This window comes from Tyto alba, unplaced genomic scaffold, assembly GCF_018691265.1.
Source record: "Tyto alba isolate M040663 unplaced genomic scaffold, T.alba_DEE_v4.0 Super-Scaffold_45, whole genome shotgun sequence".
Taxonomy (NCBI): domain Eukaryota; kingdom Metazoa; phylum Chordata; class Aves; order Strigiformes; family Tytonidae; genus Tyto; species Tyto alba.
In genome coordinates, this window is record NW_024881321.1 from 23,300,375 (window position 1) to 23,372,463 (window position 72,089).

A 72,089-nucleotide genomic window follows, 5' to 3' on the forward strand; every position below is an offset into this window, starting at 1 on the left:
GCTGCCTGTGTGCCAGTTTGTTGTTAGTTTGTTTTTGTTTTTGTTTTTGTTTTTTTTTTTTTTTCAGATGCCCTCCAGTGTTTCACCTGACCACAACATGATTAAATGAAAGATCATGAGTCCGCCAGAAAGTCAGTGTCATATTGGTCAAATCTATATGAACATCCTCTATACCTTAAGAAACCTTGAATGACAGTAGACACTTACATGTGAGCTGCTGAATCTTGCCCTTGCTTTCAGTCATACCTCTCTACTACATTATTGTGGTATAAATCACTAAAATGCTTGTGCAGCCTGCATTGATCTTATATATGTACATGGCCCTAATTCCACATCGCATTTCATGAAGATTTTTCAATATCTATGCCTAGCACACTGGAAACTTAGGACTGTATGTTTTTTTCTGATATTTTCTTATAATAAAAATACAGCATTTCAATATAAAATATATATTTTAATATTTTTTAAATCTTAGCAGTTGTATATTGCATTAATCATTTACTAGTCCTTATTAAATTATTCACTGTTATCTTATTAAAATACAGCTAGTTTTACCCTCAAGAGCATACTAGCCAATTATAAACAGCCATAGAAAAATAAAATATAAACAGCTTTTCCCCTTTTGGGTATGGTTTCTCTTTGGCAAAATACTTGCTTAATGTGTGTTTCCAAGAAGAATGTGTCTTTCTAACAAACCTCTTTTTTCCTTGTTTGTTAATCAATAGAATAAGCTCAGTAAATAGTCATGGGTAAGGAAAAGATCTCAAAAAAATAATGAATTGGTCTTGTTTACTTTAAAGAAGCAACTAATTAAATGAGATGTGAAAAATGCACACTAAATAATTATATTGAGAAAACCAGTCAAAAATGTTCAGTTTCTTTCCATAATAGTACCAAGAGGAAAGAATCATACAGAGTAATGGAAAGGAAAACTGACAAAAGGAAGTTTGTTTGTTTGTTTGTTTGTTTTTTATTTATAATTTATCACCCTCATTATAGCTCATTATAGTCAATATCTTGTCAAGATTGAAAGTGTTTTATAGGGACTGCAGAAATACTTGTAATGGAGTAAAATTTACTGCAATTAAATTAAAAAAAAATACTGCAGTTAAATTTCAAAAGCCCTTTTTCAAATAAGATATTGTATGTGCTAAACTTAGAAAGACTGTGACATAGACTATAGGCACCCATAGCATAGTGATAGAGAAAAAGAACTCTCCCTGACACTTCTCCCATTTGAACAGATGGATTTGAAAATTTTTGTCCTACCTTGAAGATGCCATCCTGAAATCTAAGTAGTGTGGTAGCTGTCATGAATTGTTACCAACTTTGTAGCAAATAATTCCAACCTTACAGTAAGGAGAATCAAGGAAGAACTGAGTCTTAAGAGTCTGAATTCATTTTTACTTGCTCTGGACTCTGTCCAAAGAAAAAATAATCTATTTCTTACTATTATTATCCTTAGTAATGCTTAGTAGAATGCATTTTAGTCCATAGTGTGATGTGTGATTCATTGTCATAAATTTTCGGAGAACAGTGACAGCTGCTCTGTATATAACAAACTGTCTTATACTGTAGTGAAAAAAAAAAAAAAAAAAAAAAAAAAAGCTAACTTATGCTTTTTAAAATATTAGAAGGAAAAAAAAACCCAAACATCATTTTCAAAAGAGGATGGAATTATCTATAGCATAACTCACTTTTATGGCCATGAACTGGTTATTCATGTCTGTTTGTAGCATAACTTCCATGATAAAGCTTCTTGGGACTTCTGATTTAATAAAAAAAAAAAATATATATATATATATATTCATGACAATAACATCCCTTTTTAAATTTTGTGTTAACATTACAGACTCCAGAAATCCTGAGGAGGATATCCACTTTTTAGGTAAGAAACCATTGTTAGATGTTTTCATTTTATTGCAGATTGATTTGTCATCCCATTAGCAACAAGTGCTTTGTCCTCAAATGAGCAAAGATTAACCATAATTACATATTTTTGAAGTATTGTTATTTTTGTTTTTTAGCATAATTCTAATAAATTTAGAGATAAATTTAATACTTCCATGAAAATCTCTGTTTATTAGAAATGGTTGTTGGTGAAAAAGCCAAGTATTATTAACCATTTTATATTAAGGCTTAGAAAAGTGTCACGTCAGGAGCTGCTCTGAGAATCTGTACTAAAAGAACCATTTTGTTCTTTTTCAACTCAGAATCTCCCTTTGACTGCCTTTGACTATAATTAGTAAATGTATAATAAAAACAAAGATTAAGTAAAGGTGCGATAAACTTACTGATATGTGCCATCTTTAAAAAAGTTTTTCAAAGCAATCTGAAATGTCATAAAACTAAATAGACAGAGAACAATTACTGAAGCAGAGGCAAAAAATGACCGCTCCATAAAGCATCAGGAGTTTTATTCTTAGAGTGATATTTTTTTGAGATACTGCCCTGTTCATGGCAGTAGCTCATATTTCCCATCCAAATGAAATCCTGGCACAAATAGGAGCTGTAGTACATACCAATAGTGTCCCAGTCTGAACAACCAGATGACTTGGTCTGTAAAACACATCAGACTGTATGTTCACCCTACAGTGTAGACACAGTCTAAACTATCCATTTATCATCAGCAATAATAAATCCCTCTAACTGACCAGGAAGCAGCAGTCAGTTTTAAACTTAACCTAATTTTTCCTTTTATAGTCTTACTACTTTTTATTTGCTTGGTCTTGTATCATGATTAATGTTCCTTTCTTAAGTCAGTCTCAGGATTCTCTGCTTCTCAATTAAATTTCAGATTACCAAGATCAGTTTGATTTTCCTCTAATGAAATATAGGGGTTTATGCATAAAATTGATTAGTGACATTTAGTTTTTAAACAGACAACATTTTATTACAATTTATCTTGTGCTCACAAATTGCCATTAAAGCTTTTGAGACTTCATGAATAAAACCCTAAAATAAGTAGTTCCAAAAATTCTAGGACATCAACAAATTTCAACAGCCACATATGCACATGCACACACACAAATATTTTCATATAAGATCTTAGTGTAGTAAGATTTAGGTTCTTTAAATATTCTCAGATGGATACCTATATGATGCTTTTGTCAGTCAGACCATGTCCAAATCATTGATAAAGATATTAAAGAGAACTGAGATCTTAAAAATGACTGCTTGGGTACTCCATTATAGGGTGGCTATATTTGTGCCATACATGCTTACAATTCTAATTGTGGGAATACACAACACCTCTATAATGTTGAGTCTTACACATTTTTTTAGAAACTATAAGCTAAACCAAAAAAAAAAAAAATATCAGGATCCTCTACCTGTTATGTCATGTTTACTTATGAAATGATTTAATGGTGGACTTAGTAGTATTAGGCTAATGGTTGAACTCAATGATCTTAAGGTTCTTTTTCAACCTATATGAATCTACGATCTTCTGATTCTATGATTCCATGTTTCTAGATTCTGCAAGCATGCTCCGTGTGTGCTCCAGGCATGCTCCAATTAAATATTTAAACTTGTAGAACAGCATGTTCTGTTAAAAAGAGCCAGTATCTTATTGGAGTATGCGACAGTCCAACGGAACCATAGTTGATGTCTCAAATATCTGGTAAAGAACTGTGGTAAAAGAAATGGTCTCTATGGAAACACCAGGGCTATGATGGGAAGATGTGCTAAGAAGAGAGCGTCTCACAAACGTGGAACTGCACTTTTCTGAAACTAGACTCCCGCATCTTGAGTGGCTCTGTAAAGAACCAATAGAGAAGCTGTTTTCACGATGCATGCACCGAGAAGAAAGGTCAAACACTGGTCATACCTGCAGGGAGGGGAGAGCAGCTCCCTAACAACCCCAAGCCCACCGATCCATTTCCAGAAGACTCTCAAGGTACAAAATATGCATGCACCAAAGCCAAGAGAACTCCAGAAGCATAGACTGCTTAATTAGGCTAATGAATCTGAGTACCTGCCCAGAGGAGGGGCAAAGGATTATAAAAGGACGTGAAGTGAAGCCCTGAGCTGTGGTGCCCCTCCAGAACTGAATCTGGGCTGTCTGGACCGTGCTGGAACCAGGACTGGTGAAATCTTCCCTTTTTGTCTCTCTCCCTTATTCTTTCATCCTCTTTTCCTCTTCCTCTCTTTTTCTCTTACAATCTTTATCCTTATATTCCTGCATATATGTCAAGGCTTCTCAGGGCTCAATTTAGTGCTTGTCCGGGCATGTTTAAGACTTGTTGGGACATGTTTACTTCATGGTTTATTGGTGTAAATTGTGGAAATTTACTGCTCGTTGCAGAGCTTGCAAGACTTACTGGTACAATTTCGTACAAATATGAGTTGTGAAAAATAAAATCTAGGATTTGAGATGATGAATCCCTGGTGTTGTTTCATCTTAATCCCGACCTAGGAATCAGAGAATCTCAGTCATTGTCCTAAGAAATTGGGATATGACAGAGTACACTGTCTGCACCTTCGGTGTATCAAAAGATTTTAATTGCCCTGACCAGCCCAGTGTGAGGCCTCCACCCAATCCGCTGAAAGTCATGACCTGAAATTCAGTTATTAATAACCTGAGGTGTCCACATTTTAGCTGGTTGACCTGGGTTTTCTTAATAATCAGTAGAAATCTGGAGTAGGATTCGGTTCCTTAACAACAATGTTTTGTGCCATTTGAGATTCCCAGGAGGACCCCTGAATTTCTTCCTACTTCAGAAAGCCAGAGGACATCTGTAACTCCTGTGATAGAAACTGGATCTGTGCAGATAGTAGAATCATAGAATACTTTAGGTTGGAAAGGGCCTTTAAGATCACTGAGTCCAACCATAAACCTAACTCTACTGAGTCCACCTCTAAGCCATGTCCCTAACTGCCACATCTACATATGTGTTAAGTACTTGCAAGGATGGTGACTCCACCACTTTCCTGGGCAGCCTGTTCCAGTGCTTGACAACCCTTTCGGTGAAGAAATTTTTCCTAATATCCAATCTAAAGCTCCCCTGGCACAACTTGAGGTCATTTCCTCTTGTCTTATAGCTTGTTACTTGGGAGAAGAGGCTGACACCCACCTTGCTATAACCTCCTTTCAGGCAGTTGTAGAGAGCGATATGCTCCTCCCTGAGTCACCTTTTCACCAGAGTAAACAAACCCAGACCCGTCAGCTGTTCCTCATAAGACTTGTGCTCTAGACCCTTCACCAGCTTCTTACCACTCGTTGGACATGCCCCAGCACCTCCATGTCTTGCTTGTAGTGAGGGGCCCAAAAATGAACACAGTATTCAAGGTGCAGCCTCACCAGTGCCAAGTACAGGGGGATAATCACTTCCCTGGTGCTGCTGTTCACACCATTTCTGGTACGAGCCAGGATACTATTGGCCTTCTTGGCCACCTGTGCACACTGCCGGCTCATATTCAGCCGGCTGTCAAACAACACCCCCAGGTCCTTTTTCGCAGGGCAGCTTTCCAGCCACTCTTCCCCAAGCCTGTAGTGTTGCATGGGGTTGTTGTGACCCAGGTGCAGGACCTGGCACTGAGCCTTGTCGAACCTCATAACAGCTGGCCTCAAACCATCCACCCAGCCTGTCCAGATCCCTCTGTAAAGCCTTCCTAACCTCAGACAGACCCACCCACCTACCCAGCTTGGTGTCATCTGCAAACTTACTGCAAACTGATTTCAGTTGGTCACCTCATCCAGATGGAACTTTGAAATCCCTCAAGACACATCCCATTAATTAGCAATTCTTTGAAGTATTAGAATAGCTCAAATGTTTTTAAATAGAGGAATCGTTAATGGTACTGGTTCAAAAAAAAATATGTATTTTTACTATAGCACTTGTTTAGTTATTGTTCTTATGAATCTTTTTTTTTTTTTTTTTTTTTTTTTTTTTTTTTTAAACTCTAAGTCCTTCCACAAAAAATTCCTTGGATATAATTTTGCCATTTCTCAGCTTTAAATAAAATAAATCACTACTAGTCCTTTTTTAGAGCTTCTGATTGTAATCAACGATTCTATAAATTCAAGATATCCATGATTTCACACAAGATTAAAAGAAGAGAAGCTAATGTCTGTTTTTAAAAGTAGCGTGTTTCTGTCTAGAAGCGTGAAAAGAAAAGAACATCTGGAGGTATTATTCAATTACATTGTCATGTCTACTGTATTTGCTCTTGTTTCTCACTTCCTGGATTAATACAGGTATTGTCAAGGTTGCTTTAAATCTGTAGCAGCTGGACATTGACATACTAGTGCTACAAGCTATAATAAGTATTTTAACTAGATAAAATGTGAATATTTTTCACATGCGTTCAAGACGAAAGTTAACTTTGGCAGATACACCCCCTGAGAAGAAAGGAGAAGCGAAATCACAGGAAGAGGGAGTCATCTTACACAACTCCCACAAAAGTAAATTTGAGGGTTCATGTGAAGATCGGGCAGCTGGCTTCCTCTGTGTGCTTACTGTCATAGAACTTCCTTTCACACAGAGACTTCTTTTAGCTGGAGAAAACAAAGCACTGTGTCAAAGGTTACGAGCATGTAAATAAGTAGTGGTCCAGAATGAAATCTCAAAATGAGTTTAGTTCGGTCTTTAGGACTAGAGCATAACACTCTCTGAGCGGTGTGGAGTGCCTCTGAGCAATCCTCTCCCTTCTATTAAATCCACATTCGACCTGGAATTATAACCATTACAAAGAGATCAGCTACAAGGTAGGAGTGTTCACACTAGCTAACTGTTTCACACTAGCTTTTAGCATACAGATTGCATGATTAAGCTAGAAAACTAATTTTTCAGTCCGATAAAGGGAGAGGGGTAGATTCATTCAGAAGGTGATTCTTAGGAAACGAGTTAGTAGTTTGTCTTTCTAACTTGGTTAGATAAGAAGCCAAAAGTTAGGCTGAATGGATACATGTGACATAGAAGCCCGTGATGTGTTCTTTAATGAGGATTAAGGGAGCTTCTTCAGCTTTGAACTGAGAAAAAAGAGAAAAGAGCAAGGCAAGAATCTGAAAGCTATAGAAAATCCTGGGGAAAAAAAAAAAAAAAAAAAAAAAAAAAGGCAAAAAGTACTGCAAGAAGAAACCAAACAGTAAGGAATAAATTCCTGTTTTGACTGAGATTAAGGAGCCCCTTGGTTTCAGTCAAACTTAAAATTTCTTTGAGAAGCCCTTTCAGCATGTGCATTGGAGAAACAGCCTTCTCACTTAACTCACCAAAATTCTCCAAGCACAGCACTGAAAAATTATCTCCAAGTCAGAAGCAGCATTAAATATCATAAACAAATCTCTATGAACTTTTAATTTTCTAAATGAGATGCTTGAATGCTTCAGTGATCAACGTAGTTTTCTGTTATTTATTCAGCAGGTATTTTTGTTTTGTTTTTTTATTTTTTACAGTTTGGTTGGAAACTTTTGTTTAATTTGTATTCAGTGTCCCTAAGAATCAGTACTAGAAAGAAGGTTTAATGTGTGCACGGGGAGAAACAGAATATGCACTGACTAATCATTGTCTTCTACTAGCTACAACAGGTAATATCCTTACTTGGACATAGGTAGCTCTCCAAATAAGCCTTAGACACTACCATATCTGCTGGCAACAGCAGAAGGAGGCAAAAGCTGTGTAGCCACAGTTCGGTGTTTTGGGGTGGTTTTGCTCTGTTTTTTTTTTTTTTTTTTATTTTTCCATTCACATAACCTAAACATAGTTTAAAGGTTTATTATCCTTAACTGACATATAACCAATGTAGTACATAGTACCAATATTTCCACTAGACACAGAACATCAATGAAGGACAATATTTAATCACTAGGCTTGTCACGTGAAATAGTTAAGGCAGAAAATGTGAGTGATAACCGATTCACCACTATCGTCTGATCGGGTTCAATATATTAAACTGTTACAGTTCGGATACACTAATAGTGGACTCCACCTTCAGTCTAGACGTGCTCATGAACTAGCACAGCCACTCTTTGGTCGTCTTCAGTGAGAAACCAAAACGACTAGCTACTTAAATTGTACAATTTATTTAAGTGACAGATATAGAGTTTCTTATGATTGCTAGTGGTAAATACACTGTCTGCAAAGCACGTGCAAATAAGAGTATATATAAAGCACACAACAAAGTCAGAACAATACAGCCAGGCTACAAAAATGGAAAAGACACTTTCTAGAAAGATTTCTGAGTTCTTAAGTCTTACCCAAAGGTGTCCCTATGGGGAGGGAAAGAGAGGGTCAGCCCATCAACTGTTCCCAGAAGTTCATACGATGGTGTCTTCCCCCCACCTTCCCCTCTTCCCCAGGCTATTTTTATACTATTTTTTACCTTCAAGGTGGAGTTTGAGTGACTCTAGTCATAAATACCTTTATTATGATTGGAGTAAAATTCTCTCGCCTCATGTTTAAAAGTATAGATTACAAAAACTCATGGCGCAGACTCAAAGAGGAGTGGTCGCACCTTGGAGGTGGGTAGCCTTTGGGATGGAGGTGTGTTTTGGTATTATAATGACATTATGATGAGCAAAGTTCGCACAAAAGACAGCATTTCATCAAAATCCGACAGGATGTTGGCTCAGGGTGTCCAGTATGCAGCTTACCAGTTCTGTAGTACCACCTCATTCCTGTATATTCTGTACCATCACAGGGATAGACCCACCTCGTTCCCATCCCTGCTGTACCATCACAGGGAGAGACCATGAGCTCTCCAGCCCACTTCGCTCCCCAAGTTGCTTTGTAAGCAATATCGTCCCGGGAATCGCAGATGACATGGTGGATTCTTTGTATACCAGCTGCATCTACATTTTACCCTAGATGCTTTTTTGATTTTATACCTTTCCTTAATGTGTGAACAATGCTGTATTTTGGTCATTTTAGTAATTATTCCACAAGGCTACCGGTCATTTTTGGCGATCTGCCTATACTTTCTTTAGTCACCCCCTTCTTTGCAATTGCAAAAAGCTCAAGATCACAGGTAAAAGGGTCTTCTCCATTCTAGTAATTCTGTTTGCCTTGTATTCTTGTCTTGATTAACTTTGGTAGCTAGCCTCAGCACTAAAGTTCCTGTCTCAGATAATTCTGTCTTATCACATAGGCAGCTTGCCTGCTTAGCTGTGAATTCATGTGGTACTTAAAAGGTAAGTATTACAATATCTACTTGTGAGAATTTGTATCAACATCTTCTTAGAGACATCTATTGGCCCAGCCTCAAGGGGTGGAACAAAGTCATTGCCCTGTACGAGGCACACACTCTACCACCCGGTATCTAGGGCTCTCTCCTGCAAGACTAGATGTGAATTAGACTGCCTGAGATGGTAAACACATTCACATCTCCCTCTGTCTGACTGTGTTAAATGTTCTTTTAATCACCAGTACAAATCATACCTTAAAACAATGAACTGGACACTGCTTGGTTCTTTCAAAGACTAGACTTTCCGAGGTCTAGCTTTTGGAGCAGAACAAAAGGGCTTGCATCTTGCTGCTGCACTAGCTTGGATTTCAGACATTCCATGAACAGCACTTACTCTGAGCTGGCTGAACTGTGTCCCACTTACCATCATAGCATCATAGGCTTTGATGTCTGTGGACCAGGCACCATGTGTTCATGGGATTTTTTTATTCATACTGTCCTTATCTGTCTGTAGTTTTAAATTTGTTTCAGAGATTTTAGCTATTCTTCAGCTGTCAGTCTTGTAAAAACATTTTCCCCTTTTGGTTCAGCATATAACTTTTTTCAATCTGAGACAAAAAATACAAAGATAAAATTTCATCTAGCAATATGTTGCCACTTCAGAACCCTCAATTATGATTTTTTTTTGGTTCATCTATACGAAAATGCAAAAAATATTAAGAAGGTAGCTTTATCTTTTTAAATAATTTTATTTTTCTACTTTAAGCAGATTTCTTTTACTCTAGCACTTCAGGTAAAGGTGAGGATGGAAACAATAATGCTTTAAGAAAGCAGTTTAACAACTGTATGGATGATAAGCAGAATTCTGAAATTGTGTTGTAGAAGATCTGGATTCTTTGGAATCAGATTAAGCAGCTGTAACTTTAAATAAAGGATTGATACATATTTTAAAAAAAAATATTCCTTTTCCAATCACTAATTCCCTTTTTATAATAAATCTAACTACTTAAATGAAGAACTTATTTTTCTGCTTCCCCTCATGTGCTGAATATCTGTGTTTTTTTATTCTGCCAACACTTCGTTATATAAGAGATTTAGGCAGCAGTATTCATATCTAGTGGCAAAACGAGTTGCAGAATACTAACCAGGAAAGGCTAGAGAACTTGACCCGGTGTACATAATTTTTGAAATAGAATTCCAAATATTTGCAGTTTTTGTTGCCAAATCCTTTTAGCTAAGCAATTAAAAGTTTCTGGAGCTGTTATTCCACAACTAATTATTTTCTGCAGTGAAAAGAATGTAGTTTTCTTTTGCCAAACATAGTCTTCCTGCAGAATTTGATGGTATTGACATTACCAATTATGTATCATTCTAACACACTCGTAATTCACCCATATGTCCAGTAGGCTTCTGTTACATTTGCTCAAATCAATAATTAATCAGGACTGTGTCATTTTCAATAAAGTTCTCTTGCTTTTTCAATCACAAAGCAGTAAAGATATGTCAAAGTTTATTCTATTGTGTATTCTTTGAAATGACACCAAAAAATGTTCAGTTTCTTTTGACAGAAGTGTCTTCTCTCTCTGTTCTTAACACTTTGCAGCCTGTTTTCTATTACGTCCAGAGTTAAGAATTTCTCTACAGAGCATACTGTGATTTGACAGTTACAATAGTCTAATCAGTCTGTACCTTAACAAATAAAAAGTAATTGTGTAATAATGTTTTTTTGAAAAAGTTAAGTTATTGTGAAAGCATTCTAACAAATAATTCAGGTTTTTTGATCCTGAGTACTCAACAATGGTTATATTTCAACTGAAACAGGCTGTCCAGAGAGCTTGTAGATTCACCATCACTTGTGGAGATTTTCAAACCTCAACTAGGCACATCTCTGAGCAACCTGGTCAAACTTCAAAGTTAGTCCAGCTTTGAGCAGGAGGTTGGACAAGATGGCCTCGGGACATCTATTCCAAATCAAATTAATAGTATTATTCTATTCTATTATTATAAAATTTTATGATTCTAACATCTTATAAATCTGGTTACAATCACATTATTATATCAAAACTCACAAAATAACTTTCATTCTTAATATTAACTTCTCAAGGTAATATTTGAAGGAAATAAACTTTTTTTCCCCCAGACTGTATCCAAACAAATCAAATCAAAGGACTCTCTACTTATGCTGAAGTTCAAATCCCAGGCACAGAAACTTATTCATGTTTGAAAAAAAGGTTCAACTCTAATCTAAACATAAAATTCTGAACATCCCTACCACTCTAATGTAAAGAGTTAAAGAGTGAACATAACAGTTTTGCTTAAAATCTAAATGCAGATTTTGTACCTGAGACTTATTTCTTTGTAAACAAATACATGTTAAAATATTTTAGCTTTAAATAGAACCTTAAATATGTAAGAGTGGAGGTAAAAAAGGATTAAGTCTTATGAATTTAAAAAAAGTGAAAATATTTTTACCTCCATTCTCTATTATTATCAACATAGTAATGACTTCATTTAAAGTTGTGATTGGTTAAAACTGGCTCACTGAATTTGTTGAGGTAAAGTAGCAATTTCACACTTCAAACTTTTTCTACTAAACATAAAAATTCTGTCAGCATCACTTTCTGTAGGATAGTCTGAATTCCATGATTCCTTGGAATCCATCAAGTTTGCTTCATCATCTGAGGAAGACTCAAGTGTTTGTGTGCAGCTGTCTACACTTGAGAAAGATCAGAACTTCAAGTTTTAACATTTCATTTTGTTATGGTATATGACAACTGGGAATTTGACTGTAGGAATAACATTTTATATTGATAGCTGTGAAATTTTTCATCAGATGACAGACACACCTAAATCAATAAACAAAATCAGAATGAAATTTTGAGATTCAAGTTAATACATGGCTATTGACTGGATGTGTTTATATTAAATTTTGTCAGTTTAATAAGTCAAAGCACTCTTCAGAACAGTGGTAATTCTACAAAGTTTTATATTGTAAAAGAGGTTGCATAATTCTAAAACTGGCTTAGAGACATTCAGTCTTATGATTAAAAGTGACTACCTTGTAGGAGCAACCACAGACTAGAATTTTTCAGGAACTCTATCCCAGCTTTTCATATCTCTGTGGTAGGTTAAAACTTCTAATATTTAACAAGTGTCCCTATATATTTTTCCCAGTCAGTTTCTATGCTAGGTTTCTATTAGTAATATCTCTGACGCTATAAATTTAGAATTTAAACTTATGTGGATAAGGTGTCCATCTGCAAATCTTCAAATACATATATTTAATTTTATAAACTACAATAAAATAGGCATTTTCTATTGAGGAAGAGATTCATCTATCTTAATGTTAGATACCTAACTGTGAGCTAATCACACTGACTACCTGTTATATCACTTCACCACAGACTTCTATTTAGAAAGGTCTTAGCAAACTTTAGCTACCTCTGTTATCTATCTTAAGATTTTTCTCTCTGGAGGTACTTATCTTTTACCATAGATTATGAAAGGAGCTTATGCCTCTATATGTTTGTACTGGACAGGGATATTTTAGTTATTGCAGAGCAGTGCTTACACGCCATCAAGGACTTTTCTACTCCTCAGACTGACCTGGCAGTGGGTAGGCTGGGAGTGCACAAGAATCTGGGATGAGACATAGCTGGGATAACTGTCCCCAGATGACTAAAGGGATGTCCCATATCATATGACAGTGTGCTCAGAGATAAAAGGTGGGTGGTGGAGATTTTATTTTTCTACCTCTTTGTTGTTTTTTGGTTTTTTTTTGTGTGTTTTTTTTTGTTGTTGTTTTTGTTTGTTTGTTTGTTTGTTTGTTTGTTTGTTTGTTTTAATTATTAAACAGTCTTTATCTCAAAACACAAGTTTTCTCACCTTCCAATTCTCCCCCATCCAACTGTGGGGTGGGAGTGAACGAATGGCTATGTGGTCCTTAGTTGCTGACTGGAGTTAAACCAGAATAATACTGAATATGCAAAGTAAAGACATTAATTAATCCGTAGATCCATAAAATTTAACTTTAAGGATGGGAGCCTGAGTTAGAACAAGGGAAGCTGAAGTAAGATAGAAGAATTTATGTTGAAATGGTCAGCTCAAAGACTTTTGAGCAAAGAGAAATTTGTGTCTGGACAATGGAAGCAGATTATTCTAGCTGTAACTAGCATTTGAGTGTCTCCACCTTTTGATACAAGAAACATATTATTTGCATTCATATAACACCATAAATAAATTATTTTCTTTCAATTTCTTGAACAGTTTAAAGTTATATAACGCGAGTCTGGTTTTTTTAGTCTTTGAACTTTTTTGAAAGCTCTTTTACACTGGCATTATCTTTCCCTGTCAAAAGTGTCAGATTGCATTAAAAATGAAACAACATGTTTCCTTAGAATTATAGTGTTTGTTGTTATGAAAAGGGAACAACTTGACCTTACTATGGGTCAGCAAAAGCTTTATCTGAGTGTTTTCAGATATGAAAACGTAGAGAATATTTGTTATGACCTTTTCAGACTTCACATTCATATTATTGATTGAGACCACAAATCAAGAAATCCAGAAATACAATAAAAGTAAGAAAATAATCATGTTTGTAGCTGAAGTTTTAAAAGAAAACAAATCGCTTAACCAGATGAGGTCACCAGCTATGTATCGGTATTTGATTAAATGCTAATTTGGCTTGTGGTAGAGAGCCACCTGAGCAATTTTTTTTTTCTTTTTCAGATTACTTCACTATTGAAGTTCCTCTACATTGTTAGTGGAAAGAAGAGACAAGATTAAGATCTTAAAAGAGGAAAGTTTATTCTCCTTTTCCAGTCTATATCTATAAACAACATGGAAAGGACATAGAATTATTTGGTTTAAAATATTATAAAATGTATTTTAACAGACAAATGAAGAGCATGTATCCATATTGGTGTGCCTTTTCAGGCTTGGTGGAGGTTACATTTCTTGACAGGAAAAAAAATGAAAAATTTGTATCTGAAACATATCCACTTACTCCAGTTTAGACTAATGGAGAGACAAGAAATTTCTCATATAAGCAATTAATTTCCAGTCCTCTTTTTGTCTCAGAAGTAAACAAGTAATGACTCAGGTTTGTCTTTCAAAATAGTTCAGGAACATATAAAGTATTTTGCATATGGTATATATTAAAGAGGATGTTATATGCATATATACCTGCACAAATATATTACAGACTATGCTTTATGTGTTTATATGTACATATACTCCTATATGCTATCATGCAGAGCATGGATGCAGTGAGTATAATATGAAGAAAAGGAGAAAATATGTCATGTTATTAAAAGCTGTAGGGGATCGCTGCTCTGTCTTTCAGTCCAGATATGAAAAACAGAAAAGGGACAGGATTGACTTTGTTCAGAGCTGTAGCAAAGGTAATTCAACATATTCATTCATATTAGGCATTATTTTGTAAGTTGAAAATGTTCCTGTTGAGGCCAGTAGATAACACATGGGGCAACTGCAGGGGGTGGAATGAAGCTGTGCTTATTAAGTGTATTATTACACTGAATAAATAATCACTCACTCAGATCTGCTATGTATTCTTTCTTGAAGGTCTCTGACATGCATAACCCTAGGATGATGGATAGTATACTGGCTATGTTTGACTATATTGACAGGGCAAGAAGTGCCCAGACAAATATCAAATGCAAATTTCCAGTCAGTCTCCTGAGTGTTAAAAGATTCACTTCCGAAATCCCAATTTAAAAATAAATCAATTATATGTTTGCATATTAAATTTGCCAACATCCCAGAGAGATAATTCCGGGTATGTTTTACATGCCTGTAAACTGTTGATTGCTTTATGATAAGTTTTCTCTCTGTTATTCTGTTCCAAATACTAAAACCTCAGTATTTTGTAAGCTGACTAGTCAGTACTTAAGTGTCATATTTCCCTGAAGGAGAGTTTGCACATCTGTGTGTACTACACTAAGATCAGACCTGCTGGAAAATTCATAGGAAATTGTCTAAGAACTTCAGCCCTGGAGCAATCTGTTCTCAATGAGGAGGATTGTGTGTCTCCTCTCTCAAGAAAAAAAAGCGGCCAAGCTTTGGATCATATAAAGTGTATTTTTCAGGAGATCACAAAGGGCCAGATATGCAATAAATCTCAGAAGTGCAGAGGGAACCATAAATAATTAGCTGAAATCACAAGCATCACTGGAGTCAGTGGATTGTCCCTTTTAAGAAAGTATTTGTAAAATACAAAATCTGTTTGAGAAACCTTACTTTCTTTTTTTTCTTGAATATCCACGCCAAAGATACCTTTGTTTTTAACAAATCACAGAAAAATATTAACTTGTTAAAATGTTAAATGCTGCTGCATTTTTCTTGCAGTTACTCATCCGCTTATGGTTTGATTCAAATAACATTTAAACAAGCTATGGAGATAGTAAGCAAAAGCGATAGTATTCAAAATGTTAATATGAGAATGTAAATAATGATTAAAACATTTAAGTAATGATTAAAAAGGAGATAATTTAAGTAGTTCCCAGTGTTCCATCATGTCTCCAAAAAACTTGTGTAACATCTAATTACTTCTGAAAAATACAGTACCAAATTTAATGACAGCAGAATGATTTGGGCAGCTCACCTTGTTCATATATTATCAGTTGTAATAAGCTGCGGCTGACCTGAAGATGTATATCAATTCCTACTGATCAGTCTTGAGAGTTCTCATTGTTTCCACTGTTTTGTCAAACAAATAAATAAAAAACCTAGAAAAAAATAAAATTAAAAGAAAACCATGCTAACAATATAACCATCTAGGTATTCTGTAGTAATTTTTTTTTTTCTACTATTTTCTGTGTTTCTCTCTTACAGAAGAGTATTTGGTAATCAGACTAAACTACTTGTTCATCAGAAGGTGAACTATTGACTGCCTCTTTAGATACAAGTGAAAACCAAAACTTTTCTTATTTTTCTACTTGATTCACTACAAAATTTACACTGTTTTTGATGTAGGTCTTTTTTCCACTTCTTTCATCCTTTTTCATAATCTTAATATAAAAATAAATATTTTTTTTTATTATTTTTAGAATAATCTTCATTAAAAAAAAAGTGCAATCACAGTGGTTGAGAAAGGCAATATCGTAACAAGGGTTATAAGGAATTGTTAGCTAGCCATAAAAATTTCCTTTCCTTATTTGAAGTCTTGGTTATTTTTCCTTGATTTTGCCTTCTTGTTTTCTGCCACTTCTGAGGCATCAGCTGTTTTCTTGCTTATTTGTGCTGCAAGTATATAACAGCAGCTGTTTAGACAGTGATTACATTACTGCAGAACTGCGATGAAGAATCAGTGTAGTCACTGTAGAAATGACTAAAAAACAGAAAAAGGTACTGTGAAAATACTGCATTTTTTATTATTTATTTATTTATTTATTTATTTATTTATTTATTTATTTATTTATTAGTTTAGAGAATACTAACACTGTCAGACTGGAAAAAGCAAATACTTGAAACCTACATATGGAGCAGCCATTTTATTGTCCAACACTATGACTTGATTCGAAGACTCTTCAGTTAGTTATGTTAAAAATTCTTGATAAAAATGACTGTTATGAAAAATACAATTTTCTGTTGTGAAATTAGAACTATGTCTTCTTTTTTTCACAACTGTAGGAAAAAAAATATGCTGTACCAAGTTCTTTATCATACTGAAAGTATGTCTTCTACTCAAAAGCAAACCTATAGGTAGTAGATGGAATCATCAGGTTGTGTATACAATAAAAACAAGGAATTAAAGGATGCATAAAAGTATAATAATTCTGAATTAAAATGCCTGCATAATTGTGATTTAGCCTAGTTACTTAAGGAAACAAGGCTTATAGAACCAAGAATGGATGGAAGTGTATGTCTGCCTGTACAAAATATATTCCTTCTCATCACACTTGAAAAGATAAAAGCAACTTCTGAACTGAATTTAAAACAAATTTTAAAGAGGTTAAAAGGCATAGAAACAAAATAATTACCTACAGTTCTATAAAGGGCAGCTTGCAACAAGGAGACAGACAAGTTCACTTCTAATCACTTTTTTATTCTTCTATATATTTTAAAAGTTGAGTTGTTGATGTATTCTGAAAAAGGACATCAGAAGTTTACATAGAGATGACCCAAAATTAGAATCTAGTATCACAGACAAGTTTGACATCTTTTAGTTTTGTCTTAGTTAATTTTCTTTATATAAAGGACATTCCTAGAGCCAGTCTAATTGTTTACTGAAAGTAACATGTACTAAGAATGTAGCTTTTAATGTTTTGCTAAAAAGCTGGAAAGATCAATGCTAGTTTCAAAAAACAGTCATTATTTAAAAAAAAAAAAAAAAAAAAAAAAAGAAAAGAAAAAAACCAAAACTACAAAAAACTCACACCAATTTGTTATGATATATGGAGGTGCTGTTTTTTAGGAGTATGCCAATGTGCTAGCTAGATTGTGATACAGAAGCTTCTCTGATGAAATAAATAGGGGACTGTATGAAATTGATTAATCAAAGAGGATGAGATGGCTTCTACTTTAGAGTGGAAAATAGAAGAGCTTTTAAAAATATTTTTTTACTAAGACATTTTAAACTGATAGACATAATGATAGAATATTAATTAATACCAAAAAAAAAGAGAGGGTATTCTAGATTCTGGTTTCTGTACCTGAACCTGCTTGAAGCACAGTCATTGATTCTTTAGACAGCAGTTGTTGGAACACAAGTGAGACCCCAGAAGTCTCATGACACATATATATATATATATATATTAATTGTTTTGTTTTCCCTCTTTCCTGGTCTTGTATTCTTTTCTAAGCATTGACTCAGTCTCAACAGCTAGCTTTAACTAGAGCATTCTTCTGCAAAATCAGATAGTAAGTTCAAATCACACTAAGCAAAAAAGACATGTCATAAGTAAAAAGGATACCATTCTCTTGCTCATTTTTAGACAATAACTTCTAAGTGAAAAGAAGCTGAGTTATATTTGATTGGGAAGAGATGTTGGTCTGAGTCCTGGCCTCCCAGGTCATGTGTGTCTAGATGAGGTACAGTGCATTCTCCCTCCTCTTAGGGAAGTCTGATGCCTCCCTGGGACCTGGGTTAGGACATCACTAAGACACTTCCTAGCCTGCCATAGTCCTTGGACTATTACCCATTATTGTTCTTCCATATGGGTGGTGATGAAGCCGCAATGCATAGTCTAAGGACAGTGAAAAGAGACCTCAGGGCCTTGGGATGGTTGGTAATGGAATCTGGAGCACAGGTTATTTTCTACTCTATTCTTCCAGTTGTGAGCAGAGATATTGGAAGAAATAGATGGACTCAATCTATTAAAATATGGCTCAATGGCTGGTGTCACTGCTACAGTTTGGGGTTTTTTGATAACAAGATGGTCTACATGACACCAGGCGTGCTGGTATCAGACAGGATTCACCTTTCTGAAAGGAGGAAGAGGGTCTTTTCTCACAAGCTAGCAGGACTTACTGACAGAGATTTAAACTAGACTAGAAGGAGGAGGGGGATAATATCAGATTTGCCTGGGACAGACTGTGGGAAAACATATCAAGGTTAGGGGGACTGGGTGTTAATGAGAGCCCTCAGCCTGTTGCTCTAAGATGTACTGGATATGCTGCAGAGCACCTGAAGTCTTATAGAGATGAGCCAGGGGCTCCTGAGGTAATAGGAACCAGCAGGGAAACACCAGTAAAATACCTCAAAGGAATTAAGGGGTGTTGCTCTAAGAAGATGACATGGTCAACAGCTCAGCTGAAGTGCCTTTACACCAATGCATGCAACATGGGCAACAAACAGGAGGAGTTGGAAGCCACCGTGCTGCTAGAAAGCTACAGCCTAGTTGCCGTTACTGAAACTGGGTGGGACATCCCATGACTGGAGTGTGGTTATCAGTGACAACAGGCTGTTCAAAAGGGACAAGTGAAGAAGGAGGGATGGACGTGTTGTCCTCTATATCAAGAAATGGGTAGAGTGTGAAGAGCTGTCTCTGAAGAATAGCCATGAGCAGGTTGAAAGCTTATGGATAAGAATCAGAGACTGAAACAACAAAGAGTACCTTCTCACCGGTGTCTGCTATAGGCCACCTGATCAGGGGGAGCCTATTGACAAAGCCTTCTCACTCCAGCTACAGGAAGCATCATGCTTGCAAGATCTCATCCTGATGGAGGACTTCAACCACCCCAACACTGGCTGGAAAAGTAGCACAGCAAGCTGTAAGCAATCCAGGAGACTCCTGGTGTGCATTGAGGATAACTTCTTAAGCTAGTTAAGAGACAGCCCTACCAGAGAGGATATAATTCTGGACCTGCTGGTCACCAATGCAAGTGAGTTTATCAATGATGTCAAGATTGGAGGCATCCTGAGCTGCAGTGATCGTGCACTGGTGGTGTTCACAGTCCTGAGGGATATGGGTCAGGTGAAGAGTAAAGTGAGGGCCCTGAATTTTAGGAAAGCAAAATTCTAGCTCTTCAAGGACTTAGTCAATAGGACCCCCTGGGAAATTGTCCTCAGGGACAAGGGGGACAAAGGAGAGGTGTCAGATCTTTAAGGACACTTTATATAGAGTACAAGAGTTCTCGATTCCCAGGTGTAAGAAATCAGACAAGGAAGGCAAGAGACCGGCACTGTTGAGTCAAGACCTGCTGGTCAAACTAAAGGGGAAGAAGGAAATGTACAGAAGCAGGGAGATGTATCCTGGGAAGAGTATAGGGACACTGGTCATTTGGATAGGGATGGGATCATGAAGGCCAAGGCATGTCTGGAGCTGAACGTGGCAAGGGATCCAAAGAATAATAAGAAGGTTTCCTATAGGTATGCCAGCCAGAAAAGAAAGGCCAAAGAAAGCGTACCCTCCCTGATGAACACAACTGGCAAACTGATAACAATAGACAAGGAGAAGACTGAGGTACTCAACAACTTTTTTGCCTCAGTCTTCACTGGCAACCTCACTTCTCACACCTCTTTAGTAGATGGACCGTAAGGCAGGGAGTGGGGAAGCAAAGTCCCTTCCACTTGAACCTGAACATACACAAGCCTATGAGACCTGACAAGATGCCTCTCAGAGTCTTGAGGGAATTGGCTGACGTAGTTGCCAAGCTACCCTCCATAGTATTTGAAAAGTCATGGCAGTCACATGACTGGAAAAAGGGAAACTGCACCTATTTTTAAAAAGGGCTGAAAGGAGGAGTCTTGGAACTACTGAGCTGTCAGACTTACCTCTGTGCCTAGGAAGATCATGGAACAGATACTCCTAGAAGCTATGCTAGGGCATATGAAGGACAGAGAGGTGATTTCAGACACTCAGGATGGTTTTGCTAAGGGCAAGTCCTGCCTGACCAACCAAGTGATCTTCTATGATGAAGTGAATACATCAGTGGACAAAGAGCAAGCTATGGATGTCACCTATCTGAACTTCTGTAAGGCCTTTGACACAGTCCCCGCCAACATCCTTTCTATATATATTGGAGAGATATGGATTTGATGGATGGACTGTTTGGTGGATGAGGAACTGGTTGGATGGTCACATTCAGATGTTAGTGATCAATGGCTCCATGTCCAGATGGACATCAGTGATAAGTGGTGTTCCCCAGTGGTCCATATTGGGACAAGTACTGTTTTATATCTTCATCAGTTGCGTATACAGTGATATGAAGTGCACCCTCAGCAATTTTGCAGATGACATCAAGCTGAACAGTGCAGCTGACATGCCTGAGGGATGGGATGCCATCCAGACAGACCTGGACAATCTGGAACCTCATGAAGTTCACAATGGCCAAGTGCAAGGTCCTGCACCTGGGTTGGAGCAACCCTCAATATCAATGCAGACTAGGGGATGAAAGGATTGAGACTGGGGCTATTGGTGCATGAAAAGCTGAACATGAGCTAGCAATGTGTGCTTGAATCCCAGAAGTCCAACCATATCCTGGGGCTGCATCAAAAGAAGTGTGGCCAGCAGGTTAAGGGAGATGATTCTGCTCTGTTGAGACCCCATCTGGAGTATTGCACCCAGCTCTGGAGTCCTCAGCACAGGAAAGATATGGCTCTGTAAAAGTGGGCCCAGAGGAGGGCCAGAAAAACGGTGAGAGGGTTGGAACACCTCTTCTATGAAGAAAGACTGAGAGAGGTGGAGCTGTTCAGCCTGGAGAAGAGAAGGCTCCAGGAAGATCTTATTGTGGCCTTTCAATACTTAAATACTTACATTTCAATACTTAAATACTTCATACATTAATTACTTAAAAAAATACTTACTTTCAATAAGAAAGACAGGGACAAACTTTTCAGTAGGGCTTGTTTCAATAAGACAAGGGGTAATGGTTTTAAACTAAAAGAGGGTAGATTCAGACTAGATATGGAACAGGTTGACCAGAGAGGTGGCAGATGCCCTATCCCTGGAAACATTCAAGGTCAGGTTGAACAGGGCTCTGAGCAACCTGATCTAGTTGCAGATGTCTCTGCTCATAGCAGGGGACGGGGTTGGACTAGATGGCCTTTAAAGGTCCATTCCTACCCAAACTATTCTATGACTATGATTTTTGGCATTCTCTATTAAGTGACCCAAACATTTTTGGATTAACATGATTTTCATAAATCTAATTCTTAAACAACTAACTCTCTATTTATTTCTTCAGGAAATTTAAGAAGATAAATTTGAGAACTGAATTCCATGCTGAATTCAGATATGATGGAGTTACTGTCACCTTGCAGAACTATGACAGTTATCTGTTTAATGAATAAGATAGTATGGCCCTGTACTATTAAATAACAATTCTCAATAGGACAAAATTCTAGTACCCAAACTTCATTGCTGAAAGGACAAGGGATAGTGTGATATGCTAAATCCTGACACCAGATCAGAATACTTGTGAGATTCAAGCTCTAATCACATGCAGGCAAAAGCTGGAACACCTAAGGCAAGTTCAGTCAAAAAAGAAACAAAGATATGTCAAGTGCTTTAACTGTTGACAGTTGTCCTTGAGTTGTTAGTTGTAACTCTTTACTATTCATTGTATGTGATTGATCACTTAGGTCACAATAGTTTATGAACCCACTTTTAAATTAATGGAACAATTCAAATAGAAGAAACAAAGAATAATGAATAGTAAATAAATTTCAGACTTTGTTTTAAAACTCATGTGATTTAATTCCTTCCTTAGCCTGGCATAAACAATTTAATGAAGGTCACACACTAAGCCTGTGAGAAAAACATTTTACCTTTTTATAAAATGTCATGTCACAAACTGGAAACTGTGTCGTGAAAACTGTGCATCATTTGACACAGAGGTATAAAATACAATGATTTTCCTGCAGATTGTTAAGCCTCCTAGTATAGAAAACAGGTGAAGTGAAATATCACAAACTATAGATTGACACCAAAATTCCAGATACATTTTAACTGTGATGTCTTATTTCTTGGAATACATGTTATTTGGTGTAGATTTCAAAATGAATGATACAAAAAAAAAAAAAAAATAAAGAGAAAAGTCTAATTATAATGGCATCTAGCTAGAATTTGTTTATTATTTTAATTACTAGTTTGCTAAAGGGGATACAATTGTCAGATTTCAGCTGAACAAACTAATACATACAAAACTGAGTGGCTCTGCTTTTTACTGTGGCAAGGGCATTGGTAGCTGGGGAGGGAGCTACAGCAGTGGCCCCTGTGAGAAGCTTCTTGAAGCTCCCCCAGCTACAAGTTGGACTGACCTCTGCACCAAGGCTGAATCAATCAGCTATGCCTCTGACATAATATATTTAAGAAGGGGAACCTGGGAGGAGGAGCTGGAGTTGTGAGGAGAAGTTGTGAGGAGAACACCTATGCAAACACTGAAGTCAGAGGAAGAAAGGACGAAAAGGGCAGAGGTGCTGCTGGTGCAGAAACCATTTCCCTGCAGCCCATGGTGAGATGTCAGGGGCCACACTCCACCACCACCCATGGAGATCCACAGTGGGACAGAGGCCAACCTGCATCCTGTGGGGAAGCCCATGCTGAAGCAGGTGACTGTGTACAAAGAAGGATGGGACTCTGTGGGAAGAAGCTTCTGCTGTTGTAGTTTGGCACTGGGAGGTTTGCAACATGCCAGAGGGGACCCACACTGGAACATCTCGGGAAGAATGCATCCCATGGGAAGGACTCATGTCAGAGAAAATTTCTGGAGGACTGTGTCCGGTGAGTGGGGGACCACACTGGTGCAGGGAAAAAATGCAAAGAGTCCTCCCCCTGAGGAGGGAGTGTAGGGACTGACTGAATCCCTCATCCCCTACCTGCCCTGTGCCACTTAGTAGGAGGAGGTAGGGAAACTGGGAGAAAAACTGAGTCCTGGAAGAAGGGAGAGATGGGGTAAGGTGTTTTCAAGATGTGGTAATACTTCTCACTGTCCTACTCTGTCTGTTAAAGTGTTGCTGTTGTTAGTGTCTGAATTAAATTGATCTTCTTTTTCATCCCCTAATGAGTTTTCCTTTTGCCTATGTCTATAATGGGTGAGTCACCCCTCCCTGTCCTTGTCTCAATCCTCCAGTCTTTTTCTTCCCATTCCTGAGGGGGAAGTGCAGCTGCATGGTGCTCAGTTGCCCTCTGAGCTCACACCGCCACATGTGTTCTGGCTCAAACACATTAGGCCTAGAAGATGTATCATTTCCACTCAATCTACAAGTTCTAACATTGTCACTTAAGGCTATATTTATTTATATCATCTTCTATTATTGCATAGGATATTTCTGCTTCCTATTGGGAAGGAAAAATCCTTGAAAATATTGAAATAACAGTTCAAATAATTATTAACTTTATTACAAACAAAACAAAACAAAACAAAACAAAACAAAAAAATGGCAAAAAAAGCCCAACAATTTCAGAAGTGCAAACTCTAATTGCAGAAAAAATAGTGGTATTTCATATACAATTCCCATACTATCAGATAACATCAAGATAAGAGTTTCTAAACCATGATATATGTTGACCATGAATTTGTGAATGACACTAAACTTGTTTTTGAAGTGTCTTACCTTTTGCACAAACAAATGGAGATATAATGCCCACTGGGGCTTTTGTCACATCTTTAAAGCTTTTATTCTCAATGAGGTTAAGGAGATAGAGTTAATCAGAAGAGCTAAGAACGTAAGTGCTAATTTGGGGATGAGCTGACTGGAATCTGTTAGTCTGAACATTTGCAGAAAACAATCTATTTTCTATGCAAATAAATCCTACCCTTTGATGTGGATTTAATATTTATTTTACCAGATTAGAAATACGTTTTCATTAATGGATTTTTGCATAGGAAAAATGAAATGCATTTACAACTTGCTATTGATATTATATGATACTGCATTATATTACATTATATTTCATTATGTCATAATAGTTTTGTTAGATTAATTTTCAACTTGGTAAAATAAATGGGCAATCTTAGACCATCAGGATCTGAGTTCTGATCAGGTTCTGAGACCATCAGGATGAGTAATGGCTTTAGTTGTTTTCCTGCTCAGTTTTAGAGTTTGGTTTACCTACAGTGTAGTCAGTACTAGTAGAAAAATCTGAAAAAAGATGTGTAGTATATTGTTCCTATTATACCAAATGCAGACTTATATGTTTTTTATCTTTGGTATATGGTACACAAGAACCTCCTTTAAAATTTAAAATAACAAAAAACAAAGATTAATGAACAAGTGATGATTCAAGCTAATTATACTGAGTAATAATACATTTATAATTTTAGTACCATTTGATATGATTTTTTATTTTATAAATCAAATGACAACCTAAATAATTCTGAAATGCACTAAGCATAAATAAAATAATTTATAAGCAAATTCTTAAATAGATTTTGTATGTAGCTGCTAGACCACTTCATAATGGAATGCTGGAAACAGTTGTTAATAAGGCAGATAATCTTTAGTGTGACATTGTGATCTTATATTCTAATTTACCAAGAATGTATAAAAAAGCGGCCAACTATCTTTGACCATATTTAAGAACTCTGTGTTTAAAACTTCAGTGTACTCTTTTACAAAGTTGCATATATCACTCAAAAAGCTTTTGGGGGTGTGTGTACGAAGAAGATAGAAAATTTAATTGCATTTTCTCAGTTATGTGGGGCTGTAAAGCTATATTCCTTTTTTTTTAAAAAAATATTTTTTTTAAACTCCATCCAAATAGTTCAATACTTTACAATAAAAAGTTTGTGAAATTTATTTCAGTATTTTAAGTCTTTTTTTTTCTCCCCTTAAAAGTAGTATTGAATATGTGACACAAATGGTTTCCATTTTAAAAAATTGTAGACAAACATCTTCATTTAGAAAAAGCAGAGACAAAAAGCATTTTATTCAGCTGTAATGCCCAGTCCTGCATCCTTCTCCAGTATATCCATCAGTGATGAATATTTTCTTTACTTTTCTGTTTCTGTGGGTACCATAATAAGGGGAAAATAGCCACTTCCGTTCATTTATTTGTGCCACACAACTGATTCTGTTTCTGTTTAATATGCTCTTCTAAAGGCTAGTATGTCTCTTTCATGAGGTTTTCTCTTGTCCAAAAGAACTTCATCACTGATGTTAAAATCCTTTCTTTTAACTCTGCTATGATCAGATTACAGTAAATAAAGGACAAGGGTTTTTTCTCATAAGTAAAGGAATCTTCACTTGCAATGGGAAGAGAGACATCTGTAATATTCATGATATCTATCTTATTTTCCAATGTCCTCAATCAAATAACAAATTAAAAAAAAAAAAAAAAAAAAAAAAAAAAAAGAATTCATGATCTGATTACTTGGGATCCCACAAATTATATTTGTTTAAAATAGAAATCATAACTAATAGAGAAAATACAGTCACTATGCACTTCTTTTATATAAGAATTCTCTTGTTCTTCATTTTTCTCCTCTGCTTTTTAAACGTTTGGACAAAACTCTAGAGATAAATAAGATAATAGCCACAAAATCCAAAAAAGGGCTAAGATATAAACAACTCATTAAGGGGGAAATTAATGGATATAGTTAAGCATCACTATACAGACTTTCTTCCCCTCCCATAACTCCTCTGCCTTTATGCTCCTAATCAGTTAAGTCTAATATACATTGAAAACAACTGAGATATTCTTTGCCTGTATAGCACCACCAAACTGCACAGCTGCTCAGTCAACTGGATGAATAAGAATGGTAGAATATGTAACTTTGTGTATGTAACTTTTTTGAGCCAAAGAATGGAAAAATTACATCTCCTGTTCATATTATTGTATGTGATTATTTACTTTATTATTATTATTATTATTTTGAAAGTTACACTTCTGAAATACAGACATTTGAATTAATTAAATTTATTTTTAAAAGAAAAAAAATCAAGCTGTGAAAAAATGTGCATATCTAACTTTATAGTAAAGGTGGACCTCTGTGAATTTCTTTGTGTATCTCTGTCTTTGTATTTCACTCTTCACTTACAGACCTTCAGGTTAAGAAATGTCATGAACATCACTGCCAAAAGCTTTAAATTAAATAACTCAAGAAAAATAAAATGGCATTCAATTACATACTTCTTCAGCCCTTTGAGAATCACCACAACTACTGTAAAGTCATAATATTTAATGTAGTTTATGAGAGAATGTGGCAGAAGTGGAAGACAGGAGAGCACGTCACAATTTCATTCAATGGATTATTATCTCAGGATGGCAGTTAGTCTTAACGTAGAGAAATGAGTGTTCAGGAAGGTACTAGATGATGCTTGGAATTGGGTGTCTTGCTGGTTCTTTTCAGTTGATACTTCAGAATAATAACAAATAAGCAAAAATATGCATGCATTAAATCCAAGAAGGGAAAGAAATAAATAAAATACTGACCGTATTCCTTGGGGACATAAATATTTTTATTTATTTTTATATTCTTTTCTATGATTTCTCTTTTGCTTTTTCTCTCCTTTCCTTTTTTTTTTTTTTTTTTTTTGCTGACAGTTGTGTTGTCAGAAAGTCAGGCTCTTTATTTCAGCTATCTGAAGGCGGCAAGACACTAGAGAACAAAAAACTAACTGTACTCTAATTCAGTGAAATAAATACTGAACTTGTTCCATCCTATCTGAAATAAATCCCTGAATATAAATATGTCATAAAAAAACCCTAATATTTCACATCATTGGAGTGAGAGTAGCTATATTGTTCAGGCATGTTCAATTTTTTAACTTTTGTGGATATCCTATGATTCTTTCTTTTTCTTTAATTAAACTATTCCTTCTCATGGCAGGTACTACTGTAGTCCTGAGCTACGTCAGGTAGGACTACACTTTGGAAATAACTTTTCCCTGGTATTCTTAAAGAGGAAAATTATCCCAGAGTTTTTTCTTAAGAATATTTGCTTTCCTCTTTAAATTATACCGTCTTATTTTCTTATAATTTATTTTTCAATTCTCACCAAAACTAAATACAGCTGTCTTAAAATTGGGTTTTAATCTAATCTTAATTTCTGGTATTGATTCACCAGAGACAGATTTTAAGAAATTCAGGAAACAAGAAACTATCTATAAAATATATATATGCCAACAGAAGCAGGAATTTGTGCAATAGTGACTGGGTTCTGATTTAAGAGCTTCTAGATATTCTGGGACAAGGTCCAGGATCATCAAGGAACCCATAGAAACCTTCTGATAATCTTGAGGGCTCCTTCTGTTACCAGATAAGGATGAGGTATGGGGATCTATAAGGCTGTGGGTCTGAGGAAGCTCTAACAGCTTCTAACAAACATTACCAGCTGGCCTTTATCTGGGGTACCAGAAGCCTTTATTGTACCTGACCCCTGATTATGAAGGGTCACACTCTCTTTAGTCAGTGCTTGGGAGACCTAAATATGAGCTAGAACTAGAGCACAGCTCCCAGATGTAGTCAAAGAGCTTGTCAACATTTAATTTTAAAGTACAGCTATCAGAAATTAGGTAAAGATCTGTCACCTGGTGTGGTGCGTTCCTCTATGACAGAAGGACAAAACCTCAACTTTTGCAAAGCTGCCCAAGATAGCAATCAGGATAGAATCAAACTGGAGTACAATTCATATCTTATGTTGAATGAACTTCAGGAATTATTATGCATCATCTGCTCTCACAATAAATGATTAACATAAATGTTGATATTTTTCTATCTACTAATTGAATGCAGATCTGTTACTTATCTATGCTCATCTACTTAAAATACTACACAAAATGAAGCTTTTCATTGTACTTTTGTTCATAATGTTGTTTTTTTTTTAAGTTGATGTTGTTTTAACAGCTGACTGACAGAAACAACACAAAGTCATATTTTTAACATGTTTTTGACAGTATGAGTTATATTGTAATTGAAAGAAAAAGGGTAATCCTTTGTGCATTCTCAATACTTGTGTTGCGCTGAGGCCACTGAACTCAATGGCACAAATGAAGTTTGTTAAATTAGTTGTTATACTTGTTTTCTCACAATGCCCATATGAACTGAAAACTCATTTTAACACATGGGAAGAAATTTTTGAAAGACTTTTAGGCAGTTAGTTTACTGATTATTTGACTCTCTCAGATGGGTTAAAAGCATCTTGTTTTCAGGGATCAAAGATTTTCAAGGTTTATTTAAGCAGGATACAGAATACAACTCTATTAGTACCATGATTACATATTACCAGCAAAAGCTATCCAATTGTCCCAGAAACTTACTGGAAATAAAAAGCAAGAGAGTTTGTTTAATGAAACAGTATAGAACACCTAGCAGTGTGAAGAATCTGAGGATAACTCTGTTTAAAAGTTGTTGGTTTTTTTTTTTTTTTTTTGTTGTTGTTGTTTTTTAAGGAGTAGAAAATAAGGTTTAGAGAGTCTTGAAATGGCAGAACAAAAAGTCAGTAATATACCAAACTTTTTTGGAGGAAGGAAAATAATTATTCTGTTGTTCAAAATATCAAGAAAAGTGAATGACAAGATTGACCCTTTTTTACTTGAAGATATAAATAGTTAAAACTAGATATGCTCAATGTTCACTTTATTTTCCAACTCCTGAAACCTCTTTAACCTCAACTTCAAGTTCTTGAGAGTACTTGTAATTCTAAACTCAGGAAACACATCATGTTTCAGGCACATAGATTTTATTAGTTATTTTTTGGAGACTTTCTCATCTGTAAGAACCAGTGATAACTTATTCAGAATTTTCAGTTCTAATATTGTTGTGGTTTGAGCCCAGAGGGCGACTGAGCACCATACATACAGCCATTAACTCACCCTTTCCCCCCATCAGGGATGGAAAGCAGAAATGGCTCAAAGAATCCATCTAATAAGGAATAGCTCACCCATTATAATCACAGGAAAAAGACAGACTCATTAGGGGAAGTAAAAGAAAATATCACTTTAAGTCAAATACTGACAAGGACAGCACTTAACAGAAAAGGTGGGACAGTGAGAAACACCACCACATCCTAAAGTATCTCCCCCAACCCCTCCCTTCTTCCCGGGCTCAGCTCTGCTCCTGATCTCTCTACTTTCTCCCCCAGTGGTGTAGGGGACAGGGGATGGGGTTCACAGTCAGCTCAACACTCTTTCCTTCTCAGGAGGTGGGGGGAACACTGTACATTACTCCCCTACTCCATGTGGATCCCCTCTCAGTGCAGACAGTCATCCACAAACCTTCTCAGAGTGAGTCCTTCCCACGGGCCACAGTCGTTCCCATGCTGCTCCAATGTGGGTCACCCCTGCGTGTTGCAGTCCTCCCAGCACCAAACCACAACTACGGGTCCACTTCTCACCTCAGAGCCCCAGCTTCCTTTAAGTGCAGGAGCCTGTCCTGGAGTGGACACCTCCACAGGTTTCAGGTCAACCTCTGCTCTACACAGACCTCCATGGGTGGCAGGGTGGGTGGCCCTGCTGTCTCACCACAGGATACAGGGGTCTCTGTTCCAGCGCACCTCCCCCATGTCCTTCTCCTTCCTTCAATTGACCTGGGTGTTTGTCTTTCTCACAACTCCTCCTCACAAGTCCAAACCCCCTTTCAGGTTCCCCTTCTTAAATACGTTCTCATAGAGGCGCAATCACCACCGCTGATTGGCTCTGCTCTGGCCAGAGGCAGGTCCAACTTGGAGCCTGGGGATCTTTTGAGGAGCTTCTCACAGTGGGACACTGCTCTAACTCCCTCCCCTGCTACCAAAAAAAAAAACATGCTACAGAAACCCACCACAAATCTACAGAAACCCACCACAAATCTCTACTTTGGAACATAAAACCTATATGTCACAGCCCTCAACTCGCAGGTGCTTAAATTCTGTAGTGGATTTTGCTTTTAGCAAATAGAGCAGTGAGTGCTCCATATGGAAAAAGTGAATTCCACAGCTGAAGCCTATCTATTGTTCTGCCTTTCAGATACTAAATAGAAAAGCTGTGAGTGTCTAACTGAAACACTCTTGTCAATGCAGAGAAGGGAAATGTCAATATTAAGTTAAAAGGAACAGAATTTCACTTATAGTGAAAACAAAACAGTATATATAAGGGGAATAGGTTCAATCAGTGATGCTTATTTCTACATAATTTGATTAAAAGCTGTTAGTTATGAACAAAGACAACCCAAAAAAGCTAATGTTTGTAAGTTGTTCTGAAAAGTTAAAAGACCACGACAAATAAGTCTTCTCATAAGATGACATAAACATTATTTTGATGCTGTTGTATCACACTGAATTGCTTATATCTGCCTTATAGGTGAGGATATTAAAACTTAGAGCACAATGAGGGATACATATACATTGTAAAAAATGAGATCAATATGCCCACTATGAATTTTGTTTTCCACTAAGTATCATTACTTCTACCTACTTCAGACTGAAAAAAACAATAAATAAATGTAATTTTGATACCAGGTCCACACAGTCTAATTTAAATGAAAAGAAAATATACATCTAGTATTTTGGCAGAACACCAATGAAAAATCACATTTCTGTCATCTTCACTTTATTCATTCACAAAATGAGGAACAGATAATGGAAGGGAAGAGAGATAATAGAATAGATTCTTTCACTATCTTAGTCTATTTATTGTAGTAAGTAAGTAATTAAAAATATCTAAACTCCCAAGAAAAAAATTGAGTCCACAAGTGAAGTTCCTGAAAACTTCAATAGGGTAATATTTTTTTTTCATTACTGAGATTACATTCAGCAGTGCATTATTGATTCATGAGTAGAACTTCTTAAAATTGTTTTAACAAGAATCCAGTAGTTATCAAATTACAAAAGTTTTTAAAATAGTTCTTGCAGAGATATTGTCAACTAAACGTATTCATTCAGTAATGTTAATATTTGAAGTAATAAGAGAATTAGAAGCAGTGCTGCCTGAAGATAAAGATAGATTTCACAGTCTTTTCTATTAGAAATTACAAAATATTTCTTAGAGCTTTGTTGTTTTTTTTTTTTTTTTTTTTTTTGTGTGGTTTTTTTTTTTTTTTTTTAATGTTGCTTATTCCTGTTGTTATCAAGGTTTTGAAATGCTTCTTAGATAATGTGTATCTATAGGGTGGAAGGATATTTGGGACTTTCCAATTGAACTTTATTGAATGTAGATACTAACTCTGAAACATACACTGTTGTCTGAATAAAGTTTATTCCAATTCAGCAAACAGTACAGGAATACTGTTGATTTTAGCCTAAGATATTAAGCTACTGTAACTAATACATACAACATTTGTGAGACTAAACTTATTTCTGCTTAAATGCTAAACTGTTTTGGAGGCAGAAACATTGACTGAAGCAAATTATTCTACAAATTTAAAGCTTTAGGCTTTGTATAATGCTCTAAAACAAACTTAGTTAAAGAAAATTTAGAACTGAAAATCTAGAACTGAAAATTTTCCGAATCTCATTAATGCAACTGTGACTGTGAAATGTTATACTTGAAAAATATGGTGCATATTGATACAAGGATTGAGGTCCAATGCTCATTAAAAGTGAGATGGTTACATTAAATATCTGGCTGTAAAACCAGAAAATCCACAAACTGTGATATTTATAATGTTTAATTTGGTTTGGAGCCTTTTCTGATTCTCTTAGGCCATTGGTTCATCAAATATCATCATCACAAACTACTGCTTGAACACAGACCTCAAAAAAATACTGAACTCGTCATACTGGGCATATTGGATTTAAATGGAAAGAAGCTACATAAATCATTGTAGAAATCTTAGATGAATCTGAGAAATTAATTTTATGCTGTTATTCCTTTCTTTTGGTCAAAATAATATAAAGAAATTAATAGTAAGTTAGCCTTCTACAGTTCAATGTTAACACTGCTTTCAAAATGCCTGTGAATGTTAATAGAATAAGAGCTGGTATGAGAACCTGAATAATCATGTGTGCTTCATATGATGTTTATTAGTGAATGTGCATCAGACAATTAACAAACACAGTATATTAAATAGGGATAATTAAATCATCATTAATTCATATGTTCAAGAAAGTTTATGTCAAGTTAAAAATTTTTGTATAAATTTTATGGTGTCTCAGAATATATTTATCAGTCTTTACCTTACAATGTAAAGGTATTTTAACACAGTAATATGCAAATAAGGGGTTTTACATTAACTAGCCTTCACACACATTTGACCTTGATTATATTCAAGACAGTATATCTCCAGGCTGTGACATAGGATAAAATATATTCCCTTCCATTTCTTTTTAGGGTTAATAATATTTTCAAACAATAATGATTAAATAAAATATTTGTGTTTGTCCTGGTTGGGGCTGGACTAGAGTTCCTGTTGGTTTGGCTGCTGGAGGAGTGCTGCAGCACACTGAGACCCCAGGGGCTCCCCAGGTCCTAGTGCCCTCACCTGTGTGCGGGGCGGGGGGAACACAGCTGGAGGGCTGGGCCCCGATTGGCCGATATTCCATGTCATGTGACATCATGCTCACTATATAAAGGCAGGAGTGGGCCAGGAGGGGCTCTCACTTCCTAGAGTGTTGCTGTGGTGCCTTTGTGTTTGGGATTTCCAGCTGGGAACAGGTGGTGGTTGGTTGGTGGGTGGTGAGAGCTGTATTGTACATTACCTGCTGATACTGCTGTCAGCGTATTGTTCTGTTACTGTTATTAAATTGTTTTTATCTCAACTCACGTGTTTCCCTTTGCCCCTCTGATTCCCTCCCCATTCCCAAGTGGGGGGAGGGTGGGTGAGCAACTGCGGGGCGTTTAGCTGCTGAGTAGGCTCAAACGATGACAGTGCTGTATGTAAATATTGCTAAGAATGAAAAATCTAATGACAAATTCAACTTCTGTTTTATCATTTGTTTCAATATTCAGGGGTTATAGTGCCTTGCTTCACAAATCACTGAGTATTAATTATAATTCCCACTGCCCTATGTGGGACGTGTAAATGCATCCCATCTTGTAGAATTAGGGTTGAAGAGTTCTGCTTGCCTCTAAATCATATACCTGTATTTAAAACTGGATATTTATTTAAATAAAAAGACTGTGAGGCACAAAAAGATTTGCCCCAGGTAGAAGCAGCTACAACATGGTGGAGGAAGTAATCATGTTCATTAAATGTCCCTGTGGGCTCTAGAGTAAGACTGCAACACTTAATCTAAAGAATAGCAGCATTAGACTTATCTCTTTCACAGGCTGTTTTTGTATCACACATATTTCAGAAAATAAAGTATTTTAGGCTATGATGGTATCCTTTATCATCACTCAATCTCTAGTCACTGCTTTTGTTTGGTTATGGTTTCTTTTTCTTGTTTTGAATAATTTCATATATTTTCAGTTTCCTGTTTCTTTTTTCTTAACAGTTGGAGAGTTCATGCATTTAATTTCAGAATCAATTTATGACTAATATGTCTTCAAATACTGAATCTAAATATTTTCCCCAAAGTAATTGGAGGCTGACCTTTCATATTTCAATGGTAATCTTTTCATTTGTGATGTTCAAATGCTGCTAGATGCTTTCTTTGTTGGTTGTGCCTCTGTAAATAGTTGACAACAAGATAAGATGCACATTCAGAAATTCTGAAGGTTAAATCAGATTTTTCATAGGAGGATACAGCTATTATGAAATCAGTAACTAAGGAACAATTCATCTTTGACATCAGTGACATGAGTCAGATCTGCCTCTTTTTCACTTTAACAATACCATTTGTTGTAAAGTGACATCCACCATTGTATGAGTAGATTGATTCACTGCTGAAAATATTAAAATGGATGTATTTATTAAAGTGCTGTAGATTGCTCATTCACGTCAGCATTTAGTTTTAAACAAATGAGCAACCCTACAACAATGTACAGGACCATTTATATAATTGAATTAAATATCTGTCTTAAGTGTTTTCTTGTACAAAACACATTCTCAATGCTGTGAAAGAATGCACCCAGGATATGTACCCAACAAGGTATATGGGATGCACCTAAACCAATTTAACAGTACACAGCATGGACATTACATTTACACTGCTCTCCATAAATTTCAGCAGTGACTGTCAGACTGTCAATTGAGAGAAATAGTCTCTTTTATGGTGCTATTCATCTGACCTATTTTAGGCATCTATTTTAGGTCAAGATGAATCGTCTTACACAAGTAGTTCTTCTTCTCCATTGACAGGAAGGAGCCTTTGATAATTAATCTACACAGTAGTTGTCTACATTTGGTCAGAATACCACCCAGCATATCTCTGTGGCAAAATGAAGTGTCAAAGAAGAGTCTGAGAGTAGGTCCAGATGATCTAGTTTCTATCATGAATAATAGAAGTAGCACAGTTTAAGAAGCAGTGTCTATTAGCTGGAGTATGCGATAACACTCCAATGTGGTTAAATTATCTCCAAAACCTAAAGCTTTTTCATTCGGAATTAGCATAATATTTTTCAAAACACTTCATTATGCCATGTAAAACTACTCACAGTGTATCATATCCCACATATGAACATAAATATGAAAACCAGATAAGTTCTAAAGAAATATTCTATTTATCTACACCACTGGGGCGGGGGGGGGGGGGGGCGGGGGGGGGGAGAGGGGGAGGAATAAAGAAGCACAAAAACAAAACAGGTATTTTAAAGCAAGTTCATCCTGATACAGGATTTGGTCCTGTCATTCTATCAGATTTCTGCTACTTGAAATCTACTTTGTGTAGGAATAGTTTAGGTTCTTGTTTCAAACCTTTACTTTAAGATATATGATTTGTTTGTGCTTGGATTTTAATATAAGTAAAGATGCATTATCAAGCCATGTGGCATATCAACCATACTTGTTTTAAAAAGGTTATACAATTATATTGTTACTCCATAGGTATTTTATTAATTTATGTATTTCAGATATAGTTCCATGAAATGGTTACTCCCAAAAGAGGGAAAAGAAAATAAGAAAATTAAGGCTAAAATAATAATAATCTCTCTGTCTTAATGGCTCAAAATATTTGAAAGTTACTACAAAATCTGAATTTAGGACAAACACTAGCTAGAAGACTGAACATCTCAGTCTGCATTCAAGTAAATTGCAGACAATTTCACTGGAAGCATAAGAACTATTTTATATAAAAACTGGAAGCACTAAGAGTTATGTCAGGATTCATAACCGGATTTTCTCAGCACTCAGTAAAAATATTATTTCAAAGTTGAGGAGATAATAGCTAGTTATGTTTCCAAGTTTTATTCAACATTGATGTCTTTGGGATCTACTTTGATGGAAAGTTATGAATCTGAATTGGGGAGGGTATGTATGACAAGTTCCTTTACACACAAATTCTATGTCATCCTTCCTGAGCTGTGCTGAGAAAATTCAGCTTGTATTTACTTCCATGGAATGAGTTGACATTAGATATAGCTGGATAAGAGATAATACTGTTGTAGGGGCAGTCTCTTTTTCTTTGTAATTTCCTGAAAATTGAAAGCTTCCTTTTACAAATAAAATGTAATAAATTAGCTATTTTTTATCTGCTGAAATTCATTCAGTTAATACAACACTGACACTTCTTCATGAAGTGGTATTATAGTCTTGAAGAAACTATCTTCAGGAAAACAACAATATCAACAAAGATGTCAACAGCTGTTCCAAGACAGATAAAAATATGAACCTTTAAGTCTGCTGGGTTCCATTAAATCTCATATAATGAATAAATTTTAATTTTATTTTATATCTTCTTTAAAATAACAAGTTTAAGTGAAAATTATAGATTATCATAACTATACTGATCAAGATTATTCCTGGAATTAAATAATCACTATAAGAGAGGAGGAAATAATTTTCTACCTAACAGATCTCAGTAACTTTAAATAATTATATTGAGAATGTTAAGGAAATTTTCCATTTGTGAGCATAAGTATCACATATTTGGATCTGGCTAGAGCTCCCTCTCTCCCAATATATTATTTCTCTCTTTCTCATGTTAACTAATAATTCTTGTTTTGGAGAAGAGATGAATTTAAAAAAAAAAAAAAATGTGAACACTTGGTATTAAATTAATTCCTTTTAAGACCTTTCAAGACATTGTGCCATAATGATTGTAGAAATGTTATGATGCACTATGTGAAATACTATTTTCTTATTACCTTCTTTTTATTTTTTAGCTTGGTAATTTCTTTGTTTGCATCTATGTTTTTATTAAAGAGATAAGAAATAATAGTTCTATATTTACATTCTCTTCAAACTGTTTGCTCTACAGACTTCCGGTAAATCTTATCAATTACCTTTTACATTCTAAAAGCCTATTTAATATCACTTCAGATGGAAGCATTTCCTTACCTCTGATGCTTTTTAAAAGACATAGTAACTCTTTCTGGTTTAGTTTTACTTCCTTTGCTAACCTATGCTAGCATATTTTCTGTCTTTTTTTGGCAGCGAGAACTGACCTAAGGATTTCAAAGAATTCCTTACTGTCATTCCAAGACCTCTTTCCTGAGTATTAATGACTAGTCTATAATAGCCCTGGGTAACCCATTATGTTTTTCATTCTGCCAGGAATTTGGACCTAAAAGTTTATGTTGTATTTGTTGTCATTTAACTTCACAAGTAATTTTACTGCCCAGTTGCTCAGTTTTCTTACAGCTCTTTTATAACATGATTGCTTGCTCATTTCCTAGGGCACTTTGACATTGTATAATATAATTTTGCATATTTATTGAGTTAACTCTGTTTCACTTCAGCCAGCTGTAATTTTGAACCAGAGGTAGATTATTTACATCAGTGTCTGTGTTAACCTAGGGTTGTTGTGCACCACTAGGTCTAAACCCTAGGCATTTAGGTTAAACCGAGTAGTGGAATATGGCTCCTTTTCAATGTATTCTTTATAGTGGATTTTCTGTCTCCTTTTAATGAATTCCCCAATACAATATAGTGTATCCTAACATAGATTTTCAGAGCAAGCAGGGTAAAGTGCTTTTTAGTGACACTCCTCTCTCTCTATTAAGCACAAAGAGTACTCTAAATTAGATTAAGATCATAAATGTCTAAAGGGTAATGAATCCCAGCTTTAGTAACAGCTAGTTACTGATACTCCATTTCACCTGAACATGCTCAATGGGGTTTAGAAAATGTCATGAGAAAGATGTCAGAGGTATTACAGTTTTCCCATCATTCTGCAAGGAACCACTTGAGACAGTAATATCTCTGTCTCACAAGAGGAATCTTGAAGATTTTGCCTTTGTCCCCTACTCCAAAAGTTACTATGTTTGTCTGAAGGAGAATCACAATGGGTGATCCCATTACGGTAGGTTCCTAAATCAAGAAACCACTACACTAAGGATGGCCCTTCAAATCCAAGTGTAACTCAGCATATTAAAATAGTTCATAATTGAATGTTAAAATTATTATCTTTTTTTTTAATATTTTAAAAATTGAAAAGCTAGTAAAAATTCCTTTTGTGTCAATGCACTTTCTACTCTATGAAACCTTAGTCAAGCCTCAGAGCACCAAGCTTTTTGAAGCAGTATTTAAAGCCACTTTTAACATCACTGCTTTCTCTTAAGCTTATCAGTGCAGTGAGTATTCTTACACACAACAGATTTCTGACATTTAGATATTCTTTCCCTCATCTATTCTTTGGTCAATATTCTCTCTTTGTCAAAATAATTTTCATCTCATCAATTTGTTTTTGTCACAAATGTAACAGTGATTTTTATATGTCTTTTTAAAAATTTATTCTTCACTTTATCTGTTATATATAAAATATAGAACCACATTTGGAATAAATTAAATTTTTCAAGTCTCTGATAAGTTGTGAAGCAGTTAGGCATCTGACTGATGTAAGTAGGCAAAAGGTTAGCTTTTGTACAGGATTTATAGATTATGTAGAAGAACTTTACAACTCCAACAGGACCTGTTATAATCCTTCAAGATGTTTAAGAATTTACTGAGATAAAAATAAAATATGGAGGTAGGAGTTTCTTTGCTCCCAGCATTCAGAACAATAATATTTAGTAATATTTATTTCTGAGGCATATTTGGAAAAAAAAAAAAAAAAAAAAGACAACCACTACTAAACCAAAGATATTCTCACTTGAGTAATTAGTATTTAGTTCAAAGAATAGACACAACTGATATTTCAAGAGTCCAGTTCTTGTCCTGGAAGAGTTAACAAGCATAATTCCTTGCCCTCCAAGAACCACAAAAGAAATAGAAATTACATAAAATCTTGGGATTTAGTGAAATTTTTAATTTTTAATCTTTAGTAGAAGTATTGCAATGCATCCAGGCTCACAAATCACTTCTGTCTTTCCACCGTCAACAGTGTTTGAAAGGACTAGAGTCTATCCCATCTAATATCTCTATTTACAAACACAGTGGTCATGGACATTGTTAGCTAGCCTTTTACATGAATTAAGCTTTCCTCTTCTTTTATGGGTACCAGATCCTGTTGTCTGTATATAGTATATACAAAACTTGAGTTTCCAAGCATAAATATTTTTGAAAGGAACTAAGATGTCTAAACATAGGTGCTTGACACTATTTTGAGATACGCTGAGGTATCACAGATATCTGTTTTGGGTTGGCTGTTATAACACATAATTTAATAGATTTTAGAGCAACAATTGCACTTGAGAAGAATATCCCACATTGCCTAAGATGATATTGATGTTTAGGCAGCTGAATCTTGTGCATTTTTTCAATAAATTGAAAACTGTTATCATGAATTTTTCCACATCATAATTTAAACTCTAAGATGTACAAGATGTGCAGCACAGCTCTGCCATCCTTTTTTTTATTATTACTTTTTAGTTTGTTTGTTTGTTTTAATTAAGTTACTTGTATTTATGCAATAATCACAAATCAAAGAATGGTTGAGGTTGGAAGAAAATTTTGGAGATCATCTAGTCCAAGCACTCTGCTCAGGTAGGGTCACCTAGAGCAGATTATCCAGGGCCATGTCCCGTGAAGGTTTGAAGATCTCCAAGAATGATGACCCCAAACATTTCTTGGCCACTTGTTCCAGAAGCAGTTAATCTGGCCACACCCTAAAGTAAAAATGAGTTTTCTTTATGTGGTCCTGCCACTAGATATTTCTAAGAAAAGCCTGGTCTCATCTTCTTTACATCCTCTCCTCAAGTGGTTATACACACTAAGACCAACCCCTGAACCTTCTCTTCTCCAGGCTAAACAATCCCATCTCTTTCAATCTTCCTGCATATGAAAGATGCTTCAGTTTCTTAATCATCTTTGTGACCCTTTACTGGACTCATCACAGTAGCTCCTTATCCCTTTTGTGCCAAGGAGCCCAGAAATGGACACAGCACTCCAGATGTGTTTTACCAGTGCTGAGTAGAAGGGAAGGAACACTTTAATTTCCTTGCTGGCAACACTCCTCCTAATGCAGCCCAGGAGGCTTTTAGCCTTCCTTTCTGAAAGGGCACAGAAAGTGACCCTTCAGCAAAGGTGAACTTTACTGGCTCATGGTCAGCTTGTTGTCCACCAGGACTGCCAAGTCCTTCTTTGTAGACCTGCTTCTAGACAGACAGCACCCAGCATATACTGGTGCATGGGGTTATTCCACCCAAGATGCAGGAATTTGCATTTTCCTTTGATGAACTTTATGTCATTACTGTTGGCCAATGAGCCAGTATGTATTTTTCTAGACTATGAATTCAAATGGATTCTTTGCCCAATGTTTTATTTCAATAATCTAATACCAAGGGGACAAACAAGGTTTATACTTAAAAGGAAACCTTTATTCATAAGGAAAAAAACTTGAGTAGTTTCTTGACTAGGTGGGAACAGCATCTTTTATCTCCCAAAGTCAGTCAAGAAGCCCACATCCTGATACTCTATCCAGACCTTGTGGTACATCACCACTGTTGCTGAGCTGATTTATGCTGTTCTCAGCAGAGTTTTTTGCTGCCTTCTGTGCAACCTCATGCACGATGTACTGTGAAAACTGCTACATGTGTGAGCTTCCTTTGCTAATTGCAGTCTATTAGAGACTTGTGGGGATAGTGGTTTCAGTTTTCAAAAAAAGAGAGACAGTCTGGTACTAATGTGACATATCATTCTTAGGCTTTTTCTAGCGACTGAGTGCTTACTCTCTGCTTATGAGTTTGGGGAATATCTTCTGGATCATAAATTTGGAAGGGAGGTAGATCTCTTACTTATATTTTCTCTGACCTTATTCTGGTACCCTAAAGTCCTAGATGTATTAATTAAAAGGTAAGAAAGGATATTTGCAGGCAGTGATTCCCACCTATCTTACCACTTTCATCCAGCATGTATCTGTGTTGCCACAAAAGGGGATGATCCTTCCTTCTTATTTCCACCTGTTCTCAATACCAGCAGTGACATCCATGGGACTGCAAAATGAACCAGATTATAGAACTCACCTGAATAATAATACATAAATAGTTATTTTTTTGAGGATTAGTTTTCAGCTTGATTTGTTCTCTAATTAGGGCTGTAACAAATGAAGTGGGAGCAATTAGAAACACAGGAGAAGTATAGGTGGACTGTGTGTGCCTGAGCATCCTAGAAATGACCTCAGTTTATGTCACAGAAATAATCTAACTATAGCTCAGGTAAAGTAGATTTTTCTCTCTTTCATTTTTGTGGTTTGAGTCTGGTCGGCAGCCAACCACCCTGCAGCTGCTCACCCACCCTTGCCCCCACCTGAGAATAAGGGAGGGAATTGGAGGGGTGAAGGGAGACTCACAGGTTGAGATAGAAAGAGTTTAATAATGGTAATAAAATAAAAACAATAACAGAAATAGAAAATATAAACAGGAAATGCACAGTGCAATTGCTCACCACCTACTGACAAATACCCAGCCTGTTCCCAGCTAGTGATTCCGAAATACCAAGATCCCACAATCACAATCCCAGAAGCGAGAGAGCAAGCCCCTTCCCAACCATCCCTCCTCTATATAGTGAGCATGATGTTACATGATATGGAATATTTCATTGGCCAATTAGGGTCTGGTGCTCTGGCCATGCTCCCTCACTGCTTCTTGTGTACAGGCAGGACATGGGGAGTCAGAAAGTCCTTGAAATCTAGGTAGCAGCTGAAAACATCAGTGTGCTATCAACATTCTTTTTATACCAAACCCAATGCTGAATCTAAAACACAGCACTATTCTAGTTACCAAAAAAAGAACATTAACTCTATTCCAGCCCAAACCAGGACATTCATGACAACAATATTTTTTATCTCATGCTGTTTAAACAGCAAAATAAGCATCAGACACAAGTGACAAGGTATTGGGAAGTCACTAGAGATTTTAAATTTCTCTATCATTAAAAATTCCCAGTGTGGCCTAATGGACACTGCGGAATTTGGGTTAAAAAATAAAGGAATGCTGAATTCCAATGCAGTGATTTGCTACCAACAGAGCTGATCTCAGACTCCTATCACAGTCGTCACATTTTAAAGTGGAAAGCATGCCAGTTGCCATTCCATCTGTGAATGGTTTCTAAGGATCCCTGTCATGGTTTGAGCCTGGTCGGCAGCCAACCACCACTCAGCCACTCTCTCTCCCTTCTCTTCCGGCAATAAGAAAGGACAAAGATCCAGGCTTGGGGTTCAAGATAGGACTGGGATGGGGAAAAATCCCCCTTTATGATCACGAGCTAAACGCAGACTCGTTAGGGGAAGAAAAAAAGAACATACATTTATTACAGACACTAACAACAACACTTAACAGAGTAGGACGGTGAGAAGCATTGCCACATCTTGAGAACACCTTCCCCCCACCCCCCCTTCTTCCCAGGCTCAGCTCTGCTCCCGATATCTCTACCTGCGCAGGGGCAGGGAGTGGGGGGTGCAGTCAGTGCTGCCACTTCTTCCATCTTTGGTGAGGGGAGCTTCTGTAACTTGTTCCCCCTGCTCCATTGTGTTCCCCCTCTCACAGGAGACAGTCCTCCACAAACTTTCTCTGACATGAGTTCCTCCCATGGGCCGCAGCTTTCCCCACACTGCTCCATCGTGGGTCACTAACTTTCTCCAATTGGAGTCCCTCCCACGGCTGCAGCCCTTCCCGAGCTGCTCTGGCATGGGACACCCCCGCATGCTGCAATCCTCCCAGCACTGAATTACAGCAGCGGAGCTACCTTTTCCCATGAGACCCTGGCCTTCTTTGGGCACAGAACCTTGATTATCCGAGCAGGAACAACAGGCCATAAATCAATGTCTGCTCCACCATAGATCTTCATGAGTGTCAGGGGGGTCCACCCTGCCATCTCACCACAGGATACAGGGGGGTCTCTGCTTCAGCACACCTCCCTCCTCCTTTCTTCCTCCGTTCCTCCACTGACCTTGGTGTTCGTGCAGCTGCAGCAACTCCTCCTCACAAGTCCAACTGCACATCACCACGTCCCTTCTTAAATATGTTATTGCAGAGGTGCAGCTGATTGGCTCAGTTTTCCAAACAGAAGTGGGTCTGACTTGGAGATGGAGGAGCTTCGAGAATCTTCTCACAGGTGGCTGCCCCAATAGCCCCCTCCCCTGCCACCAAAAAATCTCCACCACTCACTCAACCCAGGACAATCCCGCAAAAGTAAAGTCCAGCCAACACAAGTCAAGTTCCAGAACAAACATTTTATTTGCCCCAGAAACAATGCAAATAGCACTCCCACCCAGCAATAATAATTAAGTTTTCTGCATAGAGCTGGGGAGAGAGGAAAGGAAGAGAAGAGAGTGAAGTTGGAAAAGAGGGTAAGAGTTGAAGACAGGGTAAGAATAGAGACACCACCTGAAGTCCACCTCATCCTGATGGTCTTCCTTATGCCCTCTGATGGTCCAGTACTAGGTGGCAAAATGACACAACCTCATGTCTTCCTTTATACTCCCAATTTCTTGCTGTACCACTTGTCTGAGCCAATCAGCATCTGATTAAGAGGTGCAGTGTTGTCTGTCAGTGTTTTCTGCCAGGGCTTTCTCACTCATCCGAGCCAATCAGCATCCAAGTAGGAGAAGGAGTGCTGATTTGCCGGAGCCCTCCATGCTCTGTGTCCAAGGCAGAGCAGGCAGTACAGGCGCTGTCAGCAGGAAGTGGAGAAAACCACATGTCAATCCTCTCCGAGCAGCGAACAGCTTTTGTTCAGGAGACTTGAACTGTCTTTGGTCTCTTCGAGACAATGGTACCCAAGGGTCCATTCATCACGACAGCATTTTCTTTTGTGAAGAATGGCTCAATCCATGCCATAGCTAGCATACAGATCTGTTCCTAAGAGTTTTCTTTTCATCCCAGTCTTTCTTCCCCTAACATCATGGAGGAATGGAGCCTCAAGCAGTGGCAAGAATTGATACTAACTTTATGGAGTGGGTGATTTCATCTTCATCTTCCATTTCCTCAGCCCTCTTGAAATGTTAAGATAGAAGTATTGATTTATTCATTTTCTTCTCTCAAATAAAGTTTGTAATCATATTCACACAAACATCTAGCAGAACCCTCTTGCATTCCAGAGGCATAGGATGGGAAGACATGCTCCAGCATTGTTTGGTTGATATAAATAAAATAGGGGAAAGTAGAACGAAACATTAAACGCCAACCAGATATTTCTATACCTAATCAAATAATATACGACAAATAGAGGCTAGTTGAGAATTGAGTGAATGGCGATGTTGCAATACGAAGAGGTATGAGGAAATGCAGGACTGTTTGGAGGACTACTTGAGTTTGATTGCATATGCTGCCTTTCTAAAAAGGGGACTAGGCACAAGTCCATGAAAAAGCAACCACCAAAATTACATCCCAAACTATTAAAAAGATGAGATGGTGCCAGAATACCCAGAGTAACATGAGAAATGTCTACATTTCTGAAAATGTTTAAGAGTTTGTTTTTAATTCCCACCTAGTCAAGAAAATACTCAAGTTTTTCCTTATGAATAACGGTTTTCTTTTAAGTATAAACTTTGTCTGTTCTCTTGATATTAGATTATTGAAATAAAATCAACATTGGGCTTAGAATCCATTTGAATTCATAGTCTAGAAAAATACATACTGGCTCATTTGTTGTCTGTGAGCTGAAGTATAGGGTCCACAATATTTCACTTAGAATAAATGTAGTCCAGTGATGAAAGCTTTTGAAATTCTCACTCTTGGAAGACCAGGTACATTTCTGAAGGGCCTATCATAATGGGAGCATATTATACCTGAAACCCAATCATCTGCATGACTAAATAGAATGTATGTTGATTATTTCTCCTAACTCATTCCCTGCTAACAGCTGTTGGGTGCGTGCAGTGAAATGTTCCAGACTAACAAAACCCTTGAACTGCATTTTCCATCTGTTTATCAATGTCTTCCAAAATACAGATATTTTTTATCCTGCCAGAGTATCTGAGAATCCAGTTCTCCTTTATGCTTGTTAGGGGTTGGAGATTTAGAGGAGGATTGTCAGAGGTGAGGACTGCACTCATGGGACTATGTTATGGTCAACCGAAGTAAAACTAAGGGTGGATGTTGAATGGCAGGACAAGAAGTTCAAGGATAAGTTACAAAAAGCTAAGCTGCTGGTAACAAGAAACACCTTAGGTTGAAAAAAATCCTTGTGTGGGTTTCTGCAACACTGTTTTTTCTCTACTTCACATTAAACCTTTAAGGTGTCAGCTGTCCATGGAGACAAATTATCATTCATCAGGGAAGGAAGACTCATTGCATGAACTCCCATGAAACACTGTATTTTTTTTCTTCTGTTGATCTCTGTGATCTAAAACAAAAATTGCTTCTAATGTGTCTCTTTGTAGTCAATGTAGAGAAAAATGTAATGCATTTAAAAGAAATATGTGTGCCTGTATTGTTTTGTATTTGACTATACTTCATGTCTAGTTCTTCTTAGCACAATTTATAAGCACATTTGAATGAGGTAGTTCTCCTGAGTTTGCATTAACATTCAGTGAAAATGGCTATGACATGCATTATTTTGCATTTTCTGCATTGCAGTTGGATTGTGCAAGGACTGACCAAATGCTGATAATTCACGTGATGATTCCCCAGACTGTTTTACGAGGCTTTGAGAAATCAGTCCCCTATAGAGTTAAGTCATAAGTAAGATAATTTGGTTTTGAACATTCCCCCCATGAAGCCCAAATCACACAAGTGTTTAAGTAGTATTATTCTTGAACTGCATATTATTGATATATCAAGGGCAAAATTATTGCTGAAAGATACAATATTATGGAAAAGCTCTAGTTTTGTAATTAAAACCAAGTTATTTTTGCCATTAACAGAAGTAGTTGGAAGTTAACTGAAGAAAATTATATTAATTTGAAGAGGGGTTGTTTATTTTTTTTTAATAAATATTAAAGGGAGAAAGGAGAAAAAAAAAAAAAAGATACAAAATAGCCATTATCAGTATCTATGGGTAAGAAATATGACAGAAGTGGTAGCTAACAGCAAACAGAGCAGTAATTCTGAAATTTGACTTTGTTACAAATACTAGACAAAGGAAAAGCTCGTACTCAGACATCGACAAATACTCTTTTATATTCATTTCCATTGCATTCCCATACATTCCCTTGCACTATTTTCCCATATTCTCAGACTGAAGATCTCAGCTTAAACAACTAGGACTTCTATGAAATATGTGCATATCAATGTGAATGTACATATATTACTCTGAAAGAAAATTTTTAATTCAGGAGAGAAAATTTTTTCAAAGCTGAATCAGAAACAGCCACACCATCAGGCAGTAGGTATCTTCTTCACATGGCACTGAAGCTGCTGGAATTACATAAGTCTTACTCTTCTATATGGAAATTTATATTTAGACATGAGTTTAAAGAAGTGTTCTGGGTTCGACTTGTCTGATCATCAGGTGTCCACCAAGCCCCCCTATCACTCCCCCTCCATCCACAGGACAGAAGGGAGAAAATAGGACAAAAAGCTGATAAGCTGAGGTAAGGACAGGGAAATAACATACCAGTTACCATCCTGGACAAGATAGACTCGACTTGGGGAAATTAATTTAATGTATTGTAATTTAATTGTAACAGAGTAGGATAGTGAGAAATAAGAACAAAACTTAAAATCAGCTTCCCCTCACCCCTCCCTTCTTTCCAGGCTCAACTTCATGCCTGACTCTTCTACCTCTTGCCCTGCCCCAAGCGGCATCCCTGGCTCTCCCCATTACCAAAACCTGGGGTTTGTACCTGTACTGGCTTATGTAAACCCAGTGCAAGAAGGTATTCATCCTGACAACAAATTTAGTCAACCAGAAAAACTCATTGCAATAATAAAAAGTTATGTTCTAAATATTTTTGATAAAGACTTTAAAAATATCTGAAACATATATGTGTGCAGTAATAACATGTCTACAATAGAATGATATAAAGGCATAGCTCCAGGGGATTGCATCTGTCCTGAACATCAGGAATGATTTTTACATGTGTCAACTTAAGCATGTCAATGATTCTTCTTTTTTGATTATACTGAAACATTAGCTAGTGTAAATAGCTAGCAATGGCAATATTACTCTCAAGATGGAGGGGAAAAAAAAAAAAAGCTTGAATACTAATCCAAATATATTCCTAAGTGGAGTCTTAGAAAATGCCAGTTATATAACATTTAATGTTACAGAGTTTAAACAAGAATGTCTCCTTCCCTCTGATCTCTGTATGTAAGTATTACTAGCCTGGACACAATCCATAAATTAGCATCATCTCCTGTATGCAGTCATAGAACCATAGGGTGATTAAGCTTGGAAGGGGCTTCAGAAAGTTGCTAGATCTGCCTCCCATTGAAGACAAAGTCACTTAAGAATCCAGACTATGTTGTTCAAGGCTTTATCCTTTCAGGTCTTTGTAAGGTTATGTAGAAGGAGAGCATGCCTGCTTTCTTAAGATTCCTTGATTAAGGACCTTGTCAAATAAGATGATAAAGAAAAGGGGGAAGCAATAAATAAAAACATACAGAGATACAGACCTCAGTGACAAACAATAATGGAAACAATGACAAGAAACAAACCTCATCAGTCACAATAATTGATAGGATATTAAAAAACTCCAGGCACAGGTCTGAAGAAGGCCACCTGGACTGTGTAGCTAATAAGAAGGTAGGGCAAGAGGAACATAAGTAGTTGGGATATTGCAAGGGGATTGGTAAGTCTATGCAAACTAACAGAAATGTGCAGGGGAAGGAAACCAGGGAGGAGCAAAGGGGAAACACATAGAAAGAGGACATTTGTTTGTAAAATGGTTAGCACATTTGTTTGATCAGGCTGAGCCCTATGCTTCATTACCACAGGCTCTCTAGTCTCATTAAAACCTTTCTTAACAATTTCTGCATTGTCTCATTCTCTGTTCCACATGTATGTGAGTGCTGCAAGGACTAAATGCCAGCTACTAGGGACTGGTTGGAATCAGACTAGTGGGAGTCCCTGGCCTGTAGTATCAGCTACTGGATCCAGTGGGGTTTCAGTGTCAGCTACTGGAATAAGTGGGGCTCTTTAACCTCCAGCCACTGGGGTGAGAATGCTCTGTGTCCCCAAAAACAGCTACATGGGATACTGGGGTGAATGAGTGTTGTGGTTTAGGCCCAGCCAGCAACAAAATACCATGCAGCCACTCACTTGGAGAAAAAAAAGTAAAACCCCTGGGTTGAGATAAGGACATTTTAATAGAAAACACAAGAAGAGAAGAAAACAATAACAATGATATTGATAAAACCAATATATAAAGTGAGTGATGCACAAAACAATTGCTCACCATCTGGTAGTCCACACTCAGCCACTTTCCAAGCTGCGATCATGACCCTACCTCTGGACAATTCTTCTAGTTATATACTGAGCACGATCTTGGCATGGTGTTGAATATCCTCTTGGCTGGTTTGGGTTGCCTGTCCTGGTTGTGCCCCCTCTCAGCTTCTTCTGAAAATTAACCCTATCCTAGTCAAACCCAGGACAGTGAGGTAAGTGAGGGGTTCCACATCATTGACTGGACTAGGACGGTGGGTCACAGCCTGTGTACCTGGTGCCCACTACTGGGGCAGTGAGTGTCTGTACCTTCCCCAAACCATGTGTGTGTGGGGTGTGCCTGTGTATTCTCTGGAAACCTTCAAGATGAACCAGCTGGTGATAAGAAGACCTTGGGGATGGACCAGGCTGTCAGGTGATTGTAGAGTCAGTCCTGGTATGACTAGGGGGACTTGTAAATGCAGAGTGTTTGTGGGACAAGTGTGTGAGTGCTGTGTGTTTGCAGTGAGCACCCAGAAGGACCAGCCAGTGAGTTGGGGACCATAGGGTGGGTAAGAGGATCCAGGATCCAGGCAGGGGTGCTGAGTGGGCAGAGGGGCCATAACAGTGCTTGGGAGATCCATGAAAGTGTGTGTGCTTTTGAACCTGGTGAGTGTGATGCACTAGTGACCTTCTGCCTCTGCCAGCCCAACAGGAGGAGGAGATGTGGCTGTCAGGATTTGTGTCTGGTGTCAGTTCTGTAACGGCGCTGTTGAAGGCAGCACCTTGTCGGTGGCAGGCTGTGTGACTGGCTGTGTTGGTGTCCTTTGTGTGTACATGTGTGTCTCTTGGACATATGCTCAGTTTTGCTACTGGTTGAACCTATAAACAGGAAAGTGGCAACATTGTTTCTAGTTTTCTAAACCAACCTTTTTTTTGGGGGGGGGGTTGGGTTTGTGTCTCTTTTTTTTTTTTTTTTTTGGCCTAAGTATGGAATATTAGTTCCATGTTAATGATTAAGAATTATAATTAGAATTCTCAAAATATTAAATTCTACTTGATTTGAAAATTCATGTTCATATTTCATCCCACTCAAATCAGAAGAATTCTAAGAAACGTGTTCAGCCGAATATTCAGGCCTTTCTTTCACTTTGCATAAAACTTTATTTCTGTCTGACAAAGGAATGTGTTTTGTTCTATATTATGTTTCTTCAAACGAAAATAGAAATGCCAGACATGCATTAGTCAGCAGAAAGATATATTGACAAGTTTTTTGCTTTAGTACATTTTAGCATTTGTCCTTCCAGTTTCTTTTTCACATCTGTAATTTTATTCTTTCCTTGTGATTATTTATCCTCTTGATTGCTAGGTAACAGATATGTCAGGTCCTTTATTCAGTTTCTTGTTGACAGCTTTACTTACAGCAAAGATTTTAATCAAGATGTAAAGGCAATGTGTGCATTTATTTCACATGACTTAAAATTTTATACAATTTCAATAATATATAAATATTCAGGATCCAAGCTTTGTGTACTTTAGTCAAGTGTATGCTCTCAGCACTTCCGCACATCTAGTCTCCATGTCTTAAGACACTCAAATTCCCAAGTTGGATATAAATAAATGAGGACTAGATACCTTGAGAAAAATGGGTTTCCATGCTCATTTGAAATCATTAGAATTATGTGGTAGAGACAACAGAGTTATAATGCAGTCTGCCAGAAAGCCATTTCAATTCCTTTAATCATATGATTGTGCTTTATCTTCTACCTGTTGCCTCCTAATTCTGAATACATTTTCTACCCTCTGAAATAAAGGTAGTAAAAAACTAGATTTTTTTCACCTAAGGTGGGAACAGAGACATTTTAACATAGAGAATAAACAATATTTTACTTCACACAAGAACAAAAGTAGCAATTGTTTTCTCTTAAACAATAGGCAATTATATTCTCTTAAACAATAAACAGCATGGGAACACAGTTTCAAGTTGTTAATGGTAGGTGCATTTGGCTGTTGGCCAGGTTGGATAACCTGGTTGGAGGACTGAACAGATTACTGATTTAAAGCAGACTTGTAGGGAAAATTCCACTCAAAACAGAAGTTGCATTAAATTCCAGGCAGTGTTTCTGATAAGAAAACCTACAGGCCTAGAGCTACTTGCCAACATATTTCTTTGTAAACTATCTCAATCAGTCAATGAAACTACTTTGAAATAAAGCAGGTGGGAATCCCAGGTATTGTTTAGAAATGCAAAATAGTTAGGCTCTTTAGATGTTATTTCAATGATGAACAAACAAATGTGACTCTCTTTCATCCTCTTAGTTGCGTAAAAAATGTTTGAGTTAAAGAACTATTCAGCTGGAAATTCTCTATATCTATCTGGTTAAGTGTATAATGGAAGCCAAGTAACACTTAATATTCTTAAATATAGGCACATTTTAAAATATATTTACCTTATACTTATAGTTGTAGCTTTATATAATTACTATGTTTTTTTTTTTTTCACTAGATATTCTCTTATTCCTCTCTGATGTTTCTTTGACTTTTATGTCACTTTGAACTATGGATTCCTCCATGTTTCATAAAAGTTTTCTCTTTTAATCAGTAGGTCATTAAATATCAGTAAGAAGGTTATTATTTTTAGCTACTTAGAAAAAACATTAATATGTGTTTGGATAATGGAATTTTCAGAAATTAATGTTACTGATTATGATCCATCTCCTTTAGTTATGAAGTGGTACCACTTGAGAAACATATGGGTATGCAAGAATCCTAAATGTAGCAGACATAACAAAGGACGCATGGGAGATTCATGACCTTCTGGTGGAGCTATTGGAGACAAGTTGTGACAGTCTAGGCATCCCAAATGACATTTGATGCCTGTGTTCACATTATTATGTTCTCATCAACTTGTCCAGTATACAGCTTCAACCTGTTGACAGCTAAGTGTATGAGTCCACGTGGAGCCCACACAGTTAGACAGGCTTCTGAGCTCCTGTTATATGGGAGTGAGAGCACATTCAGCATAGGCTTTCTGTAGAGTAGCCTGTTGCTTTAGAGCAGCAGTGCAGGTCTGAAGCAGATCCACTTATGCCCTGTGTTTATTTCTGTTTGTTCAGTTCTTAAGCATCTTTGATAATTTCTTTTGAAACAAGTTGAAACAGCAACTCTGTTCCAGAACTCCAAAACACAGTGGAGTTGTTATGTTTCTAACCAGTTTGTGGACTGCACCGGTATGAAATACTTCATCATGTTCCTACCATGAATATGCCTACAGGATTCTGAAACTACTCAGAGACCCCGTAATATCTGAAGTGGTTCCTGTGCTACATAAAGAGCACACATTAAGTTTGTTGCAGTTTTTTTGTCTTCTTTCCTTTTCTTTCCATTCATCATGTCTCCTTTTTCCATTGTTTCACACAGGCCCAGCAGAAACAATATTGACATCACTAATTAGAGGCAATTTGCTTTATTTTTTTTACAAGTGCAAATCCATTTGCTTTACAATGCCCCACTTCTTTCCTGTAAGGTTTGGAATCACCTTGTTATGAAAATTCACTGGGTGAACATGAGTTCTAAACCACATGTCTCTTGAAATGATATGCAGTTTGAGTGTGGGATAACAGTAAAGACTTTGAAAGTAGGGAAAAGTTGAAAGCAGAGGCTTCAAAACTATGGATGACAGTGTGTTTGTCACTGCTTTGACATCTGGGAAAGAGGTTAATTTAAATATAATAAAGAAAAGAAGAAGCCATTAAACAAAACAAACAAACAAAAAACCAAACTCTTGGGCAATAAGATATGAGATACGACACCTTGTGCAACCTGGGAAAGTAGCACCCTCCAAGATTGTGCAATATGTTGTTCAGGAAGTGAAGGCCAAAAGCCAAGGACAGCCTGAAAATTCATAGATCTTACAGATAGAAAAGAACGGACTGCTAGTGTGGGAATTGCTCCAGACTCATTGTAAGATTGTTAGAATTGAGACAGAAAGAGCTGCCTGTTCTCTGTGCTCCAGGAGCCAGGGCTTTCTCTGTGGTCTAAACTCTCCTTCTCTGCCTGTGCCTCTTCAAGTCTCTGACTTTTCCAAAATCCTTTGACCTGACAGCCAGTTATTCATGACTGAGTATAGCAGTATGGCTGCATGTGTGTGTGTTTCCCTCACAAATTCTATACATTTCTCTGCTCTATTGCTCTAGTCCCTAAATAAGACCTTATTATATATAGACTCAGTTTGGTTAGTTACTATTTTGGGCAAAATCCTGACTTACATTTTATTACTATTCTCCTCTGTAAACCTCTTATTATTTTTTTTTTTTTTTTTTTTTTTTTTAATCCTTGTCATTTTATTACTTCTTTTCCAATTCATATTCCTGTTTCTGAAATTCCAATGGCAACTTTTTCTAACAATCAGGAAATTCAAAGGAAAGTAACCTGAAGGCCCAAGAAAATTTTACTACTTGTAAATCAGAGCTGTGAAAAAAGCCATAAATTGCCTACGTGGGAGGATAACACTCTGGCAGTATCAGGAATTTGTTCAGCTTATGTTTGTGGCTGAGTGGGAAGGGACTAGACAGCAATATTATACAGAAAGACACAGTTTGGAAGATCCAGAACCACATATGAGGACAGCATGACAGAGCTATACCTGTTACATGCAGAAAACTTTGGGTGGGAAAACAAGCCAGTAGCTCTTCTCCACAACAGCAAGGTATGAAGGTTGTCCTTTACCACATGGAGAACCTAAAGGTGTGCAAACCCTGTCATAATGCTCCTGGGCCACCGTCCCCTGGTCCAACGGAACGTCATTGCAAAGGCACATCCAAGGACAGAGCTTTATCCTACCCAAGGATATCTTTTTAGCCTACAGAAACAGTGCTCAGGAATACAGGCTGGATATTTGTTCAGCTTCTTATTTATGGTCGGGTTTTTTTGTTTGGTTTTTGTTTTTTTTTTTTTTTTGTTTTTTTAATGAGATGGAAGGGCAGTTATAGTGCCTTCTCAAGGAATTCTGTTGTTTAACTCAAAGTTTTCAAGAAATACTGTATATCACTGATCTGACTGTGACAGCCACCACATCTTTGAGAGTACATCTTTTGATATTATGTCTGCAGGGCAAATCTCCCACATACCTACATCATCAAATGGGTTATTGGTCCTAGGCCCAAAGCCCCAAGCTTCATTTCAACCCCGTTCAAATGATCCATGCATATTGCTTAACACGAGAACACACCAATACCCTTTCACTCTTTGAACAGAAGTTATAGATGGATGATTCAGTAATAACACCATGGAAGATATGGTAATGGCACTATCATGGTTCCCCGCCCCCCCACTGCCTCACAACCAGAAGGATGGTAAGAGAATGGTTCAGGTATTTTAATTTATTGGACTACAAGGGATGACCAGCTGAGGCAGTGGTTGCTGTTCTTTCCATTCCTATTGGACTGGTAAGAAAAGTGTCTCCCCTCAGTAAGCTACTGAAGGTGAATGAATGATGTTGCTGAGACTTCCTCTGGTCATGTCATTAATTTTTTGGCAGATGTTCTACAGGGAAACCAATATGAGCATAATATAGTATCCTAAACACACATACACACAGACATGCACACACCGCACCCCACCCCAAACAAAACAAAACAAACCCTAAACAAACCTGGGAGAAAAGGGATATATGTACATAGTTTATATCTGTTTCCATCTACTTGTAACTTTTCTTTCATTGCTGCAAGGTTTTACATTGCACGTTAGATTGAAATTACCCGAAGAAAATAATATAAAATCAAAGTCATATAATACTCAGTCTGATACACACTATTAGTTACTCAAATGTCTGGATTTTAGTCTACTCATGTCACTTTCAAAACTCCACAATGATCTATCTAAAGGTTACCCACACCTTGAAACATACATAAAGTAGGAAAGGATTTCAACATATATGCTTCAGTAATCATTGAATAAGCAATGAATTTTACCTACCCTTTAGTTTCTACAAATGCTCCTTTTTACAAGGGGAATTTTTAGAACAACCCCTGTGTGACCTTAGGTGTTTTGGTGGTTGTATAGGGAAGGTATCTATTCAACTCATATCTTTTATGCATACTTTCTAAGTTCAGAACATATTGGGGTTTATTAACCCATTGTGAATACAACAGTGACAGTTAAAGCAAGACCACAGAAACTTGGCAAAATATTTTTAAAAAGCAATTACATTTTCCTTATAGATAAATGAGATGTGTAGATTTACAGGAACAAAACCAAGTATCAGCAATCAAGAGACTATTCACATTCTTCCACTTTCCAGGAAAGACAGCTTCCTTCCAGGGAGTCCTCCTGCCTTGATTTGTATTCTAGCCTTTCCCTCTGGTAAACAAGAGCTTCTCTCCTTCAATGAGACGTCCTGCACTAGATATTTGCATGTATATACATCACTCTGTTTCAGAAGAGTCTCAAGAGAGGGAAAAAAAAAAAAAGAGAAACAGCCAGAGTGGGACAATAAGGAACATTTTAAAGTCACTGGCTGTAGGCTGACAGTCTACTTTGTTCTCCTGGGGCAAAGCAAGTTAAATTCTTGACAAGTGAGTGTTTATTCAAGGACATACATGCAAGTGCTGTCATCTCTGTGTGTGTGTTCAGGGACTGATTCTAGAATATTGTTAACGGTAACAGTAAGTGTAGGATCTTACAGTCTTTAAAGTTTTACTGAAGTACACATATTTATAGAATTCATAACCATCACAAATCAGAAAAACAATTAATAGCATTTCTGCTGGATTTTTAAAACAAACAAAAACAAATATTAAGACTATTTCAAATATGCTTAAAAATTACTAGTGGTCATTTTCAAGTATGTATGAAAGGTACAGAGGGCATATGGATAGCAAATACCTATTGCAAAAAGATGTCTTAAAACCAAGAAACATTTACAAGTTTTTAAAGAGATTATATTCAAAGACAATCAACTTCAACCCAGCTAAGCATGATACCTTCTAGAAAATTCAAGATTTACTGGGAGATTCTAGGCAATAAATTTTAAAAGTATGCTCTTCTGACTTTATGATTTTCATGAAGTCTGGAAAAAATTAACTTGTTTAAGATGAAGGCTCCAGCACAAAGTAACAAAGATAGAATTTCAAATTTCAATTTTTGACTAGCTTGTATGTAAATTGTTACTGACTATGTTACTTACACAACCAAGTTTTGGTTAATAGATTAAGGGGGAAACTGAACAAACCTTTAACCTTTTATTGAAAGGTTATTGTCTTCATATCAGAATCAGTTTTATTTAAGTAACTAGACAGAATTTTAATAGTATTTTACTTAAATTTCTAGAATACTGGCATTTTAGATTCTATTTATTTATTGAAGGAGGCCAGCTATAGAAGGGAATGAGTCATTTATATTTTAGAGATGGGTCATCTAATGCTCTTCAGATTTTTTATGCTCCAAGATTAGTCTGACTCTTGCTTATATCAAACCTGGAACAACTATTTGTAGGAAAAATGGTAATAAATATACAACTACAACTTAAATAAAAGGAATTTTATTTATCTAGAAATCGAGAATTTTAATAATTGAAAAATTTGATGAGCACTAACAGCATTTGGAAGCAAAGTCCTGTGTTTGTCTGAAGACAGATCGTGATCATTACACATATCTGCCAGCTGCATATGTGCCTCTATGTGGTTTGTCTGGGGTTTTAGTATGTACTTATTTGTTATATTTGTTGCTAAATGACCTTGTCATATTATTTGGAATAGCAGTGTCTTATTGACCAACTTACATAACACTGTCTGAGGAGCTTACACTAGATACCTACTTTTTAAACAGTTAGTCAGATAACAGGAACCCCCTCCTAAGTGATTCAGACAAGAATGATAGAGTGACCTCTGTATAATATTGAATACTAGCAATATAGTTTCATCATATTTGTATTTCTTTTTATGTTATTGTTATTTTAAAATTATATTTTAAAACACTGGGGTATTTTTCCAGGAGTTTATTCCTGACCTGAGTTAAAATACTAAATGTCCCAACACTGGTGACACAAATGATGTTAAAACCTCTTTACCTTCTTTATATGACAAATTACAAAGAATATTTCATTGTGGCCAGATAGAAAAATCACTTCACCCAATGGTTAGCTATATCAAAACACAAAATATAAGACGACTGTTACCTGATCTACTGATCAGGAGTGACATCAAGTGAAGAAACAAAGAACAAGAACAAGAAAAAATGCCAAATGTCTGCAAAGTGAGCTTCTAAAGAGTTGCAGTTTTTTGTAACTTGGTTGAGTCACCTTGGTTGTAAAGAAAATAAAAGATGACTTTCTGTAACAAGTTTCAGAGGCTTTCTGAAAATAAGTTCTTCAAACTATTCCATATGTTGTATTACTTAAATTCCTGCTCTCTGTGCAGTAATGAAATAATACTAAAATATTTATTAATGGTACCTCTTAGGTACTTCTAATCAGTGCTAGGAAAAAAGAAAGAAAGGTTGTGTATTTTAAAAAACTACAATTTTAAATAAATAATATAAAAATATCAACTACTCACTAGATTTGTAGGTGAGAAAACATTCATGTGTGTTTTTTATTATTTAAGATGAATATGAACACCCCAAAAAAGGCCTTTATTTTAAAATAATAATTTTTAGTTTCTGACATATTTACATTTATAAATTTTCTACTTAATATTTAAATTTAGTTATACATAGTGTATTTGAAGCACTTAAAGCAAATTTTTAAATAAAAAAGAAAGCTCTTTTTCTAAGCTTAAAATGCTATGGGTATACAGCAAATTAGAAGTCATTGGACAAGAGGATCAAGTAATTATTCAAAAACTGATGAACATAATTTTATTCATATAAAACAACACCAGAATAATTCCAAATACATAAATGAGTACTTTTAACATTTCGGTATTTAATAAGTAATTTCAAGACTTCTGACTCAAAGTTTACAACTTTGTGCTTTTCTCTTACTGATTAGATACTTTAAAAATAACAAAGATTTTAAATTAAAAGTTATAGTAATTATTTTGGCATGTTCTTCCTTTCCATGGGTTTTGCAACTGTGTAAAAGTCACCACTTGGGAAATGGAAGTCATATGTGGATAAACAATTTTTCCCTTACTCTTTTCTTCTCTTTTTCAAAACCTAACTGTTGGAGAATGGCTCAGAGACAAGGGTCCTGAGCCCACCGAGCAATTGTATGATCAGAGCCTGCTCTAGCTGCTGATGCTGGGCCTCACTAGGGTTTGCCTGCAGCTGCTCGCAGCTGCAGATACAGGAGGAATGTCAAGGACGCTTCAGCCTTGTGTACCGTGGTGTGTCTAAAACAGGTTAAGGGGAATTAGGAATAGTGGTCTGAGAAACCCAGTGTTATGATAACGGTGGTCTGAGAAACATTGTGTTACGGTACTGTCGTGTATCGAAAACAAGTCAACAGGAATCAGAAATAGTAGCATGAGAAACTTAGTGTTATGAGAAGCTTGTGCTGTAAGCTAACTGCAAGTAGGTGAACCGTGCGAATACGACCTTTAGAGCTTAAGCCAATCAGCTAGTGACTAGTAGGCATAATAATTATCATTGTCTGTATAAATATATGTACCCTGGACCAATAAACACACACGTTGATTGATGCTCTATCACCCACACTGAACCCGTCTCGGCGTGTCGTTCGTCCGCGGCTCCGCAAGATGGTGCCCGAACAGGGACCTGCATAGAAGAATAACACAGACGGAGCGGCGGGCCCAGAAAAAAAACAGCAACGACCGAGGAATTTGAGAACGGACCCGGAGAAACACCAAATACAGCAGCGTTCAGGGTCCACGAGCTGAGACGGAGAGGTGCCGGCCCCAGCAGCCCCGGGGGAGTACGCGGAGAGAAGCCGGCTGGACCGGCCCCGAGAAACGGAGGCGGAGCGGCCCCGAGAGTGGAGGTGACCAGCCCCGCAGAGCAGAGGCAGACCGGCCCTGCAGAACGGAGGTGACCGGCCCCGGAGAGCGGAGGCGGAGCGGCCCCGAGACCAGAAGTGAGTGGCCCCACGAACGGAAGCAGAAAGACACTGGAGCTGACGTGGTAAGGAGCCGACTGCGGCAGCCCTGGGGGTGGATGTGAAGGGACGCCACAGGTGGACACTGAGCGGCCCTGGGGGCAGACGTGAGGGGGCGCTGGAGGCGAGCGCAGGGTGGCCCCGGAAGTGGAAGCGGGGGGGCGCCAGAACTGACGCAGAGGGGCGACGGAAGCTGACACAGAAAGGTGCTGCATACAGCGGCGGCAGAAACAAACGCTGGGAAATATCAGAGACAGCAGCATCTAGCCGAATCAAGGACGATTGGACAGTGGGCCTCCAACGGGTCGTTCCGAGGACCTGAACCGAGATAGAGGGTCGCTCTCTGCAAGGGCTGCTGGCAAGAGCTGCACCTGGTGCCTTAGTCACGGAGCATCAGCAACATATCAAAGGGGGTAGTTTTTTAGTGCCTTAAACAGGGAGCACAAGCCGGCGGGAGTATTTTTCAGTGCCTTAAACAGGGAGCACAAGCCGGCGGGAGTATTTTTTAGTGCCTTAAACAGGGAGCACAGGCAGGCGGGAGTATTTTTAGTGCCTTAAACAGGGAGCACAAGCTGGCGGGAGTATTTTTAGTGCCTTAAACAGGGAGCACAAGCCAGCAGGAGTATTTTTAGTGCCTTAAACAGGGAGCACAAGCCGGCGGGAGTATTTTTTAGTGCCTTAAACAGGGAGCACAGGCCGGCGGGAGTATTTTTTAGTGCCTTAAACAGGGAGCACAGGCCAGTGGGAGTATTTTTAGTGCCTTAAAGAGGGAGCACAGGCCGGCGGGAGTATTTTTAGTGCCTTAAACAGGGAGCACAGGCCAGCGGGAGTATTTTTTGTGCCTTAAACAGGGAGCACAGGCCGGCAGGAGTATTTTTAGTACCTTAAACAGGGAGCACAGGCCGGCGGGAGTATTTTTAGTGCCTTAAAGAGGGAGCACAGGCCGGCAGGAGTATTTTTTAGTGCCTTAAACAGGGAGCACAAGCCGGCGGGAGTATTTTTTTTGCCTTAAGCAGGGAGCAAAGGGCCGACGGTGCCTTAATCAGGGGTGGGTCGGCAGTAATGGTACTGTGCCTTATCCAGGGAGCACAGGACCGGAGGTGCCTTAAACAGGGAGCACCAGGTTGACGAGATGGAACAAGACGTAGCCCTGGATTTATTACAGCGCTTTCTAGAAAAGCGGGGAGTGGATTGTATAAAATCACTCGTGGATTTAGTAGCATTAGGACGGGTCAAAGGGTGTTTTCAGGACCCTAATTCTCTTTTTGATGTCGATGAGTGGAGACGATTAGGTGATGTTTTGTGGGATATGGTAATAGACGAGGATAAAGCTGCAAAGAAAATGATGAAACCATGGCGGGAGGTGGTGAGTAATAGTGGGTGGTGTCAGCTTGAAAAGAACCTTGCAGCTGTGGCAACTGCAAAGTTGGGGGGGGAAAGTTCCACTGTTACCCCAGATAGTGAGGCATCCGGATCTATGCTTTTTGACAGTGATCGTATTCCTGTACCATCAACAGGAGGGCCAGTTACAGTTAATGTGAATAGGGAAAGTCTGGAGGCCAGCCCCCGCCCAGTATCTTTACATTCATGCCCCCCCCCCCACCCCCCCCTACCTCGAGGGCTGAGGGGCAGAGGGACTATGGCCCCTCGATAATATGTAGCCAACAGGAGTGGCGCGAAGTAGGTGATTTATTGTGGGACGAGACTATCACTGGAGGCAATAAAGGCAGTGAAGCACGACAGCAAGGGGTGGTCTGGCGAACGATCGTAAAAGCCCTGAGGGAGATGCAAGCAGAAAAGAAAGTAACTGCTGCTGCTATGGCGGCTATCGGCGCTGTACCATCTCCGCCGGTCCCTGCCAAAACCAATCGTCCATCACGATTAGCCACCTTCTTCGGGCGTAATCAGCAGCTCTGCTCTATTAAGGACATGTCACCAAGTATTCCTGTTTGCTCCACCGCGCAAGAAGCGGCAGAGAAATCAGGCGGCACGGGGGTACCGGGTGGAGCGGCGTGCCACCATAAACTCTGCCCGCCCCCCCCCTCTTCGGATGGTTCCGCCCCTGACAGCGCATCAGCGTGTGGCTCGGAGAGAAAAGCAGAGGCTCTGTCCGAATTAAAGCAACAGGGTCACATATCGGTAATGGACAGTGACAAAGTCCAAGAACTTGAAAGAAAATTACAGAAGTTGAGCTACAGAACAGAACTCTGCATTTACAATTACAAGAAGAGGAAGCACTGCCGGCAGCCCCCACCACACCCACTCCCATCACCTTTATCAGAACCAGCTCCGCTTTTAGCTCAGTCCTGATGGAGTGGGGTGATTCGTGATGCCTTGTTAAAAGTGGACAGGCATGCTGCTGGAGCGTTGGCCTGCCCAGTAGTGACAACGAATGGGGGACACCTGGGAACTCAAGATCACAAGATTCTCCTTGTGGGGGTCTGGAGACTCCTTACGAACTTTAAAACTCTGAACTGTCATTGTATGTTGTTCAACATCAACACTGGTATCAAGAACTTGTTCATGTAGTATCAGATTCATTGTATGTTGTAGGTTCATTGCAATGTTTAGAACATAGCATGGTGAAACCTGTATTACATTCTGTATTGCATACTCTGTTGTTACAATTGCTGACACTTTTAAAACTGTAAGGATGGTTTTCTTGCTACATAAGACTGAATAAGATTGGAACATGGACTGACAGACTGGTTACGAGACTTGGGAATTTGGAAAATGGACTGATGATGGTTCTAAATCTACAAAGCTTGGAAATTACTGGGTGGCTGAAAGCTTTGTTGATGCACAGACTGGCAATGCTGATTGTCATTATGATAGTCATGATGGTATTGGGGTCTGTGTGGAAATGCTTTATGAATGCTATGATTCAAACGTTAAAAGGAGTCTGGATTGTCTAAAAAAGAAAAAGGGGGAAAACCTGGTAGGAATTTTTTTTGGGGGGGGGGAATCAGGGTTATGCACTGATCCTACAGGGTTTGGACAATCCAGGCTGGGTCTCTGATCAGAAAACTGCCACATGGTAATCCTGCCCTTGAGGTCACCTGGAAGGGCAAGAAGGAGGAAGTCAATCTAGTGCTTCCTCCCTGTTTGAATGCCTGGATGCACTAACCACAAAGTAGATTTAGTTTGTTCACGCGTGCTAACGATGCAGATGTATCACAGCACTTCCGGGTGCGTGATAAGTGCCTTTAGCCAATAGATTGTAAGCTTGCATGCTTAAGTTGTGCCTTCTCATGTATTAAGAAAATCTTTGAACGAACGTTAGGGCAGGTTCTGCTCCTACAAAAAGAAAAAGGGGGAATTGTTGGAGAATGGCTCAGAGACAAGGGTCCTGTGCCTTTAGCCAGTAGATTGTAAGCCTGCATGCCTAAGTTGTGCCTTGTCATGTATTAAGAAAATCTTTGAACGAACGTTGGCGCAGGCTCTGCTCATACAAAAAGAAAAAGGGGGAATTGTTGGAGAATGGCTCAGAGACAAGGGTCCTGAGCCCACCGAGCAATTGTATGATCAGAGCCTGCTCTAGCTGCTGATGCTGAGCCTCACTAGGGTTTGCCTGCAGCTGCTCGCAGCTGCAGATACAGGAGGAATGTCAAGGACGCTTCAGCCCTGTGTACCGTGGTGTGTCGAAAACAGGTTAAGGGGAATTAGGAATAGTGGTCTGAGAAACCTAGTGTTATGATAACGGTGGTCTGAGAAACATTGTGTTACGGTACTGTCGTGTATCGAAAACAAGTCAACAGGAATCAGAAATAGTAGCATGAGAAACTTAGTGTTATGAGAAGCTTGTGCTGTAAGCTAACTGCAAGTAGGTGAACCGTGCGAATACGACCTTTAGAGCTTAAGCCAATCAGCTAGTGACTAGTAGGCATAATAATTATCATTGTCTGTATAAATATATGTACCCTGGACCAATAAACACACACGTTGATTGATGCTCTATCACCCACACTGAACCCGTCTCGGCGTGTCGTTCGTCTGCGGCTCCGCACCTAACTTTTGTCTAGTTACCAGTGGTGAATAGCTCTCCTTGACTGTAAATGTACTCTGCACTTAGTTGTGCATTACTTATGCTATAAAAATAAAAAAAAAAAATCAAAATTTCCCTCCATCTTGTACAAAGGAAAATTGAAATATGAGAAAATTTATGAGATTTATTTTAATTAAAAAATAATAAAAAAATAATACCTAATTTACTTAGAAAAAGTGGTCATTATGATATCTTCTTATGGATCTTAATACACAAAATCTGCTAGCTGATATTCACATAGTATATAAATAATAGGAAGATTATATTAAATTTGTCAACTTTGTCAAACTTATTTTTATATACTGAATGCATTTCTTAAACCAGATAACAGTTTTATTCATGTTTAAACAACTAACATTTGAACTTAAAATTGTATTCCAGCCAATAGCAGATATCGAAGAAAGACAGATAATTATTGGATAACAGTGAAATGGATGTTTGCTTGTCTTTTCTTTCTCTTCTTGTCAGAACAACTCTGCAGAGGTTTGAGGTTCTCAAAATGCTTTGACACAATGCTTTTTGATTGATAAACAGTCATGGAATCCTGTAAAGAAAATTAAAGATGCTTTGTCAAGCTGCTTTTCATCATGACAGTGACATTTTACATTTTTTACACTATTTTTCTCTTTGTTTTTTTTTTCTCCCTCTCTCTCCCCCTCTTTCCATTAATGCATGCATGCTTGAGAAATATATAGAAATTATATATGGCTTAAGAAATTAAAGATGTGGGTGCATATAAGTACCATATTATTACTGTGATGTATCATATTTGTGCATTTCTATTGATTTTTTTTTCATCTTTTACTACATATATTGGTATCTTACAATGTATTGATTTAAATTATAATTCTTTTTAATAAGTCTAGCTCATAAATTAAGTACTATATATCCACAAAGGATTTAGTACCAAGTAATTAATTTTACATAGGGGACACTATAAGTAGTCAATGATCAAAAAAGGCTCTTTTTAAAAACATATATTGTAAGGTTTTTCCATATGTGTTTACCAGAATGTCATATAATGCAGTCTGAAAGTGAGTACCAAGGATTCAGTTCAAAAATTACTATTTAGGTATTAATTTTCAGCAGTTTAAACAAAACTGAACTGTCCTGGTTGGGGCTGGAGTAGAGTTCCTGTTGGTTTTGCAGTGGGAGGAGTGCTGCAGCACACTGAGACCCCAGGGGCTCCCCAGGTCCTGGTACCCTCAACTGTGTGCGGGGGCAGGGGGAGCACAGCTGGAGTGCTGGGCCCGGATTGGCTGATATTCCATGTCATGTGACATCATGCTCACTATATAAAGGCAGGAGTGGGCCAGGAGGGGCTCTCACTTCCTGGAGTGTTGCTGTGGTGCCTTTGTGTTTGGGATTGCTGGCTGGGAGCAGGTGGGGGTTGGTTGGTGGGTGGTAAGCAGCTGTATTGTCCATTACCTACTGATACTGTTGTCAGCGTATTGTTCTGTTACTGTTATTAAACTGTTTTTATCTCAACCCGCGAGTCTCCCTTTGCCCCTCTGATTCCCTCCCCATTCCCAAGTTGGGGGAAGGTGGGTGAGCGACTGTGGGGCATTTAACTGCTGACCAGGCTCAAATGATGACATGAACAAATTCAGCAATTGGAAATCAGTAATGTTGCAAAATGGTTTAAAGCTTTGGTTCTTTTCCTTCTGTTGCAAATGGAATGTGATACCACTTATAGCATCTATATTCTAAACATGTATAAACATAGTAACTAAATGGTTCCTCTGGCCTTTTTCCTCTGGGCAACATTTAACTCTGAGCAGCATAAGAATTTTACTGAAAACTGTAAAAGTGGCTGTAAAAATTTCTGGTTAATGGGTCTCAAAATTTTAACAGAAATTGCTTGTGTAATCAATATTTTTATCTTAGCCACTCTATTTACTGAAATTGAAAGAAACACAAAACTTCAAAATAATAATCCTTATAACTAAACAGAAAAACTTTAGAAGTTTTTGAGTTATTAGAAAAAGAACCCCAACAGTTTCCTGTTATTAATCTTCTCTGAGGAGAAGAATCATTTGTAAATGCATAAATAGGGAGAAAGTTCACAAAACACTGCTACGTAATGATACACTTTCTAAAAATATAAATGAAAATTATTCTTCTGAAAGCACAGACTTTTCTATTATCACATAAGAATGTTGCTAATTTGCTGGACTAAAACTGTATATTTTTCTTTTGAAGAGTATGCTACTCTAGTTATTTAGGTTCTAAATATCTTCAATAATATGTTTTTAAAGCATTTATCTAAAACTGTGCCCCAGGTTTGAGCACTTATTCATTTAAACACACCTTTACTGAATATGTGTCATTCAAGTTTTGCCTGTATCTTTACAGGCACTACCATGCAACTGCAGTCAGGTTCTCCACTGATTTTCCTCAGTGGATGCAAGTTGATTTCTGAAAGGAGCAGAATGATTTTCATTTTGTGTACTGATGTAATTTATAGAGCAATGTCCTGGGTTGAGTGGTGGAGTTTTTGGTGGCAGGGGAGGGGGCTATCGGGGTGACCCCCTGTGAGAAGCTTCTCAAAGCTCCCCCAGCTCCACGTCAGCTCCACTTCTGTTTGGGAAATTGAGCCAATCGGCTGTGCCTCTGTGATAACGTATTTAAGAAGGGACGTGGTGACGTGCAGTCGGACTTGTGAGGAGGAGTTGCTGCAGCTGCATGAACACCAAGGTCAGTGGAGGAACAGAGGAAGAAAGGAGGAGGGAGGTGTGCCGGAGCAGAGACCCCCCTGTATCCTGTGGTGAGACGGCAGGGCGGACCCCCCCTGCCACCCATGAAGATCTACGGTGGAGCAGACATTGATTTATGGCCTGTTGCTCCTGCTCGGATAATCAAGGTTCTGTGCCTGAAGAAGGCCGGGGTCTCATGGGAAAAGGTAGCCCCGCTGCTGCAATGCAGCACTGGGAGGATTGCAGCATGCGGGGGAGTCCCATGCCGGAGCAGCTTGGGAAGGGCTGCAGCCGTGGGAGAGAATCCATTTGGAGGAAGTTAGTGACCCATGACGGAGCAGTGTGGGAAACGCTGCGGCCCATGGGAGGAATTCATGTCAGAGAAAGTTTGTGGAGGACTGTCTCCTGTGAGAGGGGGACCATGATGGAGCAGGAGGAACAAGTTCCGGACACTCCCCTCACCGAAGATGAAGAAATGGCAACACTGACTGCACCCCCCATTCCCTGCCCCTGAGCCACTGGGGGAGGAGGTAGAGATATTGGGAGCAGAGCTGAGCCCAGGAAGAAGGGAGGGGTGCGGGGAAGGTGTTCTCAAAATGTGGCAATGCTTCTCACTGTCCTACTCTGTTATGTGTTGTTAGTGTCTGTAATAAATGTATGGGTTTTTATCTTGCCCTAACGAGTCTGCCTCTTGCTCGTGATCATAAAGGGGAAATTTTTCCCCATCCCAGTCCTATCTTGAACCCCAAGCCTGGCTCTCTGTTCCTTCTCATTTCCGGAGGGGAAGGGAGAGAGAGCTGCTGCATTGTGGTTGGCTGCCAACCAGGTCTAAACCACGACAAGCAATCAAAACAAATTGTTAAAACTGGACATTTTTTTTTGGCCTCAGATTTGAATGTGTTTTAATCAACTGAGTCATCTAGTTAAAATGTAGTATACTCTCTGTAATCAATGAAGAGAAATAGTTTTATTTGGACAGTTCTACTGTTCCTGAGTGAATTGAATGTCCCACTCAAAGTGTCTGAAAGTCTGCTGAAAATTACATTGTGAATACCAGGGTTGCTTTAGAAAATTAGGTTCCATCAGGGGAAAAAAATATAATTTGTTTGTTTTAACATTATATGTAATAAAATATTGGTTTGGCTATTCTGAATAATGCAAATTTATTTCACATTAAAAGTCCAGTAACAAGATATTTCAAAAAGCAGCCACTACTGACAGGCTTTAATAATTACCATGAATCTGTTTTGTGCAGGGAATCAAATTTAACAGTGATGTGCCTTGCAATTTCAAATGATCCAACAGAAACCTAGTGTTTTAAGCTTAGGAAAGAAATGGTGGAAGCTTTTCTGTTTTAAGAAACCAAATTTGTCTGCAATGTGTGCTCATTAGACCTACAAGCAGTTCCACTCTTTTCCCAGCTTAGAAACCACTTTATAAAGTCTCCTGACAGGTCCCAGAACTTGACCCAAGGAAAAAACAGCAGAAGGATTAGTTTGCTCAAGTGGAAAGGTTGTCAGGCACATAAAGAATACCTAATGTTTCCATCTGCAGCTGTCAGTGCTAAAATACTTCCTCTCTTGAAGCAAAACATGTTTGTGGGAGAAAGTGTGCATATGCCTTGCTTCAGGCAGTCACTGGCTTCAGGAGCATTTTTGTTTCTTTGAGGATAACATTTCAAATGAAAACAAGAAGTAGAGAGTCAGGTATATTCACCTCACACTGTGAATGTACCTTTGTCCTTGTCACAGGAGTGGTCCATGGGAGCAGCTGGAAGCGTTACTGGTAAAGTCCAGTGCTAACATAGGCTACAGAGAGGCATGTTTAACAAAAATTGTCAACTCTTTCCAGCAGGCCAAGGATTGCCACATGTAAGAAAGGGTCACAGGTGGTACACAGCCCATAATGAACTATAGGCTCATGGGAAACGGAGGCTTAGATGATGGGGACTATGAGCATTCTTCTTTTTGTCCCTTTTGTTTGTTTTTTTGTTTGGTCCATTCCAAAGAGTTAGAAGTAAATGGACTGGAGCATCTGTCATATGAGAAGCTGAGAGAGCCGGGACTGTTCAGCTTAGAGAAGAGAAGGCTCAGAGAGATCTTATCAAAGGGGAAGGACGTGTAAGCAAGGCAGAGTCAAACTCTTCTCAGTGGTGCCCAGTAAGGACAAGAGGCAATGGATATACTCTGAAATACATGACTTTCCTGTTAAACACAAAAAAATATTTGGTTCTTGTGAGGGTGTCAGACACTGAAACAAGTTACACAGCTGGGGCAGCAAAGTCTCAATTCCTAGAGTGTATTTCAAAATCCAAGTGGACACAGGCCTAGGCAATCTAGTCTAGATGGTATGTATTAAAAATGGTTGGAAAATCATCTAGAACCATGACTATTAATCATGGCTATTAATCAATTATATATTAATAGTGACTAGGCCTTTTCAGAAGAAGAAAAACAAAACTTTGATTCAATACTGGGACCATGAAATAAAATTTGTGTTAGTTTAAATTAGAATAGACCTTGTTCTTTAAAGCTGTAGGCAGCATACAGAAAATTGTGCTGCCTGTGCCACCGAATGGAACAATAACTGCCTCCATATAGCACAGTTATGGTGGTAAAATAACACTTGCAAGACAGCTGGAAGATGACACTGGAAACAATGAATTCTGTTAAATTAGCACTAAGATAAAGCTGCAACCTGGCATCTAACACGGTAATAAACCCCCATCTCTGAACTGGAAATTAATTTTGTACAATTAATCTTTTGCTTACTATTAATCTTTCTTAAGAGCACTTCAAGAATCACTTATATTAAACAAATTTTACTTTTTATTTCCCAGGCTTTTTTGAGGCACATAGAACACGCTTTGCATCCTTTGAAGTCTTCAGTTTATTTAAAAATCATTCCACATATCAGGAAAAAAAATATTTTATAAAAACAAATCTGTCATCCTGATGTATATGTGATTCTTCTAACATTTTGCCATCATTTTATCAGACTATTTATTCATTTATTTTTAATACTTATGAAGAAAAAGCCAAAGCTCTTGAATAATTTAGAATTCATAGGCCAAAGTAATAGAGGTATATAAGAGAAAAAATTAGCAAGTAGAAGTAGCTAACAAGTGATATATAATGATAGCATATGCTCCAAGTATTAAACAAGACAATTGCAAATGTATATTGATGCTATGCGATAACTGCATATTTCAACATAGACTTCTTTTTCTGCTGTTTGCATAGTCAGCTATGATTTTGTCTGTTGAACTCTGTCTCATTAATAGCCTAAAAGAGTGGATAAACAATGTGTTGATGTATTTTGCATGTGAAACACAACTGGGAGGTTCTGGAATTATATTTAGAAATGAGAAAAAAAAAAAAAAAGAAGAAGGTTGCAAAATTAAAATAATGGGCAGAATATAGTCAGTGTTAAACTAGGAAAAAACAAATGTACATGACAAATAAAAGATGGCACCAAGAACAGATACAATTCAGGAAAACATTACAAACCATTTAGGCTTGAACCTTATAAAATTTAGGTATGTACTTAACAGTGCTTGTGTAATAGGATTATTCTCACTCCTAACTGAAAGCACATGAACAAGTATATTGCTTGATTTTAGTGATTCCAGAGGAATCAGAGTTATATAAATACCAAATTAGGCAGCAGTTCACAAGTTATGTAGTCAGAGAAGTTACACAAAAATAGACAGACTAATCGAGCTGCATAGACAAAAGAGAAGCAAGTTGCCAGAAATAAGCCCTCTCTTCCTTCCCATCTCACCTTCAGGTAGAGCGCACTTGCCAAGATATGTTTACTCATAGATTCCCCATTACAAAATATGTTGATAACTGGAAGGAATTCAGAAAACAGAGACAGCAACTACAAACCTGGCAAGCTGCTCTTTAAATGAATAATGAAAAAAACTGACCTTAGGATTTAATCCTTTTAATGAAGTGAACTGAAATCTTTCCATTGTTCCCAGCATTTCATATATCAGGCCTTATGCAGTGACATGCGGAAAGACGACTTTACAACCAGTGAGGTTATAAAGTAGGTAAGTTTATTCAGCGCTGGACGCACAGGGGATCGCTCCTTCACAGCATGTGTGTTCTCGAGCCAAAAACAGCCCCCTTTTATGATGCCAAAGTTACATATTCATCAGACCTAATACATATGCATTATAATTCTGGGAATAGGGAGGGAATATTACAATTAATTCTGAGAAATCATTAACATATTCCCCACCCCAAGTCCCTCCCCATCACGCCTGCGCAATGCCTCTTGGTGGTCGTGGGCAGGGGTCTTCTGATGAAGGCTCGTAGTCTTCTTCACTGTGTTCGCTTGTTGATCCTTGCTTTTGCACAGACTCAGTTCTGTAGTTACGCACATCTCGTCCTTCAGGACTTGTTGGATGAGGTTTGTTGCTAACTTGCAGCTCCTTTATCCTGGTGGCTCAGTAGTTCCTTCCTTATCTCAAGGACGATGGTGGGCTCGTCCTGTTTTTCTCTCATTCATTCTCAAGGTAGTTATCTAGTTAATGTTTTCTTGAGAAATCATCTGGTTAATGCCTCTTCATTCATACATCAATCGCCTGTTTCATTTTTTTGTGGGGAGCACAATTTCTTTTGTCTTCCTTTTCTGGCTAACATACCTGTAGAGTCCCTTTTGAATTTTCTTCATGCTCTCCCAAGTTTCCTGGACTGCTCACAGTTTATGCTAATGCTTTTCCAGGTAACGTCAGGAAGATTGAAGTACCCTAGTAGTATTGGAGCTTGCAAGCATGATGCTTCAATTAGTTGAAGTGTGAATGCTTTGTCTGCAAGGGTCATCTTGGTCAGGCAGCCTGTAGTAAACACCAACCAAGAGGTGTCATTTGTTGGCTTGGCCCCTAATTTTTACCCATTAGCTCTCAACCTGTTCATCACTGATTTTCAAAGACAGCTTTCTGCAGTCAACCCATTTTCTTGCATACAGGGCAACACCCTGCCCCTGTTTCCTTCCCTGTCTCTTCTGAACAATTTATAGCTAAGTGTAGCACTCCAGCTGTGTGATTTATCCCACTAAGTTTCACTGATAGTAGTTAGATCCTGGCTTTCTAGCTGCATAATGGCTTCCAGCTCGTCTTGCTTGTTACTCACATCATGTGCATTGGTATAGAGGCACTTCAGCTGGGCTATTGACCTTGACACCTTATTAGAGGAATACACCCTAATTCCTTTGAGATATTTCATAGGTGTTTGTGTGTTGGTTCCTAATACATCAGCATCCCCTGGCTCTTCTTTATTGCTCTGAACTCACTTGGTCAGGTGAATCCCATCAGCTTGAAACAGATATGGTTTCTCAAATGTGGATCCATGATCATATAAGCCAAAATCTTAAGTATAGCACTAGCTATGCACTGATCTGTTCAATTTGTCTCTTTTTTCCTGAACCCCTTTTTCTGACTGGAAAGATAGAGGAGAACACCACCTGTGCTCCAGATCCTTTTAATATTACTCCAAAGGACATACAGTCCCTTTTGTTGGTTCTAAGTTTCCTTGTCATGGTATCATTAGACCCTACATGGAATATCAGGGGCAGGGGATAATCTGTAGGGTTCAACAGGTTTGGCAGTCTCTCATTGATGTCATGAATGTGAGCTCCTGGTAGGCAGCAAACTTCTCTGGAAAACTTGTCTAGATGGCAAATGAATGCTTCAGTGCCTCTCAGTAAGGAATCTCCAATTAGTAATATTTTATGTTATTTTCTGGTGGCACTGGTTCTAATATGGGAGGATGGTTGGATCAGCTTTGCATGGCTGGCTTTTCCTGAATCTTGTCTGATGCTCATGTACTCTTCATTTTACAACCCCAGAGTATCACATCTGTTATACAGGGATAATTCTGGGGAAGGTTCTTCTTTCTGCCCCAAGCAGAAACAAGGGTCCAGTCTCCATCTCATGAGTTACATGTGTCAGTCAGCTAGAGGCTGAATTCAGTCTTACCTTCCCCTTGTGCAGCCTTAAGGCAGGGCTGTTGTTCAGAATGGAACAGCATGCAATAGCACGTATCAACCTCCTGCTCACATTCCCAGATATTGTGCTTCCTGTTTTTCTCCTCTTGTAACATACCTACTTGCTTGAAGAGTTCTTCTAGCTGGGCACACTTGCAGCTATGACATCCACCACTGCCTTCTGTGGTGGACTTCCAGGTGAGAATCTCCATGCAGCCTAAGTTCTGGACAGCTGTTTTTCCTTCAGAAGTCTGTTTGTGTAGAGACATCAACATACTTAGGCTATAGTGCTTCTGTTTGGTTTTCAGCTTCAGTCAAGAAAATGTACTGTGAAAGCAAAGCATTTTAATTAATATAGATTAATTAAAACATTTTACTCTACAGATTACTTGGTTCTCATCTGTCTTAGACTAGGGATAATGGGTTAACCTTGTTGTCTTTCCATGGGAGTGGGGGAGGAAGTCCTCTTTGAAGTCTTAGTAGACTTAATTTGGCTGAGAATCATTCAGTAACTATGAATTTTTTGTGAGACATTCAGCTAACATGACTGTTGTAAACAATTGCCTTGTTTTGTTTTAACATGATGAAACAAAGTAAACAGTTTTCTGTGTTAACTGGAAGACAGAAATGGGGGCTACTTGTTTGTTGAGGTTCCAGTCCTATTTTCTGAAGAAGGACCAACAAATTTTCTTCTTTCATGTCCAAAACTGCCCTGATTAACATTTCAAATGAATTGATGACTACTAGGTACCATGTCTGTCACTGACAGCTACAAGACAACCATAACTATGACTTAGTATCTGTTGGGTAACATAGAATATCAATTAGAAAAATATGTGAAAAGAAGATATCATTATGCAAGCTGCAGTTATGTTTATAGTTGTGTTCAAATGTTAAAATGAAAAAAGATCAGTGGTTTGTGTCCAGAAGTAAAACTGATTGTCTCATGTCTATGCCTGGAAAGACTAGTCCCATCCCTACAAATTTATTTTGAAGAAAATGTTATTGTTCACCAGGTCAAAAAGGAGGTGAGCTAATTGAGAAGTGATCTAAGAATAAAGTATTTCAAATAATTCGAGTTTTTTAACATTCTTAGTTGTTCACACCCCCACTCTTTATATAGTAGTGCA